General features: G+C 37.8%; 2 protein-coding genes across 2 annotated transcripts; one reads left to right on the plus strand and one right to left on the minus strand.

Moving 5' to 3' along the window:
- The first annotated feature begins 24733 nt into the window (after positions 1-24733).
- Positions 24734-27241, plus strand: LOC142504303 (uncharacterized). Its single transcript, XM_075617186.1, has one exon. The coding sequence runs from the start codon at positions 24734-24736 to the stop codon at positions 27239-27241; it is 2508 nt and encodes an 835-aa protein (XP_075473301.1).
- Positions 27242-38859: 11618 nt separating this feature from the next.
- Positions 38860-45732, minus strand: LOC142554998 (polyadenylate-binding protein-interacting protein 9-like). Its single transcript, XM_075665629.1, has 11 exons — positions 45457-45732; positions 45005-45333; positions 43722-43832; positions 43587-43631; positions 42635-42707; positions 42443-42555; positions 41974-42033; positions 41647-41694; positions 41492-41560; positions 39222-39283; positions 38860-39154 (listed from the first exon to the last, which is right to left on the minus strand). The coding sequence occupies exons 2-11, from the start codon at positions 45323-45325 to the stop codon at positions 39097-39099; spliced, it is 960 nt and encodes a 319-aa protein (XP_075521744.1). The 5' UTR covers positions 45326-45333; positions 45457-45732; the 3' UTR covers positions 38860-39096.
- Positions 45733-72089: the final 26357 nt, after the last annotated feature.

The raw sequence follows: 72089 nt of genomic DNA on the forward strand, positions 1-72089 counted from the left end.
TGGATTTCACAAAGTGAATATACTTCCCTTTGCACATATCCAGCTTTGGCTTAGTATTCGTTTCAGAAGTGCCTTCATTATTACAAAATCCGAGACCACTCTTGTCTCCAGATTGTTTTTGTAATTCTTGCATCTTTTCCAAGTGAAATAGAGGACTTGTTCCAAACATTTACCAGTAGTGATAACTTCTGATTTTCCGAAAGCATCGTCTGGTAATCTGCTATTACTCTTTCATTCTCAGTTTTTAATTTACTCATCTCAACTTGTAGATCATTACAGCTATTTACTTGCAAGCAAGTTAACTTACTGTTCTGATCTCTTAAGTTCTGATTTTCAATTTTAGCTTCCTCGAATGATTGAGAAAGTCTAGAATACTCTTCTACCATGTCGTGTAATGCTTTGACTAAATCATTGCGTGTAAATTCATCAGAGTCAAAGTGAAATACCTCTCCGGATGTCGAGGTTGACTCAGTATTTGCCATCAGACATTCGATCTCATCTTCATCACTTTCACTTGAATGGCTTTCAGAATCAGAAGATTCAGAACTTGAGTCTCCCCATTTGGACTTACTTTCTTCTGCAATCATTGCCTTTCTGTCTCTTCTGGTCTTTTTATCATTGCGTTTGACACCCTTCTTCTTCTGGTCATCCTTCTTTGGTTTTGGACAATCAGCAATAAAATGTCCAACTTTTCCACAGTTAAAGCATGCCATATCACTAGGTGATGATTCCTTTTTGAAATTGCGGTTGGGACTTTGAAATGTTCTATGATTCTTTCTCATGAATCTGGAAAACTTCTTAACAAACAGCACTTCTCTCTGAAGTGTTCTCCAAAGCAGTAGCAGAAGATGAGCTTGGAGCAACTGTAGTAGTAGAGTTAACAGTAGCTGCGAGAGCTTTGGTTGGTGGATTTGCTAAGGGCTCTTCACCACTTCGAACTTCAAGTTCAAACTCATATACCTTTAAATCCGAGAACAAGTCGTGTAGTTCTAACTTGTTGAGATCCTTGGAAGCTCTCATTGCCATTGTTTTGACGTCCCATTCTCTGGGTAGGCCTCTCATTACCTTTAATGCAATTTCTCTATTGCCAAAGTCTTTCCCAAGAGCTGAGAGTTCATTGACGAGGCTGCTGAATCGTTCATCAAATTCATTCATAGTTTCTCCAGCCCTCATCTTCATATTCTCAAACTTCTGCATGGCTACAGACAGTTTGTTTTCCTTTGTTTCTTCGTTTCCTTCACAGATCTGAATTAATTTTTCCCAGATTTCCTTGGCAGTATGGCACATCTTGATTTTGCTGAAGGTATTTTTGTCGAGTGTCTTGTATAAAATGTCCTTCGCAACGTTGTCAAGATTGGCTTTCTTCTTGTCCTCACTTGTCCATTCATATCTTGGTTTTTCAAGCATCTGAGGTGCACCTACGGTGATAGCAACAGCTGGATTTGGCTTTAAGATCTTTAATGGACCATCAGTGATGACATACCACATGTCATCATCTTGAGCCGCAAGATGAGCGTGCATTCTTATTTTCCAATCATCGAAATCTTCTTTTGAGAACATTGGAACTTTGCTGAAATGAGCCATGTCTATTAAATATTTTTCAAAAGAAGAATAACTCTGCTCTGATACCACTTGTTGAGGATCGGGTTGAGTTTAGAAGGGGGGGTTGAATAAACTCAACGGCAAACTTAACCGATTTTTCGGAATGATGTGCTAGAGTCCTGTTAAAGATACTGGCAGATTCTTGTTCAAGTTTAAAGACCAGCAGATCACAAGATAATGTGCAGAAACGATCTGTTGGTTAGTAGGTGAAAAATAGTGAAACAGAAAAACAGTAGATGGCACAAGGTTTGTTTCTGGAAGTTCGAAGATGAATCTTCTACGTCTCCCCTTCTTCTGATTCCAGAAGGTATCATTAAAAGACTTTGGTGAATACAATACAACAGTTGTACACACCCACTTCAACAGGACTTACCCTTCGCCTATCGAAACTCTTAGTTTTACAACTCAACTTCTTGAATGATCTTAAGTTCTGGAAAAGACTCTTTTCCAGTTACAAATTCTTCTATCAATGAAATAGTGAAGCGAATAGCTTGAGAAGATATAACGAAAATAGCTAGCACAATATGATCTCAATGACCAAGAGTATGCAATGAAGCGTGTGCTGCTTTTTCAGTGTTGAGCTTTTGGGATGATTGAAAGTTCTAGCGATACTCAAATAATATTCTTTGATTTAGATTCGCTTCACTTTTTTTCTCTTGAAAAGTGCTTCGTCTCCATATATATAGACTTTATCCAACGTTAAAATCTGAACGGCTCTTTTTGACTTTTCAATGGTTCAGCTTTATTGCCGAAAATGGACCCTGCAGAATACATTAAAGCAATCAGTCTCAGTTCATACTAAAAATGGTAAACCGTCTTAAATGTTTTCATACAACATTTAATGGCATTTAATGAAGCAATAAATGCTAGTATCACGTTTATAGATCAACGGTAATATTTAAAGACTTTGAGATACGCAAAATTCTGTTAGTGTATATTTCGAGTTTTGTATCCCTTCTAGTTATGATTTTAGCTAAGAAGCAGTACTTGACAAGTGCTGCTACTGGTCTTTAGCTCGATACAAGTGCTTCTGTTTTTCTGCTATTTTACATCTACTAGTTTTGTACTAAGCCAGCATCTACTGGTTTTTACTAGCATCTCCACAACAAATTTAAGTCTAACAATATCCATGCTACAATTTTGATCATTATAAGTGTTACAAACTTCCTCAAATTCTCTTAGATGTAAATATGGATTTTCAGAATCTAAGCCATGAAAATTTGGTAAAAGTTGGATAATTTGAGGTTTAAAGTTGAAAGTAGATACATCAGGAGGAAAAACTAAACAAGATGGGGCACTAGTTCTAATAGGATTCATATGGTGCCTAAGTGTTCTTAATTGATCATGTTCTTGATTATTATTATTATTATTATTATTATTATTATTATTATTATTATCTTGATTATTTGAATTATCATCCATGTTTAAATTATTTTCAGATACTCGAATAAGTCTACCACTTTTTTTTCGACTCCAAATACTCACACAAGTAAAAACAACACAATACTTATAAATAAAACATAAATAACAAATATAAACTTAATTTATACCTCCCCGGCAACGGCGCCAAAAACTTGCTACTACTTAAATTATAATTCACCCAAGTGTAGGTTGTCTGCAAGTAATATAATTCGTGAGTACGAGATCGATCCACAGAGAGGTTATTTTTAGTTTAAATTTATTAATTTATAAATTACCAAATTCAAGAATGAAGTTTACAAATTATAAATTTTGTCAAAGCTCAAGGATTTATTCTTGGTTTATGTAATATTGTTTAACTAAAAGTAAAACAAAGGAAACCACCATAAATAATGGTTCCAAGAAAAATTAAATAATTAAACACACATATAATATAATATAGTTCCCACTATAGAAAATACCGAATTAACCGATATTTTATATATGGTACCTATGATTATATATATAACTATATAAATATATAATTGCATAAAGTAAATGTTAAATTAAATCATTATATTTCATTTAGAACAACCGGCGGAGCCACGCTATTGCCTAAATGAAATATAGGATTTAATAAGTTAGTTGCGATAAAGTAAAAGTTAGTTGCGGGAAAGTAAAAGTTAGTTGCGGGAAAGTAAAAGTTAAATGCAAAAAATAAAAGTTAGTTGCGATAAAGTAAAAGTTAGTTGCAGTAAAGTAAAAGTTAGATGCGAAAAATAAAAGTTAGTTGCGATAAAGTAAATGTTAGATTGTTAGATGTTAGTATTAAACAAACAATACTAAAATAACATAATTTTATAATTTTAATGAAACATAAATTTTAAAATATAGTTTTTAACATATAATAAATTATTAATTTTAAGTTTCATCAGAGGGGACTGGAGGTGCTGAACTTTGAGTAGGCAGACTTGGTGCGGTGATACGACCCGAGGACCGCATGTTTTCCGTATTATGATTTATGAGATTTGAGAGGAGATGAACATTTTCATACGTTGATGATTTTAAGATTTTTTTCATTTGTGTTTACAGTATGATTTTGGATGAGTTTGGTTATTCTAAACTGCACTATTTTTACTGTCAAATATTTAAGATCATTTTTCATTATGTTATATTTTTCTGTAGAGCGCATGCATGCGAAACTTTTAAATGTTATTTCGAAAATGGGAGCTTTCAAAAAATAATTCCGTCTTTTAAAGGAGTAGACATTACACCATAAGTCGTTTTAAGTTGCGATTCGCTAACGAGGATTTGGGTAGGCAAATTTAATTAGGATTGAGGAGAAATAAGGTTAACACTTATTTTATCATAGTAGCGCAACGAAAGCGTGGATTAATGGGATACTAGAATTAAGAATCTAAACTTTTTGATTATCGAGGATAAGCGAATTTTGGGGACGAAATTCAATTTAAGGTGGGATAGATTGTAACGTCCCAAGTTTTATAAGGTCAACGTAAACCACACGCATGCAAGTTACCAATTTCTTATGTATTTTAATTAATTTATTTTTTATGCATTAAATTCATGATTTTAACATAAACATGTGGTTTTAATTCTTGGTTTGTTATAGTTTCATGCATTAGGGTTTAAAGTTTCATTTCGCGCTCGAACGAGAAACAGAGACCGAGAATAATCAGGAAAAATATTTTTATTGAATGATTAATTTTGATTAATTAATATAAAGTGTTTTTAAGAGAATTTTCGAGAATTGGGCCTTGGTGGGTGTTTTTACTCGTCGAGCCAGATTTTTAATCGGTACGCAAAATTTAGCGAATCGAGAGACTTTTTGAGGGCTCAGGCAATATTTTCAAAAACGTACCTAAACGAAATATTTTTTGGAAGATTTTTTTGGCTTTATAGGATTATTTTATTGCATAATGGGCCAAAAATCCTTTTAAACCTTTTAATTTTAATTAAGGGCTCATTAACATTTAATAATTATAACTTAAACTCCTTAACTAAGACTTAAACCTAATCTATTCAAGGTGGCCGCCCCTCCCCATTCAGCAACACTTTTTTGAAATTCCAGCAGCCCCCATTCTCAAAAATCCTCTCCAAACTTTCAAGGAAATCATCCATCGCTTCTCCGGTTCACGTCCTACGCGCATATCTTCGAGTTTTCAAGCGTATAAACAAAGGCACGCCCAAAATCTCATTTTTCTCATCATTCACATCATAATATGCTGGTTTGTGTGTTTATGTATGAGAAATCTTTTGATCTATTATATGGTATCGTTTTTGCATAGTTTTGACATTAAATACACCTACACTATGATGCAATTAACGTTTTCTTGACTTCTTGTGTAAGGGGCTGCCGGTTAGAGGTTTTAGAGGGCTATATACGTTGGGAGTTAAGGTGTCAAGGGGATGGAGTCACGAGTTAGTCACGTTTTGGTGAGGGCTGATCGGTCTTCTTGAGGAAGATATGATTTTTATCGTAAAACGGCACAAGCTGTGAAATTTCTGTGTCACCAAACCCGTCACCCTCTGTTATTTCAAATTATGCGACTTATAGGTTGGTTTTCTGGAAATATATTCAACATATGATTTGTAGCACTCTGTGTTATCTTCGATTCGATAGCAAATTTGTAATTTTCTGATAAGCAACAAGAGATATATGATTTTTTTTGTAAAACGGCACAAGCTGTGAAATTTCTGTGTCACCAAACCCGTCACCCTCTGTTATTTCAAATTCTGCGACTTATAGGTTGGTTTTCTAAAAATGTGTTAAACATATGATTTGTAGCACTCTGTGTTATCTTCGATTATATAGAAAATTCGTAATTGTATGATAAGAAACTAGGGAGACATGATTTTTATCATAAAACCGCACAAGCCGTGAAATTTCTGTTTCACAAAACCCGTCAACCTCTGTTATTTCAAATTCTTCGACTTATAGGCTTGTTTTCTGGAAATGTGTTCAACATATGATTTGTAGCAGCCTATGTTATCTTCAATTTGATAGAAAATTTGTAATTTTCTGATATAAAACGAGGAAGATATGATTTTTATCAAAAAATCGCTCAAGCTGTGAAAATTTGTTTGCATACGCTGGAAATTTCCAGCAACCTTTGGGCTTGTTTTGTGGGACATAAGTGGTCTAGAACGGGTGGTTTAGAGGCTGTTCATGTAGGTTTAAGTCACTGTTTAAGCTTGGAGATATTTGGTTAAGTTTCGGATTTATTCGGGTTAAAATCGGGACCCCGGTCCAAGTTTTAAAACGAACCGTGTAACGTCTACTATTTTAAAAGTGCGGAAATATATATTTTTTAAATAAAAGCTCGCAATTACAAAATAACATTTAAAATAATCGTATTTATTTTCCAATAAAAGTAGCGCGGTTTAAAAATAACTAACATAATCCAAAATCAACGTAAACATAAACGTGTAAAAATCGTAATATCATCAACATATAAAAATGTGTAACTCCTCTCAAAACACATGAATCAATATGCGGAAAAATAATGGTCATCGGGTCGTGTCACCGCACCAGAGCTGCCTACTCAGAGTTCAGCACCTCCAGTCTCCTCAGCAACAAACTCACCTGCATCACACGCTTAGTGTGTCTAAAGACTCAACACACCTGTACCGTGATAACAAATACATATAACATAGCACACAACAGTGAAAAATAACATATCAACGTATACTTTCATGATCGTGAAAAGGCGTATGCATAGCTTAAAACCTGTCAAGCATGATAAGGATCGTAGCACATAATCGTGACCTGTCAAAACATGATAATAATCATAGCATGTATCATCATATCAGAATATACATGTTCATGTTCTTAATTTGAATTCCGTTCATTATATGTGACTTTTGTATCATCATGTCAGTCGATGGATCCATCTACGTGTAACTGCGGTACCCGGCGGCGAGGATCATCAGCGACAGCATTACCCGCCCACTGATTCCCGGCCTTAAATTTCATCGTGTTAGTAACAACTAAATCACTGCCTTCAAAACGTGTCATCATGTTCATCACTTAAATAAAAGCATGCATATACGTAATTTTTTCTTTAAACCAATCATGTATCATAATTATCATAATAGCGTAAAAATCGTAAACATGATGCATAAACATTTAAAATATCATAAATTTGTGCTCAGGATGCTGCCTTGACCAAAATCTCACTCCGGGTGAAAAATGACCATTTTGCTCCTGGAAACCCGAAAATTATCGTTTCACCCTTAGACCTCTAAAATTTACCCGAAGCTTATCAAACAACTTAAAATGCCCCAAAAAATTTTTAAAAACATTAACTGATTCGTTTTAAAACTTGGACCGGGGTCCCGGTTTTACCCGAATCGACTTCAAAACTTAACCAAAATCTTCCCAACTTGAACCATAATTTAAACAACTCATTCTACGCCATTTACCTCTCCACCTGTCCAGCCTTTAAGGCTTACTATAGGACCCTAATGAAGCTTCTAAACCAGCAAAACCGAGAGATAAAGCCGCTGCACAAGCCACGTGCAGAAACCAACCGAAACTAGCACCTCACCTCTTGAGTCACGCTATGCTTCCAAGGATCGAGCTTTTCCCTCGACCAAACACCCATGGCTCATTCCTAAAATCTTACTAGACTCTACACGGTCTGAAACACAGCTTGATTCGAGCCCATGCGCCGCAGCACACCCCAAACCTTAGATCTTGCCATACCAAGGCACCCCATGGAACGTTTCTCTCGATCTTACCACTCCCAGCAACCCTGATCGGTCTGGCTCCCACAAACACAACGTGACACCAATATCAGACCCTTAGCAACCCATCACAGCAGCCCCTTGCACAGATTATCAAAGTCGTGAGCCACAACAAAAACAAATGAATGAACACAACAAAAATCGAGAACTTTTCCCTCTTCGTGGCTGGATCGAAACATATCATGAATAAACACATTCATCAGTATATAAAACATCTATGATGTGAAAAGAAATGATACAAATCATGCCTGATGATGTTTCACGCAAGGGTAACGAAGATCGAACGCACCAGGGAATTAATTTATGCAAGAACAAGTGACAGCCGAGCTTCTCAGCTGGTGCTTGCGTGAAAAAGAGAGGAAAAGTTTCTGAAAATGAGGGTGTCGGATGATAAAAATAATAGGTTTAGGTTGGGAGGTGTTTAGGTGTTAATTATATAATAAACTAATAGATAATGGGCCGATAATTAAAAGTTTAAAAAGATAATTAAGTTCAATAAGCTTACAAGTAGGCCCATTAAATCCAAACACACTCCCAAAAAATATTTTGTGTTGGAAAATTTTTGAAAATATTGGCCGAACCCTTAAAAAGTCTACCGATTCGATAAAATTTGCGTACCGTTAAAAGTAAAATCTTGCGGGTAAAAATACCTAATAAAATTCTCCGGTCTTCGTTCCTCATTCGAGCGTGAAAGGCATCTAGTACTTATGCAATAAACATGCATTTAATACATTAAAACAATTTAATAAAAATTCAAAATAAATTTAATAAAGTGCATGCACGTGGTACACGTGAACCTCCAAATTTTCGGGATGTACGTCTAAAAAACGCTTATAAATATATTTTGAGGTGTTTTAAGGAGTTTGGTTGGCTTCAGATCGAAATTTTGAGGTCCAAGGATAAAATGGTCATTTTGGGTTTCCAAGGGCAAAAAGATCATTTTGCAGGGTCGAGTTAGAAGTCCTGGAAGTACCATAAACACAATTTAACATGTTTTAATTGTTTATACGATCATGTATATGAATTTTTATGAAATTATGAAAAATACGTTGCATGCTTGGTTTGAAAGAAAATTACGTATATGCATGATTTTTTTAAGTGGTGAATATGATGACATGTTTTTGAAAGATGAGAGTTGGTTGTGACTAATATGATGATACAATGATACGATTGGAGATATCGTGAGAGAAAAGGCTCCAGAGGGAGTCCGTTTAAGGGAGAAGGCTTCAGAGGAAGCCCGACGATCGTATTTCCATTGACATGATATGATGATATGTTAGGCCAAGGCTCAGTTGACGGGTGAGAGTGTTGCTGATGTCCCCTCCGCCCGGTACCGTGGTTATACGTAGATGGATCTATCGAATAGAGCTGATACAAAAGTCACAACTAATGAAAAGAATTCAAATAAAGAAAATGTATACGTATACGATGACTATGATGAGACGTGTTTTGACACGTTATGCTTTTATACGATATGTTTACGTTTATTCTTTTAAGATCATGAAATGTTTATGCTTTAACAAACCATGATTAAGCATACGATTTTATAAGATCATGAAACGTATCTTTATCACAGTACTTTTCACGGTTGCTTGTTATGTATATGTATTTGCTATAACGTTGCAGGTGTGTTGAGTCTTTAGACTCAGTAGTTGTGAATAATGCAGGTGAACGTTTTGATCAGGAGAGTGGAGGTGATGATGGCTGAATGGGAGGAGCTGGTGGCGCACGTTAACCCGAGGACCTTGTATACTTACGCGAGAATATGATTTTATGGGAACACATTTAAGCAATTTTTTTAATGGTTGATGATTTTATTTTGTTGAGGTTGACAGATTTTTCACATGCTGGACGTTTTATTTTTTTAAAACACTAATGGTTAAGGTTGGTTGCTCTTTTCATGATTTTGACTGTATTTATTGTATTAAGCAGTGGATGATTTTACGAAATGCATGATTCAAATTTTATGGATTTACGTAAGCATGGTTTTGGTCATTGCATTTTTTTTAAAAAAATGTTCATTAGAATTTTAAAATGAGCAGACGTTACAGTAACAACGCTAGGAGTTGATTCTGAATCCTCTTCCCTGAAGAAGCACCGCCTTCTTGCAAATGCTGCGTCTGAAATGATCGTTGCCTATACCATCAACACGGCTGGAGGAAGTTTAGATGGGAATTACAGCACCACCAACGACAAGTCACCAATGAGCGATTGTAAGACGTTTCTTGATGATGTTGTGGAACAGGGATTTCTCTCATTAACTTCACGAAGGATGTAGTTTCTACTACAAGTGAAGGTGAACTTTTTGATTTACTGCAAGGATTTAGTCATGAACCAGATCCATTCTTATCTCAACTTAATTGGCCAACATCCAAGAGTAAGAAAAGAAAATTCATGTGATGCTAAATTGTGATACAACGGTATATTTTAATATTTTTTTTAAGGTATGAATAATGTCTTCTTCTTCTCCTCTTAGTTTTTTTTTATGAAAATAAAAATATATACTTATATATAGTAATAATATTAATAATTTTTAGTTCAATGTCGAGTAAGGTGTCAGTAAAATGCACCTGAGATGCATTAGTTAATAATTATTAGAAAATCACAATACACTAGATTTTAATATTCATTATATTCAAATTACAGAAAAAAAATATTTTTCCATATGTACCAATTTATATATATATAATTTTTTTGATCAATTAATATAAAATGTATAATAGATGTGTTTATTTATTTATATATATTTATATATATAATTGTGTGTGTTTTCAAATAAAATAATTTCTAAAATTTTTATGAGAATATAGTTAAAAGATATGGTTTGTATGGTTGTTAACATGTATAATTGAAAGAATTTTTTTTTGTAAAAGTATAATATATACTCACACATCTTTTGTGAGTAAGTGGTGAGAAATGAGAAAACAATTAATTAAATTTTTATTGATTATTGAAAAATGGTTAATTACAAGAATATAACTCCCCTAAAAAAATATTTATATAAAAAAAATAAATAAATAACGGACAGCAAAGTACTTTATTCATTGTAATTTATTTTTTCTAGATTTGATTGATGTACTATCAATATGTTGTAAAAAAAACTATCAATATGATCTTAAAAAAAAATCAAACAAACAAAAAGATTTGTTTGTGCTAGTTTCAAAAGTAGTCGGATGTATCCGTTATATAATGTTTTTATATATATAGATATTTATGGTAGAATGTTTGGATAAAAAAATTTATATTATTGTAAAATTTTGCAGTCACGTATTTAATAAAAAACAAAAAAAAAACAAAAGAAGAGAAAAAAAAAAAACAAAAGAAAGGGGATTTTATTCTCTTGTAAATTTTCCTATTTTATTTTCAATATTAGTTTATTTAATTGTCTGCTTTAATACTTAGCCTTTTTCAATGAGAGTTAATATTCATTCCAACTCCATAAGTGAAAACTAGCTATTCATTAAATATTTTGACCTGAAAGAATATATGGAGTTGAGGCTTTTACAATTATATTCTTGATATTATACATGTTATGGTGGGTGGTGTGAATTATCTTTTTGACTATATTATTATAAAAAATTTAGAAATTTAAAAAATATATATATATATATATTGTTACTTTATATATTATGTGAAAATAAGAATAATAGTAAAAACACATCTAATCATATATTATTATATTAAACGAAAATATATATATATATAAATCGGTATATTATTTTGTTTTAAAAATGAATATGTTTGTATATTTGAATATATAAAAGGAATAAAGATTCTAGGTTGTGATTTTCTGATAAATTTTATTTTATTACTAAAGGACTAGTAATAAGATAGTGTGGGGATGTGATGAAACTTAAAATTAATAATTTATTATATGTTAAAACCTATATTTTAAAATTTAAGTTTCATTAAAATTATAAAATTATGTTATTTTAGTATTGTTTGTTTATATTTAAGTGTCTTACTAAATATGTTTTATTTTCAGGTTTTCTACGTGTTGGTAAAATAATGATAACTCAAGCTACAAAATTCAAATGGAGGTGATTCAAATATGTTTGAAATCCTTGAGAAATTATCTACAACTTTGCAGAAGACATGATTGCCTAAAAAGTTCATGAAGATGATCAAATTGTGCAATATCAAAAGGAAAACAGATTTACTTTTACTATGACCAGCTTATAGTAAAAAAATCATAAATAATTCAATATTTAACCAAATGAGATTAACCAAGTAATCAAATTCGTCTACAGACAATTCCCTACATGTTTTTTATTTTGAGCCAAGTCAAATTCGGTGCTTAAAGTCGTGGAACATAGCATTGAAAGAAGGGCCATGGAATTGAAGTTTGAGGAGACTAAAACTACTATTACAACTACATGGCATTATTAAAATTTTTGACCATTTCTCTCATTTGGCCTATAAATAGAGACATTGTGATAGCTTGAGAATCATTCTATCTCATTGTAAAATATAGTGTGAGTGTATATCAAAGTTCTAAGTTCCAATATTTTTTCTTTCATTTTCTTAACTATGAGTGATGATTTTAGTGTTGATCAAAAGTAAGCTAATGACAAGCTAATCTATTATGTCAAGGTGAAGAGGATGAATTCTTCGTGAAGTAAGATTGTTTATATTTTGTATATTTTTTTATTTATTTCATTTCATTTAGCTAATTTCTTTTTATTGTAGATATAAAAATGAATTATTTGTTGTTATTAATTTACATCAAATGCTTGATACCATTGAAGTGGTTATCTTGATTTGTTGTTTAATTTTGATACAATAAATATTTCATCAATTATTATTATTGTTATATATATATATATATATGTGTATATATATATTTATATAATTATATCATATATTTCATTTAGACGATAGCGTGGCTCTGCCGGTTGTTTTAAATGCAATATTATGATTTAATACTAACATCTAACAATCTAACATTTACTTTATCGCAACTAACTTTTATTTTTCGCATCTAACTTTTACTTTACTGCAACTAACTTTTACTTTATCACAACTAACTTTTATTTTTTGCATTTAACTTTTACTTTACCGCAACTAACTTTTACTTTATCGCAACTAACTTATTAAATTCTATATTTCATTTAGACAATAGCGTGGCTCTGCCGGTTATTCTAAATGAAATATAATGATTTAATTTAACATTTACTTTATGCAATTATATATTTATATAGTTATATATATAATCATAGGTATCATATAAAATATCGGTTAATTCGATATTTTCTATAGTGGGAACTATATTATATTATATGTGTGTTTAATTATTTAATTTTTCTTGGAACCATTATTTATGGTGGTTTCCTTTGTTTTACTTTTAGCTAAACAATATTACATAAACCAAGAATAAATCCTTGAGCCTTGACAAAATTTATAATTTGTAAACTTCATTCTTGAATTTGGTAATTTATAAATTAATAAATTTAAACTAAAAATAACCTCTCTGTGGATCGATCTCGTACTCACGAAATATATTACCTGCAGACAACCTACACTTGGGTGAATTATAATTTAAGTAGTAGCACCCTCACCATCAAGCTCACCTGCATCACACACGCCTAGTGAGTCTAAAGGCTCAACATACATGTACCAGAAATAACAAGTATATATACATGGCACACAGCAGTGAAAAATATCATACTCAACATATATTTCGTGAACTTAAAATCATGAACATAAACATGTCGTATGAAATCATAACGTGTCAAAACATGTCATCTCATGTCATCATATACGTATACATTTTATTTCAATTGAATTTAGTTCATTAGTTTTGACTTTCGTATCAACTCTATTCGATGGATCCATCTACATATAACCACGGTACCGGGCGGCGGGGACATCAACGACAGCATTACCCGTCCACTGAGCCTTAGCCTCAGCTCATCATATCTCATGTCATCGTATAGATATACATCGTCAGTCACAACCAATTCTCATCCTTCAAAAACATCATCATATTCACCACTTAATAAAAATATGCATATACATAACTTTTTTCTTAAAACCAAGCATGCACCGTATTTATCATAATTTCATAAAAAATCATAAACATGATGAATAACATTTAAAACATGTTAAAATGTGCTCAGGGCATTGCCAGGACTAAAATCTCACCCTGGTGCAAAATAATCATTTTGCCCCTGGAAACCCAATATGACCATTTTACCCGCTGGACCTCTAAACTTTGACCCAGAGCTTACCAAACTCCTTAAAATATCCCAAAACTTATTTTTAAGCATTCCTAGACTTAAACTCGAGCCCGATACAAAACTTAATATATTCGTTTTAAACTTGGACCAGGGTCCCGGTTTTAACCCGAATCGACTCGAAACTTAACCAAATTTTCCCAAACTTTGACCATACATACAACACATACTAACAGTCCTTAATACATCAAAACCAGATCTCTTAAGCCTTCTATCGGCCCCTAACATACTGCTGGAATCTCGCCCTTCCAAAATTACACCCTCATGTGCTCACCTTTCCAAAAATCACTGTTGCGAGCCTACCCCTGATGATACCAGCCACGAACCAGCCTGCCCTATACCTAGACTAGACCCTACTGGACCTACTTGAGCCACAGGCACAGCCTTGTGTAGCCTACACGACGGCCATGATCGCTAGAACCCAAAGTCCCCTCACCCGAGCTTCCCTCCTCGACGCCTGCGGCCGGCCCTCCAGATGGTTCCAGTGGTGGTTGGGCCTCCTTGGGCAATGACCCAGACCCACCAGGGTCTGGTCCAAGCCTCGGTTCAGCCTTTGCACCGCCCATCCCACCCCATACCCGAACCACAGCCCCATCGAAGCAACCACGCTCACCCCTCACGAATTTTGCACAAACTCGGCTTCCACTTGACCATGCCCCAATTCCAGCCTATAAACGTCTTGATCCTGGATACCTACAGTCCCTTACATCATAAGCTAGCAGCCCCTTACAGCAAAAGTCAAAGAAAAAGTGAGTTGCACAAGATCTATGCACCAACCGTGACAAAACGATGCAACCATGATATTTTATGTAAGAATATGCAAAATTTTCGAACAAGGCACACACAGCAGTAAGATATCAGCGTGAATAATCCAGCAATGAGAATACATGGCGTGCCTTGGTGCTATTTGAAAGAAAACGTCAAGTATTCCACGTCGGGGAGGCGCTGGAGAAGCGGAGAAGAAGACTTGTTTGCAAGAAAGTGAAGGACCGAAACCTTTAGCTGATATTTTCGTCAGAATGGCTGAAGAAGTGAGGATGCCGGCTGATGGAATGAGGATTAGGGTTAGTGGGTGATTAGATATTATTTAAATAGATAAAAATTAAGTTAATGGGCCCTAACTTTAATTTAAAAGGGATTAAAAGAGTTTTGAGTCCAAATAAGCTCAAAAAAAGGCTCATCAAGTCCAAACACACACCTGAAAAATATTTCGTTTTGGTAAGTTTTTGAAAATATTACCCGAACCCTAAAAAAATCATTCGTTTCGATAAAATTTGCGTACCGCTGAAAAATATGCTTTGGCAGGGTAAAAATATCCAACGAAGTCGTGTAATAAAAAATAATTTTCTTGATAATTCCCCGATCTCCGTTTCTTGTTCGAGCGCAAAATGCATCTCAAAAACCTAATGCATGAACTTTTAAAATTTCATGAGATAAATTCTATCATGCAATAATTATGCATAAAATACATAAAAATAATTAAACACATAGTTAAATAAAAATCCTAGATTGCATGCATTCATGTTACGTGAATTAAATTCCTGGACCTTACATATGGTGACTTAGTTCTATTCTACTATGACCTCAAATTTTGACTTATCTCGCAGTTCCTCATACTAGGGATGGATGCCCAAAATTATCGCACTTTACTTTTCTTATACTATACCCGTAATGTTCATCGACCTTTTACATTAGCATTTATGTAGTTTGATTTAAGAAACCTTATCACCAAAATTTACGGATCACATTCTATCCTCGGTAATACAATTAAAAGTTAAACCTTATCTCAACTCTATAATAATATTATCATAAGATCCTTAAATCGAATCCTTATCTTACGGCATCAAACTTACGTAACTTAACTATTTACAAGTACATCCCAAATATAAAATTGTTGCAAATCTTAAATTTCGAGTAACGTTAATCCATAAAACCAAAATATATAATATCGATTTTCTACCTAAATAATAAATTCATTCTAGTACCAATTACATGCTTAAACTATTTTCTTCATAATTACAATATAGTTGAGGCCTAAAACCCTTGGACTTTCCTCATTGGAACGAATATCGCGTTCTTACGTACTCTTAATGCTTAATTAATTCTAGTGTATAAAACTTAATAAGTTATCCCATAGTAACCTTAGAATAACTCTAATAAATCAACTTCGCTTATAACCCATAGAGTTCTAGAATCCCTATATTAAGATTTTAGATTTCTTACTCGATAAAAATCTTAACATTCGTTCATTGGTAACTTATGTTGAACACCCCTAATTCTCTTTTTGTTTTTATTTCACCCAAAATTTTCGTATAATCACCTATTATATAAACTTGAAATTCAAGCTTATGCAACCCAAGTAGTCTTAGATAACCTAATTCCAACACACATAATCACTTATTCCCATGTTTCTCAATGACTTTCAAAAATTCCTTAAGACATGGTGTCTAACTCACTTTTTACATACGTCTGTCGAGTAATCTAACCAACAATCGTACCCAATTTTCTAGAAAGATTTAACCCTAACAAAGATATAACTTTAACTAGTTATGATCATGATTAAAACTTATGCTACATAAAATCTTAAGCTCCCAAAAATAAGTTAACTTTGCTGTCTATTCTTATAACTTAACTAATTGATGAACTTTATCATAAATTGTTATCACTTTAAATTCTTAATTTGTCACAGTATTATTCCATTAACACTTAGATTTTCAAGCCCAATATTGATTCATCCTACAATGCCCTTGATTACCATTCCTTGTAAAATTATAACCTAGATGTTTCAAGATACTAAATATCCCTTAAAACCTAAATCATCAAAAATTCATATCCTTTAAACTATTCGATTCTCAATTACTGCTAAACTAGTCCCCAAATTTCTTAAAAATTACAAAATTAAATCTTAATTTCATCGAAAATTATCCAGTTTGTCCTTAATTTTTGAAAATTCCACAATTACCCATAAGTTCTTGACATTTCTAAATCAATTTTATAAGTTTCTCATAACATAATGTTTAATAATTTTAAGCTTATTAAACCCAAAACCAATTCACATAACCAATCTTACATTTCTGTCAAAACCTAAAATCCCAAAAGTTTCATTTTATACTTCTAAAGGCGGTTGCAGTTTTCGAATCATTATTCCTTATATATAATTCCCCAAAAATTAACTCAATTAGTAACCTCGAAACATCAGTATTTTTTAGAAAATCTACATGTCCCAAAAGCATTCATAATATTCAAGATTAACTTATGACCCCATAAAGTATAAAATCAATACTACTAACCAAAAATATAGTCAAATCATTATCAACCTCTCATAAAGCCCAATATTCGAATTCTTAGACATGTCCAATTCCAAACGTAACCAACATGAAATTTAATAAAGTTTTTAAAACATTTAATATCCAAAACATATATAAACAGCTCAACATGTACTGTTGAACATATATCATGTAAACATATATGTGATAGCATTAAAACTTTTAAAACATGTAAACTTACAGACTTGAGGCTTGAAGACTGAGCTGCAGAAGCTGGCGGTGACACAACCCTATACTAAAACCTTGCTCTGATACCAACTGTAACGTCTTTGCTCATTTTAAAATTCAAATGAACATTTTAAAAAAAATGCAATGGCCGAAACCATGCTTACGTAATCCATAAATTTCGAAACATGCATTTTGTAAAATCATCCACTGCTGAATACAAAAACTATAGTTAAAATCATAAAAAGAGCAACCAACCTAAATCATTACTGTTTTAAAAATATAAAACGTCCAGCATGTGAAAAATTTGTCAAACCCTCAACAAAATAAAATAATCAACTCTTTTAAAAAAACTGTATAAACGTGTTCCCATAAAATCATATTCTTTGGTAAGTATACAAGGTCCTCGGGTTAACGTGCGCCACCAGCTCCGCCTGTTCAGTCATCATCACCACCAGTCTCCTGATCAAAACGCTTACCTGTATCATTCACACCTAGTGAGTCTAAAGACTCAACATACCTATAACATTATACCAAATACATATTTATAACAGGCAACAGTGAAAAGTACTGTAATAAAGATACGTTTCATGATCTTATAAAATCGTATGCGTAATCATGGTCTGTTAAAGCATAAAAATTTCATGATTTTAAAAGCTTAAACGTAAACATACCGTATAAAAGCATAACGTGTCAAAACACGTCTCATCATAATCACATATACATTTTCTTTATTTGAATTCTGTTCATTAGATGTGACTTTTGTATCAGCTCTATTCGATGGATCCATCTAAGTATAACCATGGTACCGGGAGGCAGGGACATCAGCGACACTCTCACCCGTCAACTGAGCCTTGGCCTAACATAACATAATATCATGTCAATGGAAATACGATCGTTGGACTCCCTCTGGGGCCTTCTCCTGCGGGTTCCCTATGGGGCCTTTTCCTTCACGATATCTCAAATCATATCATCGTATCATTGTATTAGTCACAACCAACTCTCATCCATAAAAAACATGTCATCATATTCACCACTTATAAAAATCATGCATATACGTAATTTTCTTTCAAACCAAGCATGCAACATATTTTTCATAATTTCATAAAAAGTCATATACATGATCGTATAAACATTTAAAACATGTTAAATCGTGTTTATGGTGCTACAGGACTTCTAACTTGACCCGGGTGCAAAATGAATGTTTTGTCATTGGAAACCCAAAATGACCATTTTATCCCTGGACCTCAAAATGTCGACCCGAAGCCAACCAAACTCCTTAAAACACCTCAAAACATATTTATAAGTTTTTCTTAGACATTAAATCGAGCCCGATTCAAAACTTATATGATTCGTTTTAAAACTTGGACTGGGGTCCCGGTTTTAACCCGAACCCGAAACTTAACCAAATCTCTCCAAGCCTAAACCGTGACTTAAATCTACATGACCAGCCTCTAAACAACATGTTCTAGACCACTTATGGACCACAAAACAAGCCCAAAGGTTGCTAGAAATCTCTAGCGTATGCACACAAATTTTCAAAGCTTGAGCGATTTTACGATAGAAATCATATCTCCCTCGTTTCTTATCAACAAATTACGAATTTGCTATCGAATCGAAGATAATACAGACTGCTACAAATCATATGTTGAACACATTTCCAGAAAACAAGCCTATAAGTCGAAGTATTTGAAATAACAGAGGGTGACGGTTCTGTGACACAGAAATTTCCGGCATGTGCATTTTTATGATAAAAATCATATCTCCCTCGTTTCTTATCATAAAATTACAAATTTTCTATAGAATCGAAGATAACATAGAGTGCTACAAATCATATGTTGAACACATTTCCAGGAAACCAACCTATAAGTTGCAGAATTTGAAATAACAGAAGGTGACGGGTTTTGTGATACAGAAATTTCACAGCTTGTGCGGTTTTACGATAAAAATCTTATCTCCCTCGTTTCTTATCAGAAAATTACGAATTTTCTATCGAATCGAAGATAACACAGAGTGCTACAAATTATATGTTGAACACATTTCCAGAAAACAAGCCTATAAGTCGAATAATTTGAAATAACAGAGGTTGATGGGTTTTGTGACACAGAAATTTCACGGCTTGTGCAGTTTTATGATAAAAATCATATCTCCCTCGTTTCTTATCATAAAATTATGAATTTTCTATAGAATCGAAGATAAAACCAGAGTGCTACAAATCATATGTTTAACACATTTCCAGAAACCAAACTATAAGTCGCAGAATTTGAAATAACATAGGGTGACATATTTTGTGACACAGAAATTTCACAGCTTGTGTCGTTTTACGATAAAAATCATATCTGAAAGGTGATCGGTTATGGTGCCCGGAAGTGCAACGAAAATTTCGAAAATCATATTTCAAAGCAAGAAAACCGAGCACCCTACATCGTATGTAGGAAATACGAAAATAAACACAAATTTCATACATAGTGTGTTTAGAAATTTACCTATAAATCACAAAGATTGATTATTGGCTCTAACTAAGTTGTAAACAACTTAGTTTTTGAAGGGTTGACCCAATCTACAAGCTTCCTAGAGCACTCCTTGCTCAAATTGATTTTTTCCTTCAAATCAGGTCAACCACTAGCTTCGAAGAACCACTCTAATTTTGCACTAGAAAAATTAGTATTTTGCATTGAGAATAGTATGCTTTCATCAAAAATTGAAGAAGCAAAATTGGAGAGAAAAATGATGGAAAGTTTCGGCCAACTTTCTTGAGGAGAGAAGGAGGAGAAATTTTTCTTGGTGCTTGAAAAAAGTAAAAGGTGCATTTGCATACCATGCTTTGTTTATTGAAAAAGTTGTCTCCAACCCTTCACCTCCAAAGCATGCAATTTTATTTGGGCATGTAACAATTACAAAGCACATGGACTTTTATTTAAATATCTCAAACACATTTGAGACCATTTAAACATTACTTGATTTTACTCAAGCCTACTAGTTGAATAATAATTTCTAATTGGGCTCTACAAGACCCAATGTTATTTAATTAATTCAATACTTGAATTAATTTAATTATTTGGACTCTACTAAGTCTACAAGTGTTTAATTAATTCAACACTTGAATTAATTTAATTTAGTCCATAATAATGTTTATGAAAATCACAATTTCAAATACATCATTTATTTGAGCCATCTTTTAATTTAGGAACACTTCCTCAAATTAAAAGTTACATTTCCCATAATCCTCTTATAGAAGTCATATTTCTATTTTTCTTTGCGCTTATAAACTCCTTTATAAGCCGTTCAACACATTGAACTAATTACCTTCTCAACGGAATCTAGAAAGTTAGCATTTGTCTGACCTTCAATGGTTCAATGATACAACTAGTCGTGGGTTCACATCTCAATTTGATTCGGGACTAAAACATGTCCTTATATGAGCATATCCCAGTTGCTCCATTCTTACTTATCAACTCCTTGATAATAAGAACGTCAGAACTCAAGTCTGATAGTACTCAACCAATCATGTTAAACGCCTAGCAGCATCGGTTACATGATTCCCTAGGTATCAAATGATAGTGCCTGCAAGAACCATTCCATTATGGTTAGCGTACGGTAGTACGGTCCCTTCATCTCATATATCCCGATCGATTCGACAACTATGTTAGAGTAGGTGTCAGTCTAGCCAAGTGTTGTCCAAGGGTTCATGTTGAAACTCTATGTATAAACAATCTTTTATTTTAATAATATTTGAAATTATTGTGTTTGCACATCTTTATTTGTATACACATGCTTGTTGCATGGACAAAGTCCTTGAATATACAAATAGTAGAAAGAATATGAGATGCTCATATGATGAGCATCATGAAACTCATATTTGGAATACTGTATATTATAAACAGTTCCTAGTCAATTCGGCCGCCATTAAGAAGGATAAAAGCCCGCTTGAGTTTGAGACTAGTATCTGCTATGTGAGTACCATATTTCATTGGTAGGGGACATTGTGATGTCCGTGCATGCAGATAGGTGCTCCTTGTAGAGTACACAAAACAACCCTCCATATAGGACTTTCCAAGTGGTTCTCACTTATCGAGTGGAAACGTCCTAGTTTATGGTTATACACCATTAGTCCTTATGACCCGGGACAACATTGTGACTCTATATGTTAGCATTGCACTTTGACTTGTTTACCGACTCATATGGGGTCATCAGGTTGCAAGGTTGGGTGTTTTGTCGAAAAATATAGGAGTCTATGCATTGTAATCTGGGATTTACCGCTTACCTTTGGGTATGGATATCTTATGTGATCTCACGTGTATGTAGTTTGAAATCTCGGATCAGAGTGTTGGTGATAATTAAGAAAATGGTTTCTTATATTACATCATCGATACAACTACGACATGACACATAGTATCGATTCTTTGACAGCTCTCGTTATACCAATAGTTGTCGAATCGGTCGGAATATATGAGATAAAGGGATCGTGCTGTATGCTAAACCATAATAGATTGGTTCTTGTAGGCACTATCATTTGATACGCAGGGAATCATGTAAACGATGCTGCTAGGCGTTTAACATGATTGGTTGGGTACTATCAGACTTGATTACTGAAGTTCTTATTATCAAGGAGTTGATAAATAAGAATGGAGCAATTGAGGTAAGCTCATATAAAGACATGTTTAGTCCCGAATCACATTGAGATGTGAACCCACGGCTAGTTGTATCATTGAATCATTGAGGGTCACACAAGTGCTAACTTTCTAGATCCCATTGAGAAGTAAAATAGTTCAATTTTTTGAACAGCTTATAAAGGAGTTTATAAGCACAAAATAAAATCAGAAGTATGACTTCTATGAGGGGAATGTAACTTTTAATTTGTGGAATTGTTCCTAAATTAAAAGTTGGCCAAGTGAATAATATATTTGAAAATTGTGATTTTCATAAACATTGTTATGGACTAAATTAAATTAATTCAAGTGTTGAATTAATTAAACACTTGTGGAACTAGTAGAGTCCAAATAATTAAATTAATTCTAGTGTTGAATTAATTAAATAACATTAAGCCTTGTAGAGTCCAATTAAAAATAATTATTCAATTAGTGGGCTTGAGTAAATTCAAGCAAAATTTAATTGGTCTCAAATTTGTTTGAGATATTTAAATAAAAGTCCATGAGCTTTGTAATTTTTACAAGCCCAAATAAAATTGCATGCTTGGGAGGTGAAGGGTTGGAGGCAATTTTTTCGACAAACAAGGCATGTCATGCTCATGCACTTTTTACTTTTTCAAGCACTAAGAAAAACTTTTTCCTCCCCTTCTCTCTTATGCTTTGGCCAAAATTTTCCTGTATTTTTCCTTCAATTTTTACTTATTCAATTGTTGAGAAAAGTATACATTTCTCAAAGAAAAATGCTCAAATTTTTCTAGTCCAAAATTAGAGTGGATCTAATTTGTTAGTGGTGCACCTAATTTGAAGAAAGAAGTCCATTTGAGTAAGGAGTGCTCAAGGGAAGCTTGTAGATTGCCTACCTTCGAGAGCTAAGTTGTTTACAACTTAGTTGGAGTCATCATCAATATTTGATATTGATAGGTACATTTCTTAACACAATATGTATGACATTTTTGTGTTTTTGTCATTTGCTACACACTAAAGGTGTGCTCGGTTTTCTTCTTTAAAAATATGATTTTTTGAAATTCCGTTGCGCTTCCGAGCACCTTAATCGATCCGCTTTCAAACTATTGGTATATCGAGAGCTGTCAAAGAATCGATACTATGTGTCATGTCGTAGTTACATCGATGATGTAATCTATGAAACCTCTTTCATAATTACTACCAACACTCTGATCAGAGATTTCAAACTACACACACATGAGATCACATAGGATATCAATACTCGAATGTAAGCGGTGAATCCCCGACTACATTGCATCGACTCCTATATGTTTCGACAAAACACTAAACCTTGCCACCCGATGACCCCATAAGAGTCGGTAAACAAGTCAAAGTGCAATTCTAGCATATAGAGTCTCAATCTTGTCTCGGGTTATAAGGACTAATGGTGTACAACTATAAACTAGGACGTTTCCACTCGATAAATGAGAACACTTGGAAAGTCCTTTATGGAGGGTTATTCAGTGCACTCTACAAGGAGCACCTATCTGTATGCTCGGACATCACAATGTCCTCTACTAATGAAACATGGTACTTACATCGCAGATATTAGTCTCAAACTCGAGCGGCCTTTATCTTCTTAACGACGGCTGAATCAACTAGGAACTGTTTAGAATATACAGTATTCCAAATACGAGTTTCATGATACTCATCATATGAGTATCTCATATTCTTTCTACTATATGTATGATGATGCCCCGAGATATCCCGGGTCATGGATAAGAGTGATGATGCCCCGAAGATATCCCGGGTCATGGATAATATCCATGGTTAAATGCCCGGGTCAGGAGAATAAAAGGTTCTGACCATACCAATAAAGTGATCGAACGGATCGGCACCCGAGTCATGAAATTACCCAGGATAACGAGAAAGTGGCTGGAAGAACCCACGGAAGGGCCGGTCAATCAGAGGCCAGGCCACGAGATCATCCGAAGCAGAACCCCTCTGAGAAGTTATACATTTATGTCCTTATAAGGAATCCCAAGGAATACCTCACCCTGATCACTTCGATATGAGTGAAGTATTTAATGCCGCCGATCAACAGTGTTTATAGCCGATTTATCTCTGACATTATTACAAGTGGTCAATAAATCAAGTGGCCTGGATGTGACAAGTGTGCGATTTGACATGTCAGAACAATAGGGTATAATCAGCCACCCTATTATAATTAATTCCCTCACACGAAGAACGAGGTCATCATTGTATCCTCTACTATAAATATCAGGTCCTTTACTTGTATTTACTATCTTTTAGATATTGATTCACATTTAATACTCTCATTTACTACACACCAATCATCACAGCCATCATTTGGCTACATTGGTTTTATTGCTTGAGTACCCTGCTGACTTAAGCATCGGAGTGGCCACGCCGGACTCCCCTCCGGCGCCCATTCACGTGGTTATTTTCTTATTCACAGATCTTCCAAGGAACTCGAGAAGTTACGATCCAAGCCCGGCGTCTAACTCCTATTTCCTTCAATATCCTGATAGTTTACTCGGCAGAGTTCCTGACCCGACTCGTCCGTTTCGCCCGGGTTGCATCATTGGCGCCGTCTGTGGGAAATTCTGAGTTCTAAGACGTTGATATGGCTCCTACCAGAATAACAGCAAATCAAAACAACACTAATGTTCAAGGAGAAAACAACAATCGTATCTCTGGTGCTGATAGTCCTCCCCCTAATGGTCCTCAGCCTACTATTCATTTAACCACCGAGGAGTTACAGAAGATTATAACTGATGCTGTTAAAATGGCCACGGCAAAGAAGGCCACTTTTCACCATGCCAGTCATCCCGAGCAACAACATGAACAGCCGCGAAGGGAAGAAAGAAGGGAAGAGGAGGGGGAATCGAGCGCGGGTTCTAAGTCTCCCACTGTTGCGGAAGAATTGGAAGAATTAAGGAAAAAAGTGAAAATGTTAGAAGGGCATGTTGGTTCTAAGGGCAACGCTCCGGTTGCAAAAGGTTGCCCATTTTCTGACATCATTGTTCGGGAACCATTACCCGGGCATTTCAAGTCGGCTAAAATCAAGGACTACGATGGGAGTTCTGACCCCGAAGAGCATCTCGCTCGTTTTGAAAACATGGCTATGTTGCATTGTTATGGGGACCAAATTAAATGCAAAGTATTTCTAACCACTCTGATTGACTCGGCTCAAAGGTGGTTTGAGGGTTTAGCTCCTCAAAGTATTCTTTCTTTCGAAGATTTTCAGAAGGTGTTCTTACATCAGTTCAGCAGTAGTAAGAAATATAAAAGAACCGCCTTTAGCCTATTCGAGGTAAAGCAGCGCCCGGAGGAAACTCTAAGGGCTTATATCAAAAGATTCAACCGAGTAGCCTTAGACGTGCCTGCTTGCGCTCCCGAAACGAAAACTACTGCCTTCACGCAAGGATTGCTAGAAGGGGATTTCTTTCGCTCCCTCACCAAAAAACTACCCGGAGATTTCGAAGATCTTTTATCCCGGGCAGAAAAGTACATCAATATGGAAGAAGCCCAGCACCTGAAGAGAGAAGCATTGAAGAGAGCAAGGGGAGACCGGGCTGTCAGACCTGAGGAAAGAAATAACAAGAGGAATGGTACCGGGCATCTTTCTCATGTTCCCTTGAGAACTGCCCGGGGTATGGAAGTTCAAGAATGTAGTTCGGATGTGGCCCCACTCCCTAGTATCACACCCCGACCGGTCCGCTCAGAGAAGGTCAGATATTGCACCCTACATAAAGAATGCTCCCACAACACGAATGAATGCCGATCCCTAAGGAAGGGATTTAGGAAGCATGCTGAGCCGGAATCTCGCCATACTCGGGAGGAGCCCAGGTCGCCGCCCTGGGTATCGCGGCGACCTGGACCGAATGTTCCTAGGAGATCGGCTATCTCCAGTGGAAGCAGGAGAACAGAAGGGAACTCTCGGGAAGAAAAAAGCAGACAAGTGGAACGAGAAGACCTTCCCCCTATCCGGGGAGTGATCAAAATGATTTCGGGAGGATCTACTGATGGTGACTCCAACCGAGCCAGGAAAGCTAGGGGTAGAAGAGTGTGTTTAGAAGTTGGTGGGAGAAATCGAAGTGAGCCGGTTATTAGTTTTGGCCCGGAAGACCTCAGAGGAGTCAGCCTACCTCATAATGATGCTCTGGTTATTCAGGCCCGGGTCGCTAATTATGATGTGTTGAGAGTTTTTGTGGATAATGGGAGTTCTGTTAATGTTATTTTCAAGGAAGCCCTGGTCCAGATGGATTTACATGAGTATCCGCTGGAAGTAGTTGCGACGGCTCTGTTCGGCTTTGCCGGTCATGCTGTATATCCTAAAGGGGAAATCACTTTACCCCTAACACTTGGAAGTGGAGATTTGAGGAAGACAGTTATGACAGTTTTCACCATAGTAGATGCCCCATCTTCGTATAACGTAATCCTTGGAAGGCCAGCTATGAACGAGATAAGAGCTGTAGCCTCCACTTATCACCAGAAGATCAAGTTCCCGATACGAGGGCAGGTGGGAGAGGTTAAAGGAGACCAACCCTCATCCCGGAAATGCTATGGTGAAACAATCCGAGTAGACCAGAAAAGGGCAAGAAGGGAGGACAGGGGAAAGAAAATGGCCCAGGGAGCAAAGGAGGTAGAGGGAAATGAAGTAAATTTTGTGGCAGAGGACGAGCAAGAGGTGGTCGAAATAAAGCCAGGAAAAAGTATCCGAGTGGCCCGAGACCTGGAAGACTCCACCCGGGTAAAACTCCTAGCCTGTCTAAAAACTAACATCTCCATTTTTGCATGGTCCCAACAGGAACTTGTGGGAATATCACCCAAAGTAGCCGAGCACAAACTAAACATCATCCCCGGATCTCGACCTATAAAACAGAAGAAGAGGCACTTCGGGCCCGAAAAAGACAAAATCATAGAAGGGCAGGTGAAGGAAATGTTGGGAGCCGGCCACGTCAGGGAAGTCCAATTTCCCACATGGCTCTCTAATGTGGTCCTTGTCCCTAAAGCCACAGGGAAGTGGAGGATGTGTGTAGATTTTCTGGGATCTGAACAAAGCTTGCCCGAAGGATTGTTATCCGCTTCCTCGAATCGATCAGTTGGTAGATTCAACTTCCGGCTTTGAGTTACTAAGTTTCATGGATGCATATCAGGGTTATCACCAAATCCCCTTGGCCCGAGAAGATCAAGATAAGGCCAGTTTCATCACTTCTGGGGGTACCTTTTGCTATGTGGTCATGCCGTTTGGATTGAAAAATGCCGGGACCACATACCAACGCCTCATGAATCAAGTCTTCCAAAAGCAGATAGGCAGGAATATTGAGGTATATGTGAATGATATCTTGATTAAGACTCGAGAAATGTCTTGTTTTATTGATGACTTGACAGAGACTTTTGCCACATTGGAAAAGTATGAGATTAAGCTCAACCCGGCCAAATGTTTGTTCGGGGTCAAGAGTGGAAAGTTTCTGGGTTTCATGGTTACAGACAGAGGAATTGAAGTCAACCCGGAAAAGATAAAAGCTGTGATTGACATGCCCTCCCCTCAATCTACTCGGGATGTACAGAAATTGACCGGGAGGATTGCTGCTTTGTCCCGATTCATCTCTCGATTTGCTCACCGGAGTTATACCTTTTTCCAAGTCCTCAGAAAGGCCCAGAAGTTTGGTTGGAATAAAGGGTGCGAGCAAGATTTCCAAGACTTGAAAAAACACTTATCCGAGTTACCTGTTTTGGTAAAGCCGGAGCCGGGGGAAAAGTTGTGGATTTATTTGTCTGCTACTGAACATGCTGTCAGTTCTGTTCTCATCAAGAAAGAAAGGACAGATCAGAGGCCCGTATATTATGTTAGTCACGCCCTCCGAGGAGCAGAGTTGAAATATAGTGAAATGGAAAAAATAGCTCTAGCCTTTGTAGTGACTGCCCGAAAATTAAGGCCATACTTTTTGTCTCATCCGATAGTGGTCCTCACCAATTCCCCACTCGGAAGAATAATGACACATTCGGAAGTCTCAGGAAGAATGGTGAAATGGACAATAGAGCTGGGGGAATACGACATCGAGTATAAACCCCGGACCGCTATCAAAGCTCAGGCTCTGACAGACTTCTTGATAGAAATGATTCAACCGACAGAGGAGGAAGTGTGGAGAGTCTTTGTTGATGGCGCTTCAAATCTATCCGGATGCGGAGTTGGAGTGGTCATAATAGCCCCGTTCGGGGAAAAGATAAAATTGGCCTTGAGAATCGATTCCCGGGTTACAAATAACGAAGCTGAGTATGAAGCTGTTTTGTCAGGATTACAAGCCGCCCAAGAAGTTGGAGCCTCCCGAGTAATTATTTACTCTGATTCTCAGTTGGTGGCACAACAAATTAAGGGTTCTTACGAGGCCAAAGATGAAAAAATGCTCAAATACTTGAAACTCATAACAGCCCGAGCTGCCATTTTTACCGACTGGAGCATCGAACAAATACCCCGGGAAGAGAATGAGGAAGCCGATAGTCTGGCCAAGTTAGCTGCTTCTATGTCCGAAGTAAATACCCGGGAAATCATGTGTTTTACCCGATTGGTACTATCTGTGGATGAGGCATCACCTACCCAAATAAATTCATGGATGACTCCCCTGATTGAATACATAGTCCATGCCAAGCTTCCGATTGACCGAGTTCAGGCTTTAAAGGTAAAGAAGCAAGCACCCAGGTTCACTCTATTAAACAACACACTTTACAGGCGATCATACCTGGGTCCTCTGTTGAAATGTATCTCAGAAAGTGAAGTAGAGTACATCCTCCGGGAAATTCACGAAGGGTGCTGTGGAGAACACTTGGGAGGGATGGCCCTGTCTCGGAAAGCCCTATTAGCAGGATTTTGGTGGCCCCGGATGGATCAAGATGCCGCCAGACTAGTCCGAAAATGCCAAGGTTGCCAACGCCATTCCAATCTTCACCATCGCCCAACTGCAAGTATGCAACCAATCTCCGCCTCATGCCCTTTTGATCAATGGGGTCTAGATATAGTGGGCCCCTTCCCAATGGCCCGGGCACAAAAAAGATTTCTTCTAGTAGCTATTGATTATTTTTCCAGGTGGGTGGAAGCTGAGCCATTAGCCAGGATTACTGAAGACGAAGTTATGAAATTTCTTTGGAAAAGCATTGTTTGCAGATACGGCATCCCTAGGAAGCTAATCTCCGACAATGGAAGACAATTCCAAGGAAGAAAGATCACCTCCTGGTGTCATGAAATGAAGATTATTCAATCCTTCACCTCAGTAGCCTACCCTCAGGCTAATGGCCAGACGGAAGTAACTAACAGGATCCTCGTGAAAGCACTGAAAACCCGGCTCCACGGAAAAGGAAAAGATTGGGTGGATGAATTGCCAAGTGTTTTATGGGCTTACCGAACTACTCCTCGATCATCTACTCTAGAAACACCCTATAGCCTTGTCTATGGGTCAGAAGCAGTCCTGCCAGTGGAGATCGGGCAATCATCTATTCGGATAGAGTCCTACCCAAATCACAATGATCAGTCCCGGGCCATTGAACTTGATCTGGTTGAAGAAAGGCGAGACAGAGCTAACATTCGAATGGAAGCTTATCGTAGCCAGGGTAATGAAATCCTATAATAAGAACGTTCGGGCGCGAAACTTTCAGATAGGGGACTTGGTCATGAAAAAGGTGAAACCGGTAGGCGATGTAGGGAAATTGGAAGCAAAATGGGAAGGACCCTTCAAAATAATTCAAAGAATCAGTTCTGGTGTAGCTTATTATCTTGAAGATTCTCTGGGACAAACTCTCAAAAGGCCATGGAATGCTTTTCATTTAAAGAGATATTATGTGTAAAAAACGCTTGTATCTACTGATTTCTACATCAAATAAAAAGATTGATCGAGAAAGCGTGCGAATACTTTCAAGTCCAGGGACCCGTACCCTGGCCCGGTGGACCCGTACCCCGGTTATACTTTCAAGTCCAGGGACCCGTACCCTGGCCCAGTGGACTCGTACCCCGGTTATACTTTCAAGTCCAGGGACCCGTACCCTGGCCCGGTGGACCCGTGCCCCGGTTATACTTTCAAGTCCAGGGACCCGTACCCTGGCCCGGTGGACCCGTACCCCGGTTATACTTTCAAGTCCAGGGACCCGTACCCTGACCCGGTGGACCCGTACCCCGGTTATACTTTCAAGTCCAGGGACCCGTACCCTGGCCCGGTGGACCCGTACCCCGGTTATACTTTCAAGTCCAGGGACCCGTACCCTGGCCCGGTGGACCCATACCCCGGTTATACTTTCAAATATAGGAATGTTGGGGAAGCTGTTATCAAATGCGATAAAGAGATCTCGTTAACAAAGAAGATATTTACAGAGTGCCCGGAACGCAGGAGTAAAAAAACAAACAAACAAACAAACAAACAAACTAGTTTTATTTGGGATCGTGCTCCTTGTTCTGCTCCTCCTCCTCTTCTGGGAGAGAGGCTGCTGCTTTCTCTAAGTCTGGAAAATCTTCCTGGTCAGTTGGGACCAAACCCGTCCTCCTCGAATTGTTCCAGGCACTTGTTGAAGCCCTGTTCAAAGTACGGGAAGGCTTTCTTAGCCAACATCAGCTTGAACTCAGGAGATTTTAAAAAGTTGGTCATCTGCTCCTCCTGAGCAGTCTTAAGAAGGGATACGGCAGCCTGGAGACCATCAGCTCGAGCACGGGAGGACTCGGCTTCCTCCCTTAACGCTTGTGTCTCTGCTCGGGCCGCTGTCAGCTCCGCCCGCATCAAATCCATTTGTTGCTCCCAGACAGCCCTCTCCCGAGCCAACACATGCTCGTGAAGCTCGCTCAAACGACCCACCTCCTCTCGGATTTTAGCATGCGTCTCTTAGGCCGAGGTAGCCCGAGCATTGGCCCCTTTAGCTACGATAGCTACTCGCTCGTAAGAATGTACGAGCATCTGCAGGCCCTGAAAATATTGTGCAAACTTGGGGATAAAGCGAGAAAAGAGAAAGAAAGGGAGAGAAGAAAAAAAGGGGGGGTTACAATTTCCTGAACTTACAGAAAAAACTCGGGACGTTTCTTCGCAGAGAAGCACGTTGGGATGAAGTCCCTGAAGGTGTGCCACCTCGTTAGGACGAAGAAGGCCTCGGATCATTTTAAGAAGGTCCGCACCAATATCTTCCCCGAAGATGTTGGGAATAACCCAAGGCCTTCCCCCAAAGGGCCCGGTAGAAGAACCTGTCATAGGAGGAGATCGGACGACCTCCTCGACGTCATCCTCTACTGCCACCACCGTTTCCTGGATGGCTTTCCTCTTTCGTTGATTAAGAGGAGCTGGATCCTCTTCGGTAGATGGGACGGCGGATTCTTCCTGGGGAAGAATGGGTTCCTCACAAACCATCATTTCTGCTTCATCCCCCTGTCCTTCAGTTTCCTGGGCTTCAGCCAATGCCCGGGCTTGGCGTTCTTCCTCCTCTTGAGTTTTCCCGAGCTTTTTTCTCAGCCCAGGCTCTTTTTTGTTCGGCTTTTCTCTTAGCCGCGGCCTCTTGGAAACTCGCCCTGATCATGTCTTCGGCTGCATTACAAAAATAGCACGTCAGATGACCAAGCAAGTGAAGGATACATAAAGGGAAATAATGGTAAGATAATACTTTACCAGCCTGCGACCCGGGGTGATTGAGCTCATCTATTATCTTGTCCACGGGGTCTTCAGGCCGGGACCCAATCCCATAATGAATCAAGTTGTCCCCCCGATCAACACAGAGGAAAGATAAGATTGTTTTTCTAGGGCCCCCCAGACTTGGATAAAAGGAGGGAGGAGTTTGTAATCCCGGGGAAGCTCGGGTTGGGAGGGCATAGCAGAGAGAAAGCCCAAGGCAGTGGTAGGGAGAGTCGGGAATTGAAGAAAGAAAAATTTTGTCTTCCATCCCTTCAGAGAGGAAGGGATATCAGTCAAGAACCGGTAATGCATCTGGGCCATAAAAGAAAAGACCCCATCATTTAGCCGGCAAGAATAAAAATAATGAAAAATTGAAGAATTGATGAGAAGTTGTTTCATACGGAACAGTACAAAAGTAGCAGCCATAATACGAAAAGCGTTAGGGTGGAGGTGATTGAGGGGAAGGTTGAAAAATCGGGCAACTCCTTCAAAGAAGTGATGTATCGGGAAGCGTAGACCACTCTTGAGCTGCTCAAGAAAGAAAGCATGATAGCTGGGGGGAGGGGTATCTGGGTGATCGTTCGGTCCGGGAATTTTGATGTCATAAGTAGAAGGGATGGAGCCCAAAGATCTCAACTCCTCTATACTACCCGGGCGAAGGGTAGAAGTCATAGTGGAAAACCATGGGAGACTTGTGGCCTTCTCTTTTCCCTTACCCTGGGTACCAGCGGGACGAGAAGAAGAAGTTTTGGATTTTTTAAGGGGTCGAGAATGGGAAATGGAAATGCCTACTGGAAGGCGAACGGAGGTATCAGAAGGGGTCGGGGAGTTATCCTCCGATCGACCCCTGACATTTTTGCCGGACGTGGAAGATGTGGAATTTGACATAATGAAAAGGATAAATGAGGAAAAGAGACTTACTAGGAAGAAATAGAGATGGTGACCGGTTGTCGATGAACGGAAAGATCGCCGGAATAACACCCACGCGACGGAAAAACTCGAGAAAAGAATTTGGCAGAGCTTCGCTACAAGGGAATTTGCAAGTGAATTTTGAAAACCAGTCATATACTATATATAGGAGAAGAGAGTGATCTATACCGTTGATCTAAAGCAGATCGAACGGACCAGATCAGCCTCGAAAATTGGGCGGCATCATTGGGCGGGATATTTGAAAAGACGTGAGCACAAATCGAGAAATTATAGTCATTCACTTGCTCGGAATACGGACAGTTCCTGACAGCTTGTCAGGGGGGATGCGTCGTTCTGACATCACGTTAAATGATCAGGGAAGGCTAAGCCCCGACGTATGATCCTAAGCCCGGGTGGTACGAAGCCCCGGCGTATTATCTTAAGCGCGGGTGGCACGAGGACCCGGCGATCAATTAATAGCGTATGGTTTTCCTGTTTATTGATTCTTAATCTATGCCGGCTTGTTCACAAAAGATATAAAGTAGTAAGATACAATAAAATTTTTATTAAGGGAATGGTCGGCATCGTATTACAGCTATTCTAGAATATACATAATCCTGCCATTCATTCATCCAATCAGTCAACTCTTGAAAGTAGAGATTAGTGAAGGACTCGGCGGTTGAAATCTTGTTCAAATGATGCCACTCCTTCCACAGCATAGCATGCAACAGAGCTTGGTCGGTGGCTAGGTCTGCAATTCGAGCTATTTCAAGCTCTCGCCTATATTTCCTCGCCACTACTCTCTGTGCGCGAGTAAGAGCCAGGCCATTCTGGTAAGCGATGGTAATATCTTGAATCTTGTACCAAGTGGAAATAACCTTTACTTCGATATACTCTTCGACAGTTCTTTTTAGATTCTCCACGTAAGAACGTAGCTCGGCTGGTATTTGGCTATGTGCACCAACGGAAGAGATTGTACTGCTGCATACACTGGAATCACTTGAAGACATGTTGAACTGATGTTCACCTTTCATTTCTATTCCCTTATTTATAGGCACATGACATTTAATGGATGCACCTCGTAAATGGTATCAAGTAAGACGAGAGGACGTTCACGATTATCGAAGCATCATCCTTATCCATCTCGAAATATGGAACGTTTTTCGACAGGAACTTAATATTGATGCATGCATCATTATGATTCTACATCATAGCCTGGGAGGTTTGAGGCCCCGGCATCTTATTTTATAGCATGAGGAATTTTAGCCCCCGGCATCTCAGTTAGGGAGATTTATTTTTCAGTTCCTAGTACAAATACAATATCTAGAAAAATTGAAATTCTCGACAGAATTAGAAATAGACAAGCGTTTTTATCCATGAAAAGGGTGCTGGGAGAGTAACGGAGATATAAAACAAAAATAACTTTTATTCAGAAGAAAAAATTCTTGCGGACTACATCATAATATGCTTCCTCTACGAACATCATCCACAGGGTCATCCAGCCCTTTACTTCTCCAGTAGACGATTTGAGGAAGCTGTCGGATTCGACAATGTCCGTCAGAATTTTCCTTTCCTTGTAGAGCATCAGCTCGTAGACATAATCGTCCTTGAAAAGATCAGCTGTCTCGGAAACATGCAGACGTTCCCTATACTCCTTCAGCTTTACCACCAGTCTAGGAGTATTAGCTTCCCCAGTCTCGTAAAGAAACTTCAGTCTCTGAAGCTTTTCCCACTAGTGGATAATTTTATGGAAGACTTCATCCTCCAGTTCCAGTTTTCGTTTCTCCCGGGCTGTTTTCATGAATTTTTCCGCCATATCAGGACCCTTGGAACCGCTTGCACCTGCCATTGTATTCTCTAGAAGATGAATGTCGGTGTCATTGAACAAAGGAAGGGTTGTTATATATATAGGAGAGTGAAGCCAATCCACACCATTAATCCATAATGGACCCAACGGCTCAGATATTCATCGGAAATAGTGCAAAGATATTCATACAGACGAGAAGATATTCGAAAAGACAGGTCCAGGAATTAATGCGTCATAATGATTCATTCTCTTGGAAAAAGAAGAGTCTCTGACAAATCCTACGGCCTATGTCAGCTATAATCCACGTGTCCATATATTACGATCAGTCTAAAAAATAATAATAAGCAAGTAAGCAAACAATTTTCCTGACCGGGCACACGAGACTAATCGGGACAACGAGTGGACTCTAGCCCGACTAATTAAGATAGGAGTGATGATGCCCCGAGATATCCCGGGTCATGGATAAGAGTGATGATGCCCCGAAGATATCCCGGGTCATGGATAATATCCATGGTTAATGCCCGGGTCAGGAGAATAAAAGGTTCTGACCATACCAATAAAGTGATCGAACGGATCGGCACCCGAGTCATGAAATTACCCAGGATAACGAGAAAGTGGCTGGAAGAACCCACGGAAGGGCCGGTCAATCAGAGGCCAGGCCACGAGATCATCCGAAGCAGAACTCCTCTGAGAAGTTATACATTTATGTCCTTATAAGGAATCCCAAGGAATACCTCACCCTGATCACTTCGATATGAGTGAAGTATTTAATGCCGCCGATCAACAGTGTTTATAGCCGATTTATCTCTGACATTATTACAAGTGGTCAATAAATCAAGTGGCCTGGATGTGACAAGTGTGCGATTTGACATGTCAGAACAATAGGGTATAATCAGCCACCCTATTATAATTAATACCCTCACACGAAGAACGAGGTCATCATTGTATCCTCTACTATAAATATCAGGTCCTTTACTTGCATTTACTATCTTTTAGATATTGATTTACATTTAATACTCTCATTTACTACACACCAATCATCACAGCTATCATTTGGCTACATTGGTTTTGTTGCTTGAGTACCCTGCTGACTTAAGCATCGGAGTGGCCACGCCGGACTCCCCTCCGGCGCCCATTCACGTGGTTATTTTCTTATTCACAGATCTTCCAAGGAACTCGAGAAGTTACGATCCAAGCCCGGCGTCTAACTCCTATTTCCTTCAATATCCTGATAGTTTACCCGGCAGAGTTCCTGACCCGACTCGTCCGTTTCGCCCGGGTTGCATCAATGTATATTCAAGGACTTCATCTATGCAACTAACATGGGTATACAGATAAATATGTGCCAAAACAATAATTTCAAATATTATTAAAATAAAGATCGTTTGTACATAGAGTTTAAACATGAACCCTCGGCCAACACTTGGCTCGACGGGCACTTATTCTAACAATATCTCCCTCAAGAAGACCGATCGGCCCTCACCAAAAAGTGACCGACTCGTGACTCCAGCCCCTTGACACTTAACTCCCAACGTATACAGCCCCCTAGCACCTCAAACTGGCAGCCCCTTACACAATAAGTCAAGAAAACGTGAATTGCATCAAAGTGTAGGTGTATTTCATGTAAAAAATATGCAAAAACGATACCATATAATAGATCAAAAGATTTCTCATACATAAACACACAAACCAGCATATTATGATGTGAATGACGAGGAAAACGGGATTTTGGGCGTGTCTTTGCATTTATACGCTCGAAAACTCGAAGATATGCGTGTAGGACGTGAACCGGAGAAGCGGGGGATGATTTCCTTGAAAGTTTGGAGAGGATTTTTAAGATTGGGGGGCGGCCACCTTGAATAGATTAGGTTTAAGGCTTAGTTAAGGAGTTTAAGTTATAATTATTAAATGTTAATGGGCATTTAATTAAAATTAAAAGGTTTAAAAAGATTTTTGGCCCATTAAGCAATAAAATAATCCTATCAAGCCCAAAAACTCTTCCAAAAAATATTTCGTTTAAATACGTTTTTGAAAATATTGCCCGAGCCCACAGAAAGTCCCCTGATTCGCTAAATTTTGCGTACGGATTAAAAATCTGACTTGGCGAGTAAAAATATCCACCAAAACCCAATTCTCGAAAATGCTCTTAAAAACACTTCATATTAATTAATCAAAATTAATCATTCAATAAAAATATTTTTTCTAATTATCCACGGTATTCGTTACTCGTTCGAGCACGAAATGCAACTTTAAAACCTTAATGCATGAAACTATAACAAACCAAGAATTAAAACCACATATTTATGTTAAAATCAAGAATTTAATGCATAAAAAATAAATTAATTAAATATTGATAACTTGCATGCTTGTTGCTTACGTGGACTTTCAAATTTTTTAGACTTTACAGTTACAGTTGTGGAGAACTTCACCAGAGTCATATAGTCCCGTGAACAATAAGGAAGAGCAGTGATTTGAATGGTGAAGAGCGGATTTGCTATTGGGGAGATGAGTTTTTTTTTATTATGTACTTTATTAAATCAGTGAGATAATCAAAGTTCTGGCTTGGTGGAAGAATTGGGCTGAGGAAATTGTTGTGGTTCGGATGTTGTGGGCGATGGGGTCCGACGTTTTTCTTTTGGGTCGATATTATTCTTCTTAATTCAAGTAGTAGAAAACAAATCGTGGGTATAAATTTTGTTCCCAAAGATGGTGTCATTTATGCGATAAAAAAACACACCGATTAAAATACATTGAACCAATTATCATGAACTGATTTCTTAAATATAATCGAAGTGAACTGCTCAAAAATAAAATTGTAAAAAGGGTGAGATGACTACTTACAGAGCCGACACCACTTATACTCTTAAGTCAGTATAATATTTAAGAAACAATGTATTGAAATTGCATGTGAATAGCATATGAAAGACTTATAAAAGACTATGAAAGGCATACCTTAAAGCTTAGAGACCATTAATTTATAAGTGTAGAGTTCCGGTCATTATGAAATTTTGTTATACAAGGCAACTAAATCCGTGCATATCCATGCAATATTCAAATATATATCTAAAATATAAATAAAAATTTGATAAGATTTTTACCAAATCATCAACTTCCTAAAATACTAGCATATAAAAAAGACAAGTGTTTTGGGAGAGCTCTCAAAATCATTATTCCACTTGGAACTTAAACCAAACTGATTGTATCTCACTTGTTATAACATAGGCTTGGTTGGTGTTTCTGAGTCGAGAAAGGATTTTGAGAATTATTATACCGCAAAGTGACAATTATACCGTTTATATTTCATAAAATATATAAACATAGCAAAGATTTCATCCGACTGAGCTCAGTAACATATATTTATTGTTGCATAAAATATATATATTATAAAATATAGCAAAAGATCTCGTTGGATCGAACTCAGTAAGTCTTCACCCTGACCCAGTTAGGCTAATGTAATCCTTGACATGATTGAATCTAGGGATGTAGTCGAGCCGAGCCGAGCTCTTGAATGTTTGAGCTTGGTTCGTTTATAATCGAGCCGAGCTCGAGCTTTATTTAACAAATATATGCATGGCTCACGAGCTTTATTTAACGAATATATGCATGACTCACGAACTTATTCAAGCCTTTATCGAGCCTAAACAAACTTAATAAATATGAATTATACATTTAAATTTTCATTAAATTAATTAAAAAGTAAAATACATATTTAAAAAAATATATATTATTCTTATTAAAATTTATAAATTTATTATAATAAATAAATTTAATAGATTTTTCTATATATTTCATAAATAATATGCAAAATCAATAAATCAAATATCAAAACTATTATTTTTTCATCTAAAAGATTACTCATGAACTTACCAACGAAGATGTTCACGAGCTAACGAGCCAAATACTGTAAAGCTTGAGTTTGGTTTGTTTATCTTAACGAGCCTCATTAAACGAGCTCAAACGAGCTTTTATCGAATCGAGCTTCGAATAGCTCACAAACGGTTTGGTTCGTTTACATCCCTAATTGAATCCTAACTTGAGTCAACTCATTTTAAACCCCAATCCACTAAATAAAAAATCAGTTTAGACAAACTGATAAAAGAAAAGAATCTGCGGCTCTTTTTATTAGTTAAACATTTCTTATTATATTTTTGAAAAGTTTATATACCAATAGGATATAATTTTTTTTATCTGACATTAAATAGTTTTATTCGGCAGAGCTTGAGCTAAAAGTAGTAATTTTTAAAATATGCTAATCTTCAGCCAACCTAAACCAGGCACACAAAAACAAATGGAGAGGCCTAGTGATAATATAGCTCTGTTCTCTAAACCCATATCACACAACGGCAAAGGAACACTAGAAAACCGAAACGAGCATAGAACATCCTAGAAAAAGGATAGGACATCCAGATTAGTCGAGATTGAATGAAAACCGTAAAAATTGCAGGTGATATTGAATTGCAATACAAACGAAAATAGATGATAAACCAAGTTTCAACCGCTTTCATGGCACAGAAGTTAGCTAGCATTTGATATCAAGTCGCATAAAGCATGCAAGAATAGTCAAGTACTCTAGAGTAATGTTTCAGTTTCGAGAAAAGGGAAAACTCAGATAAAGTTTTCATCTCAACAGGATCAATGCACTTCAGGGTTGACAAATTGTGGCCTCACAGGTGTTTTTGAAGGACCGACCCTGAAAAGAACATTACATTTCGTGAAAATTTCCAGAATAGGAAGTGGTGATAACATGATGTACTTACCGGATACGTTTGGATCCAAGAATCTCACCGCAACAGTTGAGCGCCAAAATTGCACTATCAGCCTGCAAATTGTGGAAAGTATCAATTTCTAAAACCTCATAAACTCCATTCATGTAAATGTTTACAGTAGTTGTGCATCTTACACTCTTCCCTTGAAAAAATTAAAATTACAAGGGTGTGGTAGGTTACAGTGGTAGAACATACGTCTTACATGAATAAACAAAAAACGAAAAGAAAAGAAATTACTTTCTTCAAATTACAAAGAGGAACTGAAAAGCTTCCTCAGATTCTAAAAACTGGTAACATAAAATTCTGTTCCAGCCAGTCACATTTGCTAGTTCGGGTAACTTCGTGATGAACAAGGTGGACTGAACATAATCGGGAAGTGATAGGAAAACTCAACAGATACAATGAATAGTTGGTTAACTAATAAGCACAAAGACTGAGTGCTTCTTGCCAGCTTTCTGTTAAAGAATGGAAGAACCACCAAGGGTCTAAACAAAGGTTGGATCATAATATCAATATGCCACTGGGAATTCCCGAAATAAACACGTGTGTGGAATCCCTCAAGTCAAGATGATTTTCCATTAGATTAAAAGAATGCTTTCCTCAATGCAAATCTTGAAGAGCAAGTCTACATATAGGCACCACCTAGTTTTTCTCACAAGTTTGGATCCAAGGCATGTAAACAAAAACGATCACTCTATGGTGTTGAACAGTTACCTAGCGCCTGATTTGGAGGTTAACAAAGTATGTGAAGAATCAAGGATACCATCAATGGCAGGCCGATCACACTTTATTCACATAGGTCTATACCAAGGACAAGATCTCAATCATCTTGAGTATTCATTTAGAAGATACTTCTAACAGGAGATGATAATACTCAAGTAATGAACCAATTGAAGTAAAGTTTAGCCAAGGCGTTTGAGATCAAGGATGCGGGGCATTTGAGATATGTTATGGTCCTCAATCAATAGGGCAGAAAAGAACACAAAAGCAAAGCAAGGAAATGAATAATTTAGACTGAAAATGTATTTGTATTGAAATTGATAACTCACGGTTTCCTCTGTTCAAGCAATCCCTCAAGAGCCAAAGGTAGTAAAACCTCGTACAAAATATAATGAATGCAATAACTAAATAATGCCTCACTCTGCACATTTATTTATCTCCTTCGTATAGACCTTCCCTGTTCTTTCTAGTATAAAAATATTGGATGATGAACCTATCATTTTTGGTTGGGTCCAGCTCTCTTGAATCCGTAATAAGATATTTTAGAGATATAGTAATGTCACAACTCACAACAACAATACATCTTGGATCTATTAATAGAAACTAGTATAAGTGGGTATGAACCAACTTAAACTCTAGTAGAAGCAAATGTAAAACCAGGAGTCATGAGATATAGTTCATGCGGATACTGGTAACCATCCAAGGATAGACATGAAGTTGACTTAAAAATATCATGCTTGACTAGCTATAGCTTTTGCTTTAAGTATGGTAAGTTAGTTTATGCATTCTACTTGCGAAAAACACTTTGAAGCCGCAAAGTAACTCCATGGAAAGGTAAATTTTTCTGTAAAAATAAGGAGAGAAAAATCGAAGTTTATACCGATGCAGATTGGTCACGTTCAGCCATTGATAGGAGATCAAAATCCGGACACTGCATGTTTGTATTGGTAATATAGCTACTTTGAGAAGCAAAAAACAAAGTATTGTTGCTACAAGTAATGCAGAAGCCAAAATTTATTCGGCATATCAAGGAGTGTTATGGTTGAAAGGGTTCTAGAAGAACCTAAATGACCAATTAGTCTCCTCATAGATTGTACTGTGATAATAAATTGGCTATCAACATAGCACATGATCCTATTTTACATGACCGATGAAATATATTGTGATTGATAAATATTTTGTTAGAAGAAACTTGAGTAAGGATCATTTGTACTCCTTCGTTCCAACCATGATACAGGTTGCATATATTTCATGAAGAAATTGACGAGACAGTAATCTGAACTTCAAGTTAGCAAGTTGGGCGTGATTGATATTTGATATATTTCTGCCGTCTTGAGAGAGAATATCGATAATCACGGTAATGATAGCTATTTTATGGTGATAATTAAGGAAATGTTATTTGAATAAATTAGAGTTTCATTCCATATTCATAAGCCTACTTATGACTAGGAAGAACCTCAGAAAAGAATACGAGATTCCTGATTGGAAACAAGAAGTATAATAACATGGCCGCACAAAATCAAGCCATTAAAGTAACATACCATGAAGAATTCGACAAAAGCAATTCGAGTTGAATGTGTATGATCCCCCAAGAGCCTCATTCGAGAAACCTACAAACACAATATTCTTTAAGTCAATGAGTACTTCCAATCTGAAAATTTGCAAAACCAACCGAAGCCTAAACTTTCTGCCATACCTCTCCACATCTTGCTTCAAAGAAATTCTTCACATCAACTTGAGAGACCTGCCCATATGAGTCATATAACAAGAACATTGTTAAACTTTTTAACTTTTAATTATCTACGAGGGGAACATGATAACAAGGTTTGATTATTCACAGGTAAACACTTAGAGGATAATCCAGAAAATACAGATAAAAAAGGCTTAAGAAAATTCCCATTATCATTGGTCAAGACAGACCTATACAGTACCCACATAGGACTTCACGAGGGAATGAGAATCAATTCGTTCATCATATGTCACCAAGTACAGAATAGAAGAAATCATATTGAAGTGTGCATACCTTCTTATCAATATTTGTGCAGTACACAGTCCTCATGCACATGTCACGTTCATCCTCAGACTACAAATTTATATTAGATAAAATAACAGTTAACATGTCAAATTGATATACATATGATTGGAGGGAAAAGAATTAACATACATAAATATTGACTGTGTTGCCTACGAGGAGTTCGAGCCTTTAGCGAAACAGTTTCGATATGGTTATTCCAAAGCAAAGAGAGCAAAAGTTCAAGATAGCTTGAGCACAAAATCCCATATATTTTCTTAAGTTAGTTTTTTGTTGCCTAATACTTGATCAACTTTCATAGATACACCTTATACAATTATTCCGGGGATATATTCCAGTCTCCGTCTTAATGTACAAGGCGTGTTAAAGAATAAAACTATTGACTGTGCAGCCTCTCATGAGCTTGAACATTTGTGACAAAAGATTTCAATGAGAAATATATTGAAAGATTTATTCTTACCCTGGGAAGGAATGTCGGGTTCACAGGAAGAATAGCAGTTTTAGAAGGCAAGACTTTCACACGAGAGAAACCTAACAGTGTCCCGTTGAGATAAAGAGCAGAGCTAGCAGAATCTGTTCAAGTTTATTCAAGCCCGATCTAATTAGCATAATAGAAATGACCAACAAGTGGTGTAAGAAAAAGATGGCTTACACTCGTTCAAAAACTCCACGAAGGCAAAGCGAAGCCGGGAATGTGGATCACCACAAACTCGACAATCAACAACCTGCCAAATCAGTAAAACCACATGAAGAAACAATTATCAAAATCACTAACTTGACAATCAACAACCTGTAGGTGCAAATATGAATTTCCTAAACTCCCTTTCTTTCTTATCACATTCTTGCTTTCATGTTTGCATATGAATAGATCACGACTATGGTTCACAACAGGGACTAAAAATTTCCCATATATAGATAATATTATGTATTTTAGCATAATTTTGAAAAGGTCAAAATTTTAAAATGAAAGACGGAAATTGTATGATTTTGTGATTCTGCTACAATGAAAGCCAAAAACCATCTGAATAAATAATCTAATTTCCCATTCAGGTTTTAGGACATAAAAAACATATAGGATTGTATTAATAGGCTTTTTATTAGGATGATTGCTGCACCATTATGTAAATACGTGAATTTGAAAGTTCAGTATTCATTTTAAAACGACATGTTCCTGATACACGGGTATTCTCAAATTTATAATATCTCGTATCAATCTATAGTATATCCAAAAAAATAATATCTTCTCTAGAATAAAAAATGAAAGTTTTTATTCTCATAAATTCAGGCATTAGTTTTACACAATCATTATTTTCCTTTGTAATATATAAATATAATTAAAAGACTACGGGACATTGCTCTAGTTTTGAAACAATAATGCATTTCTTATAAACAACTTGTTTTAGGCACATATGTAGTATCTTTCTATTAGGAGTGCAAGATGATTTGAATTGGATGACGATTCTTCGGACGTAACCCAAGTGGAACACTGTTTAAGCTAGATGTTATAACAAAACAAGCTCAATGAAATGATGTGTATAAGGAAGTAATCAGCTAACATTCAGCGTTACAATACAAATAAATTATCTAATGGAAGAGTTACTTACTTGTCCATAAGCACTGAACAAGGCAGCAAGCCGCTCCTCAGTTATCTTATTTAAAAAAAAAAACCAAAAAAAATGGTCTCAATGTCATTTCTAAGATTATAGAATGGATAGATGAAGTTTGTTATTTTTACTCACATTGTGATCAATGTCCGATACATAGACTGTGCGTCTAATGCTATCTTCTCTTTGGGCTCTAAATGTTCGGCCACTCTTCCTCCTCCTACTGTGGTTGTGGTAGTTTCTTCTCTGAAAACAGTAAATGGAATCAATAACAACTGAAGCCAAAAGCACAAGAATTCCAACCAAACAGAAGGAATGACATTTGGTATAGAAAAAGTACTGATGTGTCCAATCCGGTTGCAGTGCAACTATGCAAAATATAGAAGTTAAAGCTAAATTATTCAAGCGTCAAAGTAGGTAACCATGTGAGCAACGCTAATAGAATTAAATTGTTTGTTATAAGAAGATATGAATGTTTGGCACAGATGCTTCATTCGCAAAGAACTCGGATCCGTTATTAATTCGCTTGACGCCAAGGTGGTTGTTTTGACTATTCGTTACCGGAAAAAACAAGAAAACAGCAAAGGAGTTAACTACATAAAATAACGAACAACCATTAGTAATAATATCGAATTTCTGTGCCAACACGTACTGAACTTAAATGCTATGACGACAAACTGGAATCTGTAATCCATCTAACAAAAAGAACCTCGAAAGACCAACTTTGTAAACCGTAAGGTCCATTTTTCGTTACCATAAATCTTTAAAAACAATTATTTTACAACCAAACCATTGAAAATCTAATTAACGGAAAAAAGCACGGACGAATATTAGGATTTAATTAAGTATACTTGAGGGATACGACATCAAAATGAATCATGCAAGCACTTGAACCATTCCAACAGCCAAAAAGGTAGAGCATGAAAAAACCTTAAAACATTTATGCATGGACAGAGGTGATCAATCCTCAAATCTTTCTTGACATCATATATTATTTACCCATCAACGAAAACATTTTTATCTAAACCTTTTATTATTGTAGAATCGTCTCAACTAACCCATAGATCGATAGATACATCAGATCATCAAAATTCCGCATACAGGTGTAGATAAACACATAACAAGACAGAAACATCAGTATAAAAAACAACCATCCAGAATTTAAATACTATATGAGGCAAAGAATCCCAATTGAGGTTTTATCACTCTCGCTTCACTTTCATAAAAGTCAGCAAGCAATTCTCCACAGATCTAGCATCAACTTTACAAACAATAAAACCTGAACTCTGATTAAAAAATAATAATAATAATAATAATTGCATTAACAACCAAAACAGCATATAAGTCATCATTGAAACGTCAAACAATTCAACAAACACCACCATAAAAATAAATTCAACACAGCATTGAATTTTTACCCTTCTATGGTTTGAGAAACCATGATAACCCACGTCATTATCAGATGGCACAAAAGAGATAGCCTCCATGGAATCATGATAAAAGTAAGAAGGAAAGAATTCCTCAGCCAAGGGATTCAGCTTCAGTTCCTTCAACATATCAACTATTTCTTTAATTTCCAGTTCTGATTTTTCATCAGCATTGGCGTTCAAAGCAGAGTTCTCAACGTTATCAGTTTCCCCAGACTCCTTAACGTTTGGGTGTTCTTCGACACTTTTTGCATCATTAGCCATGGTGTTTTTGGGCGATGAAGGCTCAACAACAGCAGAAAGGGAATCCATTTCTACAACTGGGATATCAAAATGGGTGCAAAACACACATAAAAAACCCAAAACTTTTGAAAAAAGAAAAATAAATGATTAATAAAAAACACCAATCTTTTTAATGCTATCGTTATTCCTCAAATGCAAACCTCTAATCTTTATACCGATACAGAATTAAATGCATAAAACAACAAATGGCTCTTTCTTTCATATTCGGATAATCTCTATGTACAATCTTTGGTGGGTTCCCGTAATTTATGAGTATGTACGTAATCCCATTTGGTGTAAAACGACAGAAACAAAAGCGAAAGTGAGGAACAAGGTTTAGACTAAAAATGCAAGAATTTTCAATGGGTTTTTCGAACAGAAAATACAACAAAAGTGGCAGTGATTTCCGAGTGTAGGTGTATTGGAGGAGCCAACAGGTGGCTTGGCTTTGGCTTTTCTACCTTCTATTATTATTATATTTTTCATTATTATATAATTGTTTAAAAATTTTAAAAAATCATATTAACATTTAGAATTTTAAAAAACGAATTTTATAAACCTTTTTGTTAATCAATTAAAACAGTTATTGATAAAAAAAATTTATTTTTGAAATATATAATGTTTTATGCTGATTTTTTCAATATATTTTAGAGTATGATTTATAGGATCACACTCACTTGAGCAAGAGTTGCTTGCATTGGGAGTGTATTTTCCATTTAGTAAATATATAAGATAGATAATTCTAGATATGTTTAAAAACATCGATTAAATAAATTTCATAATTCAATTTTAGTGAATAATTTTTTTCTTTTTTTGATTTTCAATATATGTTTAGGAAAAAATATTTGTTGTCAACTAAATTTTCGTAGACCAGCCAAATTTTAGTCTTAATGTACTAACTTTTAATTTTATGTTTATTTTGATCCAATTACTTATGCAACTAATTTTCAATTTCACATGACCAAATCATGGTGCCACATCTGTATTTTATACCACAACATCAGTAGTTTAGATGTTACCCCAACACCCCCACAAGATTTGACAAAAAAGCAACAATACAAATAAAAAATAAAAGTTACTCCATCATCACTAAATTTTTAATCCAAAACCCTCAATTAGGTGAATTGATGAAATTAACAAAATTTCCTATTTACTTATTTTCTAATTAATAATATATCAATATAAATTGAATAGTTTTGATGATAGCCAGGTAAATTAGGTGAGCTGAATGGGCGATTTACAGGGTCGGGGATATTCTTCTCTCGCATACTGGAGATCAGACAGACGGTACTCGGGTTGAAAAATCTGTACACTTTAATAGCAAAGAACATTAGTGGGGCGGCATAAGCTTTTCCGGCATGGCCACTCTCTCTCAAGTCAGTCAAGAGTTTATGCAATGTAAAGTGTAGTGGGGAGTATATTTAACGCCCCAAATTTGACGACTGTCCTCACTGTATCAAGACGAGTCTTTCCAGCGTGCTTATGTCCTCACTCACACGCACCCTGGAAAACTTCCCAGGAGGTCACCCATCCCAAAATTACCCCAAGTCAAGCACGCTTAACTTCGGAGTTTTTATGTGATGAGCTACCGAAAAAAAGATGCACCTTCGTGATATGAGTAGTACAAATCAAATCTTTTAAGCCCTCTTCAACTGTACAGTCCATTACATTGAACAGTGTCGGAATCCCTCTCATTCCCGTGTGGGTCGGTTCATTCATGTTCCCTCCACCTAGAAGCCTGCCAGGAGCCGCTCATTGTCCGTGCAACTGATGGCACCGGCGATCACCCCCCGTCCTCTTCGGCCCCGGGCCTCACATGCCCACCAGCTTCCGCTTGGTTCGTCCCCGAACCACACCGTACTAAGAGAGGTCGGCTCTGATACCAACTGTAACATCCCAGATTCGACGACTGTCCTCACTGTATCAAGACGAGTCTTTCCAGCGTGCTTATGTCCTCACTCACACGAACCCTGGGAAACTTCTCAGGAGGTCACCCATCCCAAAATTACCCCAAGTCAAGCACGCTTAACTTCGGAGTTTTTATGTGATGAGCTACCGAAAAGAAGATGCACCTTCGTGATATGAGTAGTACAAATCAAATCTTTTAAGCCCTCTTCAACTGTACAGTCCATTACGTTGAACAGTCTCGGAATCCCTCTCATTCCCGTGTGGGTCGGTTCATTCATGTTCCCTCCACCTAGAAGCCTGCCAGGAGCCGCTCATTGTCCGTGCAACTGATGGCACCGGCGATCACCCCCCGCCCTCTTCGGCCCCGGGCCTCACATGCCCACCAGCTTCCGCTTGGTTCGTCCCCGAACCACACCGTACTAAGAGAGGTCGGCTCTGATATCAACTGTAACATCCCAGATTCGACGACTGTCCTCACTGTATCAAGACGAGTCTTTCCAGCGTGCTTATGTCCTCACTCACACGCACCCTGGGAAACTTCCCAGGAGGTCACCCATTCCAAAATTACCCCAAGTCAAGCACGCTTAACTTCGGAGTTTTTATGTGATGAGCTACCGAAAAGAAGATGCACCTTCGTGATATGAGTAGTACAAATCAAATCTTTTAAGCCCTCTTCAACTGTACAGTCCATTACATTGAACAGTCTCGGAATCCCTCTCATTTCCGTGTGGGTCGGTTCATTCATGTTCCCTCCACCTAGAAGCCTGCCAGGAGCCGCTCATTGTCCGTGCAACTGATGGCAGCGGCGATCACCCCCCGCCCTGTTCGGCCCCGGGCCTCACATATATGTTGATTGCTCTTAGCAAATGATAAGTGAATTGAATGTTTTATGATCAAATAAACCTGGGTATTTATAGGGGAGAAGTCAATGATGACTTTGGTTTCAATGTCTGGCCACTCCTCATGGCAAGATGACTGCTCATGCCCTTCTCCTAACAATGTTACAACTGACAACTCATATTGCTTCTGGTCTTGCCACATCCCCTTTACGTGTGTAGAATGACATATATATGATTTCATAGTATGGTCCTCCATACCTGTGGGCCCAAGATTGACGTTTGTTACAAAGTGCTGGGGCAGTGATCTCGATGTGAGGATACAAAAGGGTCCTTGATTTACTAACTCTCTTTATAAGGCTCAGGCTTGTTTGTAGTCAGCTTTCCTAGTTGTTGCAAACCCATGGATGATTTATAAAAGAGCACTTCCTTCACCCGGGCTGCTCCCTACACCAGTTTTCTTTATCTTTTCGACTCGTCATCGGCCCGAGTTCCTTGGATGACCTGATAATCCGGGTGCTTCCGGGGTATCACAACTCTCTCCTTAAATACTCGGACTGGAGTCTCGTTCGCTATCTCGAGTGTTTAAATTGGGCTCGGGCAAGAAATGAGTTTATATTTTTGAATTTGAGCATGCTATGGCTGATGTCAGCATGAAGCAATCCTTAACAGACAATTTTCTGACAGACAACGCTTTGCATTCCGGACCCATCTGTTTGACTACCCGACGCAATTTCTGATGTACATCTCGTCTGTTCGTTTATTCCAAGATCTACGGCTATGTTGGAACATTTCATGTTCGCAATCTTGATTTTGATGTTAAGAAAAATTGTTATTGTATTCTAACATTTACTCACGTGTTAAGTTACAAACACAAGAAGCAAACTGAAATTAAATTTCTAGCGAGTTTTGGTATTTTGATGATATCTCTCAGCTGGATAATTCAAATGACAATTCGCCAACTTGAATGTTCAGAAAACTAAATTTGGAACAAGTTGTATCTCACGTCAGTTGGGCAAAATCAGATGTTATCAAGGTCTAAGTGATCACTGAATTACCGAACTGATTGCACGAAAACAACAATCAGTTGGGTATAAGTAATTGCAGTATTTTGGTCATATGTCTCAGCTCGGTTATTGGAATGAAGTGATTCAGTATGCGTTGGAAATATAAGACAACGATCTACAAATCATATGCAGAAGTAAAAATCTGAATCGAAGCTTAAGATGCTGATAAATGACGATGAATCTACTGGTTTTGCACAAACTGAAATCAGCTGTTCAGTTTCAGCTGGTGTAGATGATTTCAGCACACCAGCTGAAAGTGAACTGAACCAAACCAGTTGCACTGAATCAGACCACCTGAAACTGAACCTAACCAGTTGAACTGAACCAGCCGAACCGAACCGAACCAAACCAGTTGAACTGAACCAGACAAGCTGAAACTGAACCGAACCAGCTGAACTGAACCAGACCAGTTGAACTGAATCATACCAGAACTTAACGGAATCGTACCAGATGAAACTGAACCAATTGACCAGTTGACAGAGTTGACCAGTTGACCAATTTAAGCTCAGAAAAAGTCCAGCAAGGTGAATTTGATCATTGGAATTTCAAAAACAGTACAGAAACTTTCCAGACGATCGTATTCTTGTATCTAACGTATATATTATTGTTGGTGCCTATAAATACAAAATATTGAAGATCAAACAAGAGCTTTTGAAGAGAATTCAAAGCATGAGCAGTTATCATGAACAAATTTGCTAGTTAAGAGCACAAACTCTTGTGTGAGGATACATATGAAATATATAATGTAAAGGATAAATTCCTCACACACACAATCATTCACACATATACAAGAGATTTGAACTTCAAAGATTAGTTGAGTGAGTCTTGCACAGAGACAATAAACTTGTGTAATTAGTCTTTGCATATGAGACATTAAACAATATGATGATTGTGAGGTGATGTCTGCAATCTTGAGTGCTAGGAGTTTCAATTAGGCAGAAGATAAGTCCAAATTTGAGATGGGTTTGTACAAGGTGTTGTATAAATCAAAGTTTTCTAGTGGATCCTTCCCAAGGGAAAGAAGGAGTGACGTAGGAACATTTGAAGTCTCCGAACATCCATAAACAAATTCGTGTCTATTTTTTTATAGTTATCATTTCCACCGTTTTAAATATGCATTATTGAAGCATTTTATGTGTTTTTCAAATGCCTAAATATTGCATACAAAGTGTTTGATGAAATGCTTCAACCAAAATATTTGTTTTCTCATTCAACTTGCATATATTTTAAATGTTTTACAAAATGTTTAGTCGATTTCTACGAAGGATTATTTTGAGTTTTCCGCTTGGTTTGAACACCAAACTTGATTTAATTAATAGCGATTCAATATTTAAAGAACCGAGCTATTGTAGCTCAACGATGATCCCCTAATAGATCCCATCAGCCTGAGATAACTTTCACTCGAATATAAATATCAACCGCTTCATCCCGTCTCACACTTTTGCATCTTTGCGCTCTTGCTCATGTATCCTTGAAACTCCCGTGTACCTTGCTCCTTCTTCGGCGAATATGCGTCCTCTCTTCCGACCAACCTTCCCTACCTATCATCTATTTATGTAAGTTTGTTCTCTTTCCATTATGTCAAACTCTACTTCTTCCACCACTGGAGCAAACTCACATGGATCATCTGGGCATGAGTTCGCGATCGATTAAACCAATCGTATTTTGGAAATATGAAAACTTAGCCTCTGGTAACGTTTTCGTGAATATATCAGCTGCTTGTTGATCCGTATGAACATATTCAAGCCGAATCTCTTTCTTCATGACATGTTCTCGGATGAAATGATGTCTGATGTCAAGTTGTTTTGTCCGAGAGTGCATAACAGGATTATATGTGATTGCTATTGCACTGGTATTGTCGCAAAAGATATGAGATTCAGTAGCTTGAATGCCATAGTCTTTCAATTGCTGTTTTATCCATAGCATTTGAGCACAACAACTTCGAGCTGCAAGGTATTCCGCTTCAGTGGTTGATGCAACGATGGACGTTTGTTTCTTGCTAAACCACGATATCAGTCTATCACCCAAAAACTGACATGAACCGCTTGTACTTTTCCTGTCGATCTTTCAACCGGCATATCCTGCGTCTAAATATCCTACAAGATGAAGACTGGAATCTTTTGGGTACCAAAGTCCCACATTAATAGTGCCCTTAAGATATTTAAGAATACGTTTAACGGTAGTATAATGAGATTGCATGGGATTTGTTTGAAATCGTGCGCATAAACAGACAAAAAAATAATATCTGGTCGGCTAGCGGTTAAATATAATAGTGAACCAATTATTCCTCTGTACATCTTTGTGTCCACTAAGATTCCCCCTTCATCTTTGTCCAGTTTGATTGATGAGCTCATTGGTGTAGTAGCTTGAGAGTAATTTTCCATTCCAAACTTTTTCAGCATATCTTTTGTATATTTGGCTTAGTTAATGAAGATACCATTATTTGACTGCTTGACTTGCAGCCCCAGAAAGAAGGTTTAGTTCTCCCATCATGCTAATTTTAAAATGTTCCTGCATTATCTTAGAGAATCTCTCACACAATTTAGGATTAGTTGATCCGAATATAATGTCGTCCACATATTCTTGTACAAAAAGAGAGTTACCATGCTTTTGAGAATTTAAACAAAGTTTTGTCAACCATTCCAATTGAGAAGCCATGCTCAAGCAAGAATTTAGTTAACGTGTCGTACCATGCTCTTGGGGTTTGTTTTAGTCCATACAATGCTTTATCTAATTTATAAACATAATCATGATGAATGTGATTGATAAATTAAGGTGGTTGCTCTACATATACTTCCTCGTTTAGCAAACCATTTAAGAATGCAGATTTAACATCCATTTGATATACCTTAAAATCTTTAAATGCTGCAAAGGCCAAGAGTATTCTAATCGCTTCTAGCCTAGCTACAGGACCAAATGATTTGTCGAAGTCTATTCCTTCCTTCTGCCTATAGCCTTGAGCCACTAATCTAGCCTTGTTTCTTATTATCAAACTGTTTTCATCCATTTTGTTTCTAAACACCCATCTGGTGCCAATTACATGTACACTTTCAGGACGAGGAACTAGATTCCAGATTTTGCTTCTCTCAAACTGGTTGAGTTCTTCCTGCATAGCCTCTATCCAGTTTGTATCATGCAGTGCATCATCGATTTTCTTAGGTTCTATCTGAGAAATAAAAGGATGCATGTATAAATTCATTTATCATTTGATTTCTTGTTCTAAGAAAGACAATAAGGTTATCGATGATCAACTCGAGTGGATGGTCCTTTTTCCACCGGAGACGTGATCGATATGGATTTGGCTCCATTGGTTGAGTTATTTCATCTTCTTGTACTACTGTCTCTTCCTCCATTTGAATAATTTATGTATCATTTGTCGGTTGAGTTTGTTCTTGAGTGGTTGGATCTTGCTCCAAGATGTGTTCACCTGTTTTTCTCAAATTTATATTGTCATCACTACTAGTTTCAAGGTTAGTAGCATCAAGTTTATTATTCAAATCATGAATGCTGCTGCTACTATTGTCATGACATATGGATGATTCATCAAATACAATATGTATGGATTATTCAACAGTGAGAGGTCTTTGATTATAAACTCGATATGCTTTGCTCACTGGTGAGTATCCCAGGAAGACACCATTATCAGCTTTTACGTCGAATGCGGTTAGTTGTGTCTTGCCATTATTATGAATGAAACACTTACAACCGTAAATTCGGAAACATCCAACTTCTGGTTTCTTGCCGGTCCAGATTTCATATGGAGTCTTTTCATGATTTTTATTGATCATAGACCGGTTTTGAGTATAAAAGGCTGTATTGATGGCCTCCGCCCGAAACCGTTGTGAGATACCGGATTCTGCCAGCATGATTGATACGAATCTGACCGAGCTTGGCGTGCAAATGATTGGAAGGAGATTTAGAGAGCGTCGTTGTTTCGGACCTTCAAGCTCAATAATGATGAATCAAGCATATCCAAGCAAGTGGTGGAGTTCAACAAATAACATAATGAAGGAGTCCCGAACAACCAAGCATATGAGTGCAAAATGGCCCGAGAGAAGCAGTGCAGCAGCACGCACTAGCGCAGATGTGCAGAAGCAGCAGCACGTACTAGCGCAGATGTGCAGAACTGTGCGTACGCCAGAAGCAATGCGGCAGCACGCGCTAGCGCAGAGCAGAACTGCGCGCGCGCCCGCGCCAGAAGCGGCGCGGCCGCGCGCCTAGCGCGCCAGCGCGCGTGATTCGGCACTGCTGCGCACCCCGGGCTGGTGCAATGCAGTATGTCGCACGCCATCGCGCGATTTCACGCGCCGCCGCGCTACCTTCCGTGTAGAATTTGTTTACAACTTTCTTTATGACTTTTTACACTACTTTTTGCATGTTTTATTGGTTATATAATGATTGTAATAGACATGAACGAACCAATTCAGATTGATAAAAATATTTTGAAGAGTTTCTCTCAATTCTCAAGGCTTTTAAAGCTTTGTTCAAAATCAAATCAAACTTATCAAAGATTGCATCTTTGTGGCGTTTGTCGATTGTTTTTCGCACGGATTGTCGAAACAAGTTCTTTGAAGGTTCGTATGAAATTCGATTGTTATCATCGTTGATATTTGTTGCTAAGTGTTAATCGCTTAGAGGTGAATATCACAAATCTTTGCTTGTTTCAAAAGATCGGGACAACACAATCGATCCTTGTTCGATATTGAATTGAGGGCGCGATTCTAATAATCGTGTTTGCTTTCATTCGTACGAGGATTCACATCAATGATCCTAGCTGCTTCCTTTAATGTACGGTTCATTCTTTCAGTTACTCCATTCTGTTGAGGTGATCTTGTAGCTGACAGTTCATGTTTTATGCCATGATCTTCTATATAAGATGACAGAAATTGGTTTAGAAATTCAGTTCCTCTGTCACTCCTTATTCTTTCTACTGCTTCATTTTTCACATTTTGAAGTCTTTTGAGAAGCTTGATTAGTTGAGCTGCGGTTCGATCTTTGGAGCTTAAGAAAGTTACCCATGTAAATATGGAGAAGTCATCAATTAGCACAAGAGTGTATTTCTTTCCCCCTAAGCTCATCACTGGTATCGGTCCAAACAAATCGATGTGAAGAAGTTCCACGAATCTTGCTGATGAGTTTCTTCCTTTGTTCTTGAAGGTTTAGCAGACTTGTTTACCTAGTTGACAAGCATTGCAAATTCTATCTTCAGCAAAGTCAATGTTAGGCAAGCCAAATACAAGTTTAAGCTTGCTAATATTAGCAATTGATTTGAAATTAAGATGATTAAATCGTTTATGCCAAAGCCAATTTTTATTACAATTTAAGGCAATGAAGCAAGTAGGTGCATTAAGACAATTATCATTCCATTTTACTTTATATGTATTTTGTTCTGTATGACCAGTTAGCACAATGTTACCTGCAGCAGATTTAACAGTGCATATGAGTTTGTGAAATTCAATGGTGTAACCGTTGTAACATAATTGGCTTATGCTTATCAGGTTATAACACAGATTTTCTACAAGAAGTACATCTTTAATGATAATTTTTCCATGGATAATCTTACCTTTACCCACAGCTCTACATTTAGAATTATCACTGAAGGTGATCGTTTGACCACTATAATTGACTACTTAAGATAAAAAAAAAACTTTTGCTTCCAGTGATTTGTCTGGAACAACCACTATCCAGGAACAAGATGGATTCTTCTAAGTCCTTTTTCTTCGATGCCTGAAATTATTTAAATAAGAAATTGGTACCCTTTCCTATTTGGGTCCTGAGCTTATTAGATCCTTAGGAATCCACACTTGATTTATCCTGAAGGATTTTCCATGGTGTGTCCTAAGGTGAGTGCGGTTATGTGCATAATCAGGGGGTGTATGCAGTGTATTTTCTTTTTCAATATGTTGTTTTGACCGTCTGTCATTGTCACTCAATCTGTACCTCTTTTGAACAGGTCGGTTGTTGTAGTAATGGTTAGGTCTAGTTTTTGAGTGATATCCGGTTGAACCTGACTTTCTGCATGCCCAAACTGAACCGTTGTGAACGGTTGTATTTGGCCTGCGTCTGAGCCATGATCGGTTGGATTTATCACTCTCAATTTCAACGTATCCTAAACCACATCGTCTTCTGTTGTTTTCAAGATTTACATTCTGAATGCCTTGAACTTCAGGCTTACCATGTTCATATACCGTACTAGATCGGACAAATTTATATACCGTACTAGATCGGACAAATTTAATTGGTTTTAAACTATCTTTCTCTAATAACGGTTGAGTTGGTGCTCCTTAGGTGCTGAATTCATTGATGCTATAACATAGTCTGGTTCTGTCCCCGACCGGTTTCTGCATCTCATGCATCCTATTAAGAGAGGCAGAGGACTTGTTCCATGTGTTGACTGTGTTTATCAACAATTTGTTTTCTTTTAACGTGCAATGGAACAGTCTACGCAGGTCATCATTCTCAGTCGCTAGCAGATTTACTTTACTTTTAAACTGTCAACCTCCTTTTGCTGCGAACAGCTAAAGAGAGTCAACTTGTTTTTCTGCTTTGGCTTCATTGAATTGTTGTGATAGTTCTTTGAACTTATTTACCATATCATGTAGTGCCGTGACCAGGTCTTCTCTTGTGAATTCAAGTCAAAGTTAAATACCATTTCTTCTGTGGATTCGGGGTCTTCATTAGTCATGAGACACTTTACCGTCTAATCTTCACTTTCATTGGCTGATTCTTCAGAAGTGGATCTTTTTTACTCTGAGTCAGCCTATTTACCTTTATCTTCTTCTGCGACTAGGACTCGTTGATTCTTCTTTTTGGTGAACTTTTGGTCGTCGTTAGACCGTCTCCTGTCAACTGGTTTTTTTTTCCTCCTTTCTTGGCCTATTGCATTCTGCAATAAAATGTCCCTTCTTTCCACAGTTAAAGAAGGCTTGACCATCATCAGTATGGTCTTTTTTTAAATAAGGTTTATTCATTTGTGATTTATTCTTATGCATGAATTTACCAAAATTTTTAACGAAAAGAGACATGGCTTCATTGCTTAGTAGCTCAGCCGATTTCTTAATTGTGGACTCTTTAACCAGAAGAGTCACTGTGGCAGCTGCCAAGGCTTTTGTTTTTTGTTGGGAGGTGGATGGCTCTTCTTCAGTTTGTATTCCAAGCTCAAACTAATATGCTTTAAGGTCTGCAAAGAGATCATGGAGTTCCAGCTTGTTTAGATCCTTTGACTGTCGCATTGCTATGGTTTTTACGTCTCATTCTCTGGAAAGAGCTCGCATAACCTTCAGAGCAATTTCACGATTGGAGTAACCTTTTCCCAATGAAATTAGTTCGATGATAATACTAAAAGCAGATCGGTTACGGTGCCTGGTTGCACAACGGAAGTTTTGAAATTTTTTTTTTAAAAAAAGAAAAACAAAACCGAACACCTCACAATATGTGTAGCAAATAACAAAAACACACATTTCATACATAGAGTGTTTAAGAAATACACCTATCAATCTCTTAAGATTGATAATGGCTCCAACTAAGATGTTAAACACCTTATCTCTTGAATGGTAGACTAATCTACAGCCTCCCTTGAGCACTACTTGCCCAAAATCAAGCTCACCACCAACAAGCTAAATCCACCTTACACTTGCACTAGAAAATATAAGACATTTTTCTTTGAGAAGAATATGCTATCTTCAACAATTGAAGAAGCAAAAATGAAGGAGAAAAATGTATCAAAAATTTCAGCCAAGGCATTAGGAGAGAAGGATGAGAGATTTTCTTGGTTGTGGAAAAAGTTAAAATAATCATGTGCATATCATGCCTTGGATATTGAAAAAGTAGCCTCCAACCCTTCACCTCCCATGCATGCAATTCTATTTGGGCTTGTAATAATTACAAAGCCCATTGACTTTAATTTAAATGTCTCAAACAAATTTGAGACCATTTAAACCTTACTTGATTTTACTCAAGCCCACTAGTTGAATAATTATTTCTTATTGGGTTCTACAAGACCAATATGATTTAATTAATTCAACACTTGAATTAATTTAATTATTTGAACTCTACTAGACCCACTAATGTTTAATTAATTCAACACCTGAATTAATTTAATTTAGTCCATAATAATGTTTATGAAAATCATAATTTTCAAATACATTATTTATTATGCCAACTTTTAATTTAGGAACAATTTTATAAATTAAAAGTTACATTCTCCTTATAGAAGTCATACCCCAAATGCTCCTTTCTTACTTATCAACTCCTTGATAATAAGAACGTCAGAACTCAAGTCTGATAGTACCCAACCAATCATGTTTAACGCCTAGCAGCATCGCTTACATGATTTCCTAGGTATCAAATGATAGTACCTGCAAGAACCAATCTATTATGGTTAGCGTACAGTACGGTCCCTTCATCTCATATATCCCGACCGATTCGACAACTATTGGTATATCGAGAGCTGTCAATGAATCGATACTATGTGTCATGTCGTAGTTCCATTGATGGTGTAATCTATGAAAACCCTTTCATAATTACCACCAACACTCTCATCAGAGATTTCAAACTACATATACATAGGATATCCATACCCGAAGGTAAGCAGTGAATCCCCAAATACAATGCATCGACTCCTATATGTTTCGACAAAACACCCAACCTTGTCACCTGATGACCCCATGAGAGTCGGTAAACAAGTCAAAGTGCAATGCAAGCATATAGAGTCTCAATGTTGTCCCGGGTCATAAAGACTAATGGTGTACAACCATAAACTAGGATGTTTCCACTTGATAAGTGAGAACCACTTGGAAAGTCCTTTATGAAGTGTTGTTTAGTGCACTCTACAAGGAGCACCTATCTGCATGCTCGGACATCACAATGTCGCCTACCAATGAAATATGATACTCACATCGCAAATACTAGTCTCAAATTCGAGCGTCCTATATCCTTCTTAGCGGCGGCTGAATCAACTAAAAACTGTTTAGAATATACAGTATTCCAAATATGAGTTTCACGATACTCATCACATGAGCATCTCATATTCTTTCTACTATTTGTATATTCAAGGACTTTATCTATGCAACTAGCATGGGTATACAGATAAAGAAATGCGAAAACAATAAATTCAAATATTATTAAAATAAAGATTGTTTATACATAGAGTTTCAACATGAACCCTCGGCCAACACTTGGCTCGATGGGCACCTACTCTAACAAATACTGCTGAACTGTTCGTCAAATTCTGCAAGAGTTTCTCCTGGCTTCATTTTTGCATTATTGAACTTCTGGGTAGCAACCGTCTACTTATTTTCTTTAGTCTGATTGTTGCCTTCACACACTTGTGTGAGTTTTTCCCAGATTTCTTTTGCTGTGGTGTAGGTCTTGATTTTGACAAACATATTTTTGTCCAAGGTCTTTGTAAAGAATATCTTTTGCTACATGTCGAGATTTGCCTTCTTCTTGTCCTCAGCTGTCCATTCAGAGCGGTGCTTTTCCACCATCTGGGGAGCATCTTAAGTGGTAATTGCAGTTGTATTCACTTTTAAGATCTTCATTGGCCCGTCACTGATAACGTACCACATGTCGTAATCCTGGGCTGCTAGATGATCCTGCATACAAATTTTCCAGTCGTAATAATCTTTTTTTGTAAACATAGGGATTTTTTTAAAAGTTGCCATAAGTGATTTTTGAGTATCGATGTTTGAGAAGCCCCCTATTCTGATACCACTTGTTGGGATCGGAAAAGAGTTCATAGGGGGGTGAATAGACTCTTTAAAAAAAAGTTGTTTTTAAAAGCTACAATAGCTTGTTCTTGAAATTTTGAACATCGATGAATTAAATCGAGTTTGGTTTTCAAACCAAGCGGAAGACACTCGAAATAATCCTTCGCAGAAACCGATTAAAGATTTTGTAAAGCATTTAAAATATATTCAAATTGAATGAGTAAAAATATTTTAGTTGAAGAATTTTATCAAACACTTGGTATGCAATACTTTGGTATTTGACAGAACACATAAAATACTTTAACAATGCATCTTTAAAACAATGAAAATGATAGGTAAATGCAATAAATAAATAGAAACAAATTTGTTTATGAATGTTCGGAGATTAACAACTCTTACGTCACCCCTTCTTTCCCTTGCGAAGGATCCACTAGAAGACTTTGATTTATACAACACCTTATACAAATCCGTTTCCACTTAGGAATTATCTCTTGCCTAATTGGAACTCCTAGCACACTCTCGATTGTAGGCCGCAACCTCACAATCCGCATAATTTTTATTGTCTCTTATGCCAAGACTACAAACACAATCTTTAATGTCTTTGTGCAAAGACTCACTCGACTAAACTTTGAAGTTCAACTCTCTTGTATATGTGTGAGTGGTTGTGTGTGATGAATTTATCCTTTAAAGTGTACATCTCAAATGTATCCTCACACAAGGGCTTGTGCTCTCAACTAGCAGATTTCTTCATGCTAACTGTCCATGCTTTGAATCCCCTTGCAAAGCTCTTGTTTGATCTTCAAGATGTTTTATTTATAGGCCCGACAATGATATATACGTTAGACACAGGAATATGACCGTTTGGAAAGTTTTTGTATTTCTGAAATTGTAACTGTCAAATTCGTCTTGCTGGACATTTTTCTGAGCTTAAACTGGTCATTCAGCGGTTGTTCAACGGTTCAAACAGGTCAATGGTTGAAAACTAGTCAGCGGTTGAAACTGATCAGCGGTTGAACTGGTCAGCGTTAGAAACTGGTCAGCGGTTCAAACTGGTCGGCAAATCAATCTGGTCAGCATCTCAACCGCAGCTCAACTGGTGTGCTGCGCAAAACCAGTAGCTTTATTGCCATTTATCAGCATCTTAAGCTTCAATTCAGACTTTGACTTTTGAATATGATTTGTAGATCATTGTCTTATCTTTCCAACACATACTGATTCGCTTCTTTCCAATAAGCGATCTGAGAGATATAGCCAAAATACCGCAACTGCTCATACCCAACTGATTGCTGTTTTCGTGCAATCAATTTAGTCATTCAGTAACCAGTTTGTCCTAGATACCATTCGACTTTGCCCAAATGACGTGAAATATGACTTGTTCCATATTGCGTTTTTTGATTAGGATAGTTTTCGGATTGTCATTTGAATCATCCATTTGAGAGATATGGGCAAGATACTAATGCTGCTCGTTTTGAACCGTTTGCAGAATCCGAAATGTCTTGTCTGAACTTCAATCAGCGGTTTGTCCTAGATAACATTAAAACTGGTCTTACCGGCCTGAGATAAGACTTGTAGATAATTGAGTTTTCTTTCCAACGGTTTTGGACTTAGGTCATTCCGATAACTTTTTTGTAAGATATGCTCAAAATACTGCACCTCGCCAGAATTCAACTGGTTGCGAAATTGAAGTTCCAGCTTCCAACTTTTTGTATCAATTTCACACTTGAGTAAATATGTTAGAAATACAATAACAAGTTTTGTTATCATCAAAATCAAGATTGCTAGTGTTTCTGCAACCAACAATCTCGCCCTTTTGATGATCACAAAACTTGGATAAAACGAATTTTATCTAACATATTTCTCCCCCTTTTTTTATGAATCAAAAAGATTGATTTTAAAAATAAATTAAGCACAAAGTTTGAAATTCAAACTCCCCATTAAAATTATAGTTAGTTCTCCCCCTGTATTTTTAAAAGTTCAAAATTGATAAAAATTTGAGGGATGACTAACCAATAGAAATATTTTCAAATGATGATATTTAAAAATATGAATGCACAAATTATCCAACACATGAATACGTGAATCAATCATCTAGCTTCAACACGAACAAGCAACTCAAACTCATTTCAAACAGTTACAAAATCAAGACATGTTTACCAATTCATTATACATAAACATTGAAGAGTCTCTTATTTAGTCATTAAGCACAATCAACATATGTAAGGGAATTGTTAACCAAGCTAGCATGATATAGAATATCTCATCGGAATTTTACTTGAAGAATAAATAAAACTTGGAGAGAGGGTACCGAGTTTTATTGAAGAAGTGTGACTGAAATTTGAATTAAATTGCCTTTTTCTAATGAGTGCAACATCCTTGAGCCTTTTTTTTTTGACAAAAACATCAACTTTGGCCCATGCCCTGTTTTCTGCCGCAGCACACATGGTCTGAATTTGACGAATAAACTGATTTTTCTCGAGCATGACCTTGCTGAAAATTTTATGCTGTTGTGAACCTCTACGAGTCTAGTTTCCAACGCAAAAATCGGTTTCTCATTTTGACACCCGAGCATAGACTTATGTCATTTTTTCCAAGGTTGCTGCAAGCTGTCCGAAAATTCAATTTGTACACATGTTTGAAAAATCTGGAAATTCGAATTTTTAGCATAAAATTCGGTTTAAATGTTCTTTCAAGAACAACCTGCTCTGATACCACTGGTTGGGATCGAGAAAGAGTTTAGAGGGGGGTGAATGAACTCTTTCAATTTTTTTCCTTTTAAAGTCTGTTTTCAATCGTTTCGAGGCGGTTGAAAATTATTCTCAAACTGTTAGAATGTGAACCTCTGTTAAGTGCGGAAAACGGTTCACAATTTCCAATGATAGCTTAAAACCGTTGGCAGGCTTATCAAAAAAATATAGCTAGAAAATAAGTGCTTGCGAGAAATAAAAAACACAAGGTTTTTTATGGATGTTCGAAGATTGAAGATTCCTACGTCACCTCTTCTTCCTCTTTAGGAAAGATTCTACTAAAAGACTTTGGCTTTACAAAACTCTTTGCAACAAACCACTCCAATCAGGACTTATCACACTGCCTGTTTTGGAACTCTTAGTGATTACTTTACAGTTCTGGAATTTAATAACACTTAGTTCACCAGACACCACGACTTAATCAAATAACCAAAAGATTACTGATGTAAATAAACAATCTGATGTAGGTAGCACGAAGATGATCCTTGAATGATCGAGTATCTTTGTGTTTTGAGCGTGCTGAATGAGCGATGAAGTATATTGAATTTGATAGCGCTCTAAATCTGTGGAGTATGCAAGCTTATGAAAATTTTACTTCAGTGAGTTGAATAGTTTTTCGCGTTGCAGATATTTTTTTTTATTGCATACTACCTTATCTGTTAATATTGACGTTCTTCTCAACGGTCAGTATGAGTAACGTTAACTTGAAAAAGAGGTAAGTTGCGTCACTATAAGCTGCAGTCGCATTAAATGTTCTTCATATGAGCATTTAATGTTCTTTTTGCAAGTGAGGCCTTAAATCCCGTTGCTTGATGAGTTGCTTCAGAGTTACCATTTGTAGCATCTATTTTTACCCACAGATTCTTGTAAGGTATAAATGATCTTTCCTTTTCTGGGGTGGTTATAAATGCAGATTATTCTCGGGACTGATGCATAAACTAGTTGAATTTGAATCGGTGAAAACCATTAAATGTGCTGAGCCGATAAGAGAATTTCTTGTATTAAGTGAGCAATAAGTAGCTCTCTTAAAGACGTCTTCGAATCAGCGGGATCTTCTTTTACAAAAAAAGGTTGATCGATCATTTACTGCAAACCGGTTGCGGTTAGACTCTCTATGCTTTAGCCGGTTGAGAAGTAGATTGGTTGTTTGAACTAGGCAGTTGAACTGATACCTCTTACACAAGTGACCAAAACCACCACAATTGAAACAAGCACCTGTTACTTTTCGACGATTCTCCGTCTGTTGATTGTCTCCGCAGTGGCCACATTGCATCTTTTTCCTACCAAAGCTGTGCACCCCTACAGAACCGGAAGAAGAAGAAGATACAGACTTCTTGAAAGACTGACCCCTCGGTCTCAACGAACTAAAAATTTTTCTAGCTTGCATAGCCTTCCTCCTAGCAATACGGATCTCATCTTGACGACAACATTTCACTAATCCTTCGTACGAAGTAGGATCGTCAAAGACAGAAACCCGATCAAAAATCTCCTAATTCAAACCATTCAAAAAGTGAGAATATTTTTTTGCAGAATTCTCACTGATGTGAGGAGCGTATGGCAACAGATCCGTAAAACATTTTTGATAATCCTCAATGCTCAAATCTCCTTTCTTAAAGGTCAACAGTTCCATCTCCTTCGCTTGGCGAAGAGCTGGCGGAAAGTGATGAATGATGAAGGCCTGACGAAAATGTTTCCAACGAATCCGCCCATGCTGCTGAACTAGAATGGCAGAAACAAGTTTCCACCATTTCCGAGCTTTTCCTTGGATCATGAAATCGGCGACCTCCATCTTCTCATCCTCGTCATAGTGCAACACTCGAAAACACTGCTCCATGATATCTACCCAAGTTTCAGCAACATCAGCATTCTCATCTCTGGCCAACGATGGAGGTCCAATCTTCATGAAATCCATAATGTTGAAACGGTTCCTACGTCTCCTATCATCATGATCTCAGTGACGCCTTCCATCACGATCTCTACTACGATGTTCTCGGCCAGCCTCATCGTTGCCATAACGGCCATGTGCCACACTTCCGTGACTGCTTTCATCTCCTGACATCTGAAAGGAAATCAAAATCAACCTCTAAATCCTCAAAACGAAATTACTAATGTCCCAAAAATCTTTGCATGCTTTGATACCACCAAATGTAGCGCCCTTACCCGAGCCACTACTAAACAAACTAATAAACATGCAACATTAAACTTAATAACAACAATTAAACATCGAAAACCAAATACTTAATCATCTTATTACCCAAACGAAAACAGAACAAATAACGACAGTCTTATACATTAATACAACCATAATGAAAACATAATTCTGAACGAGAAAACGATAAACCACATAAAACCTCAACTAGATCACCACTGAAAACCCAACTGCTCTAGCAACTGCCCTGGCCGTCCGAACCGTCCAACCTAAGACCAGCCCCGTGGAATGGGGTGTCCAAGATGAAAACAAGGACGTGAGCGACAATCCCCCAATACGATAATGTAAGAGTATACAAACTGATATTGTAAGGTCCATGAATTTAATTCACGTAACCTGAATGCATGCAATCTAGGATTTTTAATTAAATTATGTGTTTAAATATTTTTATGCATTTTATTCATAATTGTTGCAATATAGGATTTATTTCGTGAAATTTTAAAAGTTCATGCATTAGGGTTTCCAGGTGCATTTCGCACTCGAACAAGGAACGGAGACCGGATAATTATCAGAAAAATTATTTTTATTACATGATTAAATTTTATTAATTAATATAAGATGTTTTAAAGGTATTTTTCAATAAATGAGCCTTGTTGGGTATTTTTCCCTGCCATAGCATATTTTTCAATGTTACGTAAATTTTATCGAATCGTGGAACTTTTTGAGGGTCAGCTAATATTTTCAAGAACTTACCAAAACAAAATATTTTTCGGGTGTGTGTTTGGACTTAATGAGCCTAATTTAAAGCTTTTGGACTTAAAACACTTTTTAAACTTTTACATTTTAACTTAGGGCCCATTACCTATTATTTAATTAGCTAATTATTACTTAACCACACACTAAACCTAGAAATTTCCTTCACTCAGCCGACACCCTCCCCCCCAGCTGCATTCCCTTCTTGGTTTCAGCACCACCCACAGCTGAGAAGCTTCGGCAATCACTTGTTCTTGCAACAAAAAAAAATTCTTAGGCTTAATTCCCGACGCTCATTCTTCGGCTTTCTTACAAAATATTTACCATGCACGCATGTTATTTTTCTTGAGCATCATTCATGCTGATAATAGGTGTCAAAGTTGTATGAAAGCATGTAAATCTTTCGATCTATGCATGTGTGTCCCTCGGCGTCGGTTTATGTTTAAGCAAATGCATGTTTTTCTTTGTTCTCTAAATTTTTTCATATTTATGTGCAAGAGGCTGTCAATTTAGTGATGCTAGAGGGCTGTGTAGGCTGTGTATAATGATGTTTAGGTGGTGGAGATTCGATTTTGCGTAGCTCGAAGGGATCTTGTTCGGTCTAGCATATGTGAGGGTGTTTGAGGACGAGATCAAGAGATTTCGGTTTGACAGCTGTGCATGGCTCAGTACCAATCTTGTAGCCTGACTTTTTTGGGTAAGTGGTAGGGGCGGTAGGGGGCTGGGAACAACTGGTCTTGTTCCAGGAGCAAATCGAAGGGGTTTAGTTGAGGGGGGGCTCGGGTAATTTGTATTTGGAGGGGTTCGTCGAGTGCGTGGCATGGGCATGTTTCTTGGTCAGTAAGGAAGCTAGGGCTGGCCCAAGAGGTCTTGGTGAGTTCAGTCTTGAGTCCAGCAAGGGTGTTTAGGTGTGCTGTACCCTTAGCCCGGTAGTTCGGACCAAGAGATTCAAGCTTAGTGCCTAGGATTTCCAATGAGGGTTTGCTGAATTTTTCCAGCCACTGTCCAGGGTCATATTCGAAGGTTTAGGGGTTGGTTTGGATGGTTTTAAGGCTGTGAATGAGTGTAATAGGTGTGGTAAAAAGTTGGGAAAATTTTGATTAGGTTTCGAGTCGATTCAGGTTAAAATCGGGACCCCAGTCCAGGTTTTAAAACGAATCGGATAAGATATGAAATGGGCTCAAGTTTATGTCTCAGAATTATTCTAAATATGTTTTGGGGTGTTTTAAGGAGTTTGGTAAGCTTCGGGTCAATTTTAGAGGTCCAGGGGTAAAACGATAAATTTTGGGTTTCCATGGGCAAAATTATCATTTTGCACTCGAGTCGAGATTTTGGTCCTGGCATTGCCCTGAGCACAAATTCACCATATTTTAAATATTTATGCATCATGATCACGATTTTTAGGACTTTATGAAAATATTTGTTGCATGCTTGGATTTAAAGAAAATTGCATATGTGCATAAGTGATGAAAATAATGATGTTTTGAATGATGAGAATTAGTTGTGGCTATCGAAATATATGTAAATGCATAAGACGTATATGTAAATGATGATGATGAGGCCTAGGTACAGTGGATGGGTAATCCTGTCACTGATGTCCAACAGCCACCGGATACCGCGGTTCTATGTATGATGGATCCATCGTAAATGATGATGTACGATAGTCACCTCTAATGAACTGAATTCACCAAAGGATAAATGATGAATGATGAATGATGGATGATAAATGATGATTAACGATGAGCTGTTTTGAAATGTCATGATTTTACACGACACGTTTATGTTACGTTTTTAAAGTTCGTGAAAAATATGTTGAGTATGTTATTGAGAGGATATGAGCATTTCATACGCTGTTTTATTTTACTGTTTGATGTTATGATTTTTACTCGTTTTTGCTCCGTTATATTTTATTGATAATTACTTATGATTATTTTTAAATGATATTTTTAAGTAGGACTGCATGTATGTAATTTATTTAGATGTTAAATTTCAAAATGCGAGCTAAATAAAAATAATATACAAATATATATTTCCGCACTTTTAAAACGGTAGACGTTACAGTTGGTATCAGAGCAAGGGTCATGTATAGGGTTTTGCCGCCCCAGCTCCTGCAGCTCAGTCTTCGAACCTCAAGTCTGTAAGCTTTTATGATTTAAATGTTTTAAATGATTTATTGTTATCACCTACATGTTTACATTATTTACGCTTTATGATGATCTATTGTATATGTTTTACTGATTTTATGATTTAAGGGTTTATTGTTTAAAAAACTAGATTAATTGCATGATGGGTTACGTTTATAAATTGGACTGTATATAGATCATGCCTCCCAGACGCGACCCCAGCGTTGACAGACAGGATGATATTCCAGGAGGTGGCAGAGGCCCTCCACCCCCACCACCGCCTTTGGATGCAGCTACCTGAGTTCTGGAGGGCATGGTTAGACTACTGGAGCAGGTACAGTAGGCTCCTAGGCCTCAGGTTGACGTTTTTGAGCAGTTTAGGCGACTTAACCCGAAGGAGTTCGGGGGCACTACTGACCTGTTCGTAGCAGAGGGATGGATACGATCTCTGGAGCTGCAGTTTGAATTTGTTCAGATGAGAGATTCCGACCGGGCCAAGTGCGCCATCTATATGTTGAGAGACGATGCGTCCCTTTGGTGGGAGGGAGCCGCTCATGCTGTGGACTTGGCTACCCTTACTTGGGACAGGTTCAAGGAGTTGTTCTATGGGAAATACTTTCCAGCTGACGTCAGGGGCCGCCTGACGAGAGAGTTTATGAGTCTCCACCAGGGGGACTCATCTGTGGCGGAGTTTATACGCAAGTTCGACAGCTGCCATTTTGTGCCCATGATAGCGAGAGATGCCGATCAGAAGCTGCGGCACTTTTTGGATGGATTGAGACCCACCCTCCGTGTGGATGTCATGCAAATGAGGCCGGCAAGTTATGATGAGACCACCGCCTGCGATTTTCAGGCGAGCAGAGCCTGCAGGATATAGACTTCGAGATGCAGATGAAGCGACATCAGACATAGTCTAGCTCCCAGTCTCAGAAGAAACAGTTCTCAAGGCCACCAAGACAGCAGGGGCAGCAGAAGCCCAAGGGTAAGTTTAGCAGGCCCCAGCAGCAGAGACTACCTCAGGCACCAGGGGCGCCAAAGCCAAATGACAGGCAGCCATGCCCACAGTGCAACAAGTTCCATGTCTGCAGGTGCTTATGGGGGACCTTCAGATGCTTCGTTTGTAGACAAGAGGGCCACAAAGTGGCGGACTGCCTAAAGAACACGAGCCCCACTACTGGCCGGGCCTATGTGATGCATGCCGAGGAGGCCAATGCAGCGGCAGACTCGACGCTGATTATTGTTAAACTTGATGTTTAAGATTTTAATTTACCATACAATTGCATGGATTTTATGCCCGTATGGGGATTTATTTGTGAGATTTATAACTTAGAAGGATTTAGGATGCATGTTTTACCTGGTTGGGATTAAGAATTTAATTGTTTGATTTGAGGAATTTTAGGGACCCAATTGTAATGACCGATAATTTAAGGACAATTTTCGAGCTTTAAGGGTGCTAATTTGAAATTTTTGATTTCCTGAGGATTACATTTCAAATTTTTGGGTATATCAGTGATTGTTCGAGGATTTTGGGTTAATTGTCGGTAAGTAATTCCTTAATTTCAACACTATTAGATTTGATAGTTTGTTTTGTCGCAGACAGGATATCTATTGCAGGTGTAGCCACGCATGCTTTGCTAGATTCAGGGGCTACACATTCGTTTATATCTGAATCCTTCGTTAAGCGACTAGGAATCATAATAGTAGCGATGGATGCAGGATTCAGAGTATCGATCCTATATGGGGATCAAATTTTCACTTCCCAGATAATGAAGAGATTGGAGCTTCGGTTACAGAAGTATACGGTGCACCCAGATTTGATAGTGCTACAACTACTGTAGTTTGACACCATCTTGGGTATGGACTGGCTATCTTCTCATGGAACAGTCATAGATTTTTGACTGAGATCAGTGTCAGTCAGACTGCCCAGTGGGAAGCCAATTGTTTTTGAGGCAGCTAGACATCAGCAGACGTCGCACATCATTTCCTGCTTGTGTGCGAGGAAGCTCATGAGGAGAGGCTGCCAGGAGTTTTTGGCCAGCATCATGTCACCGTATGAGCCATTCGAGCAGAGGCTAGATATACATTGCCGAGGATCGAGGATTTGTTTGATCTGCTGCATGGTCCATCAGTGTTCTCAAATATAGATCTTCGATCCGGTTACCCCCAGCTGAAAGTGAGGGAGTCAGATATGCATAAGACAGCCTTCCAGACGCATTACGGGCACTATGAGTTTATGGTTATGCCCTTTGGACTGACGAACGCGCCAGCGATCTTCATGGATCTCATGAATCACGTGTTTAAGCGATACTTGGATCAGTTCGTCATAGTTTTCATTGATGATATCCTATCTACTCGAGGAGCAGGGAGGAGCACAGTAAGCATCTGAGGATAGTGTCACAGACTCTACAGGACAGACGACTATATGCCAAGTTCAGCAAATGTGAGTTCTGGCTTGATAGGATGGAATTCTCGGGCCACACTGTATCGTAGGATGGCATAGAGGTCGACCCCAGCAAGGCTAATGTGGTTGCAGACGCTTTGAGCATAAAGCACACAGTGATTGCTCATCTGTCAGTGCAGAGATCCCTACAGGCTGAGATTTAGAGATTTGAGCTTGCAGTTTATGACAGGGGCGAGGCCCCGAATCTTGCTACTATGACAGTACAACCGACTCTGAGAGATAGAATCCAGACATGGCAAACTTCTGACGAGAAGTTATAGAAGTGGAGACAGAGGGACGAGGCTAAGGGCCAGAGACTGTATACCGTTGTGGACGGCATAGTCAGATATAGAGACCGCCTATGGGTTCCTAACTCTGATTCCCTTCGAGCAAATATGTTGAGCGAATCCCACAACACCCCGTACTCCATCCATCCAGGGAGTACGAAGATGTATAAGAAAGAGAAGACTCTTTATTAGTGCCGAGCATGAACCGAGATATTTGCGTTTCGTCTTCGAGTGTTTGACTTGTCAGCAGGTCAAAGCAGAGCATCAGAGACTTGCAGGGAAGATGAGACCACTCCCTATTCCCGAGTGGAAATGGGAGAATATCACTATGGATTTTGTGATATAGCTTCCGAGGGCTACTGGAGGGTTTAATGCCATATGGGTGATTGTTGATCGACTCATTTCTTATCAATCAGGAAGACTTTCACCATGACTCAGTACGCAGAGCTGTACATCAGAGAGATAGTCAGACTGCATTCGATTCCAGTGTCCATCGTGTCAGACAGGGATCCGAGGTTCACGTCTGCAATCTGAAAGAGTCTCCATCACGCGTTAAGTACGAAGCTTCTGTTCAGTACTGCTTTTCATCTTCAGACAGATGATCAGTCAGAGAGGGTGATTCAGATTCTAGAGGACCTTCTCCGAGCTTGCATGATCGACTTCCAGGGCAGCTGAGAGCCGAAGTTACCTCTTGTGGAGTTCACATACAACAAAAATTATCAGGTATCGATAGGTATGGCTCTATACGAGGCACTGTACGGGTGGAAGTGTAGGTCTCCAGTTTATTGGGACGAGGTAGGAGAACGAGCAGAGTTGGGTCCAAATATTGTCAGACAGACAACAAATTTAATGGCCAGGATTCGGGACAGGATGAAGACTGAACAGAGCAGTCAGAAGAATTATCCTGATCAGAGACGGCGAGATCTTGAGTTCGCAATAGGGGATCATGTCTTTGTGAAGGTCGCACAGATGAAGGGTGTGATGAGGTTCTGGAAGAAGGGTAAGCTCAACCCTAGATTCATCAGACCCTTTGAGATCCTAGAGAGAGTTAGGGACACTCGCATACAAAGTTGCTTTACCGCCAAATCTGGCGGGAGTTCATAATGTGTCCCACGTTTCCATGCTGCGGAAGTATATGTCAAATCCTTCGCATGTGCTTAACTATGAGCCACTTCAGCTGACACCGCACCTGTCATTCGAGGAGAAATCCACTCAGATATTGGACAGGCAGGGGAAGAGACTCCGGAACAAGGTGATCCAGATGGTCAAGGTCAAGTGGCTGAATCATTCCGATGAGGAGGCTACTTGGGAGACCGAGATTGAGATGAGAAGTCACTACCCAGAGTTATTCGGTACGTTTTAAATTTTGAGGACGAAATTTTATTTAAGGGGGGAGTTGTAAGGTCCATGAATCTAATTCACGTAATCTTAATACATGCAATCTAGGATTTGTAATTAAATTATGTGTTTAATTATTTTTATGCATAATTATTGCATGATAGGATTTATTTCATGAAATTTTAAAAGTTCATGCATTAGGGTTTCTAGGTGCATTTCGCTCTCGAATGAGAAACGGAGACCGAGGAATTATCAGGAAAATTATTTTTATTACACGATTAAATTTTATTAATTAATATAAGATGTTTTAAAGGTATTTTTCAATAAATGTGCCTTGTTGGGTATTTTTGACCGCCAGAGCATATTTTTCAGCGGTACGTAAATTTTATCAAATCAGAGGACTTTTTGAGGTCGGCTAATATTATCAAGAACATTCCAGAATGAAATATTTTTCGGATGTGTGTTTGGACTTAATGGGCCTATTTTAAGCTTATTGGGCTTAAAAATCCTTTTAAACTTTTAAATGTTAACTTAGGGCCCATTACCTATTATTTTATTAGCTAATTATTACTTAACCACACACTAAACCTAAAAATTTCCTTCACTTAGCCGACACCCTCCCCCCAGATGCATTCTCTCTCGGTTTCAGCACCACCCACAGCTGAGAAGCTTCGGAAATCACTTGTTCTTGGAACAAAAAATTCTCCGGCTTAATTCCCGACGCTCGTTCTTCGGTTTTCTTGCAAAATATTTACCAGACACGCGTGTTATTTTCCTTGAGCATCATTCACGCTGATAATAGGTGTCAAAGTTGTATGAAAGCATGTAAATCTTTCGATCCATGAATGTGTGTCCCTCGGCGTCGGTTTATGTTTAAGCAAATGCATGTTTTTCTTTGTTCTCTCACGTTTTTCATATTTATGTGGAAGGGGCTGTCAATTTAGTGAATCTAGAGGGCTGTGCAGGCTGTGTATAATGATGTTTAGGTGCTGGAGATTCGAGTTTGCCAAGCTTGAAGGGAACTTGTTCGGTCTAGCGTATGTGAGGGTGTTTGAGGAAGAAATCGAGAGATTTCGGTTTGACAGCTGTGCATGGCTCAGTACCAGTCTTGTAGCCGACTCTCTTGGGTCATTCGTAAGGCCGGGAGGGGGCTGGAAATAGCTGGTATTGGTCCAGGAGCAGATCGAAGGGGTTTAGTTGAGGGGGGGCTCGAGTAACTTGTTTTTGGAGAGGTTCATCGAGTGCTTTGCATGGGCGAGTTTCTTGGTCAGTAAGGCAGCTAGGGCTGGCCCAAGAGGTCTTGGTGAGTTCAGTCTTGAGTCCAGCAAGGGTGTTTAGGTGTGCTGTACCCGTTAGCTTGGTATTTGGGACCAAGAGATTCAAGCTTAGTACCTAGGAGTTCCAATGAGGGTTTGCTGAATTTTTCCAGCCACTGTCCA

This window comes from Primulina tabacum, chromosome 9 (genome assembly GCF_025594145.1).
Source record: "Primulina tabacum isolate GXHZ01 chromosome 9, ASM2559414v2, whole genome shotgun sequence".
Classification (NCBI taxonomy): domain Eukaryota; kingdom Viridiplantae; phylum Streptophyta; class Magnoliopsida; order Lamiales; family Gesneriaceae; genus Primulina; species Primulina tabacum.

What these genes read in the sequence shown, in the direction of transcription:
- LOC142504303 (XM_075617186.1), top strand. Translation starts at nt 24,734, where the DNA reads ATGGCTCCTACCAGAATAACAGCAAATCAAAACAACACTAATGTTCAA.
- LOC142554998 (XM_075665629.1), bottom strand. Translation starts at nt 45,325, where the DNA reads ATGGATTCCCTTTCTGCTGTTGTTGAGCCTTCATCGCCCAAAAACACC. An exon ending in TGTTCAGTGCTTATGGACAA is followed by an intron (nt 42,708 to 43,586) that starts GTAAGTAACTCT and finishes CTGATTTGGCAG; the next exon opens with GTTGTTGATTGTCGAGTTTG. An exon ending in CTTTTGTCGAATTCTTCATG is followed by an intron (nt 39,284 to 41,491) that starts GTATGTTACTTT and finishes CACAATTTGCAG; the next exon opens with GCTGATAGTGCAATTTTGGC.